Source organism: Haliotis rubra, unplaced genomic scaffold (assembly GCF_003918875.1).
Source record: "Haliotis rubra isolate DU_JTF1 unplaced genomic scaffold, ASM391887v1 Scf1350, whole genome shotgun sequence".
NCBI classification, from domain to species: Eukaryota; Metazoa; Mollusca; class Gastropoda; order Lepetellida; family Haliotidae; genus Haliotis; species Haliotis rubra.
The window spans coordinates 144,468-209,948 of record NW_025765282.1 but is presented as its reverse complement, the minus strand read 5'-3'; the positions used below and the strand labels follow the sequence as shown (position 1 = coordinate 209,948).

General features: G+C 42.7%; 1 protein-coding gene and 1 long non-coding RNA gene across 2 annotated transcripts; one reads left to right on the top strand and one right to left on the bottom strand.

The window, feature by feature from the left end:
• Nucleotides 1-52,540: 52,540 nt before the first annotated feature.
• LOC124267975 lies at nucleotides 52,541-65,248 on the bottom strand. The gene is made up of 3 exons (XR_006896167.1): nucleotides 65,077-65,248; nucleotides 58,098-58,192; nucleotides 52,541-52,600 (listed from the first exon to the last, which is right to left on the bottom strand). It is a non-coding gene; the product is annotated as an uncharacterized LOC124267975 (long non-coding RNA).
• Nucleotides 53,968-56,990, top strand: LOC124267974 (G-protein coupled receptor moody-like). The gene is given in 4 exon segments (XM_046702975.1): nucleotides 53,968-54,407; nucleotides 55,376-55,579; nucleotides 55,825-56,003; nucleotides 56,005-56,990. Coding segments are annotated over 4 exon segments (1,161 nt in total). The 5' UTR covers nucleotides 53,968-54,250; the 3' UTR covers nucleotides 56,626-56,990.
• Nucleotides 65,249-65,481: the final 233 nt, after the last annotated feature.

Sequence of the window (65,481 nt, the reverse complement as noted above, 5' to 3'; positions counted from 1 at the left end):
TGCCGCGGCAGCCACGGCTCGGCCAACAAAATCACCTGCGTGGTGCACAGCCGTTGGTTTTATTACCAATGTGGTACAGTTGTTGTTTTGAGCACCAACGTGCGCCAAAGCCGTTGATCTACACACCGCTGCCAACTTTAAGGCACAGTTGGCCCCTAATAACAACCACCGTGGGCAACAGTTGCTGGTTTTATTACCACTGCAAAATATCGGTTATCTTCACACCACCGTGGTGTACACAGTTGTTGGCCTCACACCACCGTAAGTGAAACCCACGTTGGCTCTTAATACCTAACGGGTGCACAGTTGTTGGCCTTAATACCACCGTGGCTTACAGCTATCTTTACATACACAGTGCGCGTAGATTTGACGGCCTTTATTAATAACCACTGTGGCAGGGTACAGTTGTTTGGCCCGCAACCCACCGTAGCGTACAGCGTTGATTTTACACCCCTGTGGGTACAGTTGTTATTTCCACATTGTTGACCACACCGGCATTATGGTTGGTTCACGACACAACAGTGGTGTACAGCTATTAGTTTCACCAATGTAACTAATCGCGGCGTACAGCTGTTGGCTCCAACACCACACCGCGGGGCACAGTTGCTGGGCCGTACCACACCACTTTGCGTGCAGTTGTTTGTCGCATACCACTGGGTACTATTGCTGGTTTTACACACCACTACACCACTGTAGTGCGTACAGTTGTTATTTTACTAATAACTAATTGCAAGCAAGTACAGTTGTTGGTTTTACATATCACTGTGGCGTACATTCGTTAAGCCTTAATAACCACCGTGGCGTACAGCTGCTGGCTCACATACCCCGTGGCATACATCACGGGCTCTTTACATACCACTGTGGTGTACAGTTATTGAAGGTTTTACATAAATTAATTCCAAAGTACAGTTGTTATTTTACATAAACATTGTGGGGCATACACGGTTAGTTTTATACCAGCGCAGTTGTTGATATCAATCCACTGTGGCGTAAAGTTGCTGGCTTCCATTATCACCGTCGGCTCACTCACCGCTGTGTATACAGTTGTTGGTTTCATTATTACCAACCGGTGATGCACAGCCGTTGCCACACCGCACCGTATCGCGACGTACAGTTGCCGGTTTTATTAATAATTCACTGTGGTGTACAGTTGTTGCCACCCACCGGTGGCACAGCCGTTGATCACCGTGGCGTACAGTTGTTGGTCGACATACATCTCTGATGTACAGTTGTTGGTTTTTACACAATCACTCACCCCACTGTGGCGCGGTAGCTTGCTTGGCCTTTACACCCCAAAAGTACAGCCGGTTGGCCTTACAGGAACTGCATCGTACGGCCGTTAACAAACCGCCACCGTGGCGTACAGTTGTTATTTTACACACCAATGTGGTGTACAGTTGTTGGTTTTATTACACCACTGCGGGTAAGTACAGCCGCTGGTTTTACACACCACTGCGGCGCACAGCCGGTTGTTGGTTTTATACACCACCGTGGGTAAGGTTCATGGTTGGTTTTACACAGCACTACACCATTGTTGCATACAGCCGCCGCTTCTACATACAACAGTGTAGTACAAATGCGTTACTTTTACATACCATCAGCCGTGTACAGTTGTTGGTCTTTACATACCACAGTCGGGCAAAGGCGTTGGTTTTACAATACCACCACTTTGGTGTGCGTGCCGTTTCACTTACATACCACTGTGGGTACAGTTGTTGGTTTTAGCCACCAACCACTAACCACCGGTAGTGTACAGTTGTTGGCCTATCGGCTACACCACCGTAAAGTACAGCCGGTTGGTTTTACATATCACCGTGGTGTACAGTTGTTAGTTTTACACACCACCGTGGCGTACGTACAGTTGTTGGTTTACATACCGCCGTGGTGTACATTTGTTGGTTTCACATACCACCGTGGTGCGTACAGTTATTGGTTTTACATACCACTCTGGGGTACAGTTGTTGGTTTTACATACCATTGTGGGGTACATTTGTTGGTTTTACATACCACCGTAGCGTACAGTTGTTGGTTTTACAATAACCACCGTGGCGTAAAGTTGTTGGTATTTTATACACCACCGTGTGGGGTACAGTTGTTGGTTTTAATTCACCGCCGTGGCGTACAGTTGTTGATCTTATTACATACAACCGTGATGTACAGCTGTTGGTTTTATTACACCACTACACCACCGTGACGTACAGTTGTATGGTCTTTACACACACCACGTGGTGTACAGTTGTTGGTTTTACACACCACCGTGGCGTACAGTTGTTGGATTTACACACCACCCCGTGGCGTACAGTTGTTGGTTTTACACACCACCGTGGTGTACAGTTGTTGGTTTGACATACATCCTGATGTACAGTTGTTGGTTTTATTACACCACTACCCCACCGTGGCGTACAGTTGTTATTTTACACACCCCTGTGGCGTACAGTTGTTGGTTTTTACATAGAATTGTGATGTACAGTTGTTGGTTTCATTACAACCACACCACTGTGGCGTACAGTTGTTATTTTACACACCACCGTGGGTACAGTTGTTGGTTTTACTTCCCACAGTGGCGTAGAGTTGATGGATTTACACACCACCATGTGGTGTACAGTTGTTGGTTTAATACACCACCGTGGCGTACAGTTGTTGGTTTTATACACCACACCGTGGCGTACAGTTGTTTATCTTACACAGCACCGCCACCGTATTGGTGTTTTACAGCACGTTGGTTCGCATATTGTTATCTTACAGTAAAAATGGTGTACAGTTGTTGTTTCTTTACATACCACTGTGTTGTACAGTTGTTGGTTTTACATACACACAGTCGGCAGTTGTTATCTTTTACATACCACCGTGGTGCGCAGTTGTTGGTTTTACATACCACCGTGGGTACAGTTGTTGGTTTTACATACAACCGTGATGTTGTTGGTCTTTACACACCACCGTGGGGTACAGTTGTTGGTCTTTTACCTTCACCACTGTGGCGTACAGTTGTTGGTTTTACATACAACTGTGATGTACAGTTGTTGGTTTTACACACCACCACACCACCGTGACGTACAGTTGTTGGTTTATTACCACCACCGTTACAGTTGTTGGTTTTATTACACACCACCGTGGCGTACAGTTGTTGGATTTACATACACCACCGTGGCGTACAGTTGTTGGTACTTTACTCACCACCGTGGTGTACAGTTGTTGGTCTTGACATACATCCTTGATGTACAGTTGTTGGTTTTACACACCACTACCCCACTGTGGCGTACAGTTGTTGTTGCCATTTCATGACCACCGTGTGCGTACAGTTGTTGGTTTTTACATAGAATTGTGGATGTACAGTTGTTGGTTTTTACACACCACTACACCTCTGTGGCCTACAGTTGCTGGTTTTACATACCACCGTGGGGTACAGTTGTTGGCATACCTTTATTCATCACAGCGTACAGTTGATGGTTTTACACACCACTGTGGTGTACAGTTGTTGGTTTTACATACCACTGTGGTGTACAGTTGTTGGTTTTACACACCACTGTGGCGTACGGTTGTTGGTTTTACACACCACCGTGGGGTACAGTTGTTGGTTTTACACAGCACTACACTACTGTGGCATACAGTTGTTGGTTTTACATACAACAGTGGTGTGGCTACAGTTGTTGTTTTTACACACCACTGTGTTGTACAGTTGTTATTTTACATACCACAGTTGGGTAAAGTTGTTGGTTTTACATACCACTGTGCCGTTCAGTTGTTGGTTTTACATACCACTGTGGTGTACAGTTTTTGGTTTTACATACCACTGTGGTGTTCGTAGTTGTTGGTTTTACATACTACTGTGGTGTACAATTGTTGGTTTTACATACCACCGTTGTATTCAGTTGTTGGTTTTACATACCACCGTGGTGGTCAGTTGTTGGGTTTACATAACACTGTGGTGTACAGTTGTTGGTTGTACATTCCACTGTGGTGTACAGTTGTTGGTTTTACATACAACTGTGATGTACAGTTGTTGGTTTTACACTCCACTACACCACTGTGGCGTACAGTTGTTGGCTTTATTACACACCACTGTGCTGTACAGTTTTGGTTTTACACACCACTGTTGGGTACACAGTTGTTGGTTTTACACACCACTGTGCTGTACAGTTTTTGTTTTACACACCACTGTGGGGTACAGTTGTTGGTTTTATTACACCACTGTGGTGTACAGTTGTTGGTTTTATTACACCAATGTGGTGTACAGTTGTTGTTTTTATATACCACTGTGGTGTACAGTTGTTGATTTTACACACTACACCACTTTGGCGCGTACAGTTGTTGGTTTTACACACCACTGTGGGGTACAGTTGCTGGTTTTACATACCACTGTGGTGTACAGTTGTTGGTTTTACACCACTGTGGTGTACAGTTGTTGGTTTTACACACCACTGTGGTGTACTGTTGTTGGTTTTACATACCACTGTGGTGTACAGTTGTTGGTTTTACATACCACTGTGGCTTACAGTTGTTGGTTTTACATACCACAGTGGCGTAGATTTGATGGTTTTACACACCACTGTGGTGTACAGTTGTTGGTTTTACACACCACTTTGGCGTACAGTTGTTGCGTAGAGGTTTTATTACACACCACTGTGGTGTACAGTTGTTGGTTTTACATTGGTGTACAGCGCTACACTTACTGTGGTGTACATTTGTTGGTTTTATATACCACAGTGGTGTACAGTTGTTGGTTTTACACACCACTGTGGTGTACAGTTGTTGGTTTTACATACCATTGTGGGGTACATTTGTTGGTTTTACATACCACTGTAGCGTACAGTTGTTGGTTTTACACACCACTGTGGCGTAAAGTTGTTGGTTTTATACACACCACTGTGGGGTACAGTTATTGGTTTTACTCACCGCTGTGGCGTACAGTTGTTAAAGATGCTCTTTACATACAACTGTGATGTACAGTTGTTGGTTCCATTACTGACCACTACACCACCGTGACGTACAGTTGCTGGTTTTACACACCACCGTGGTGTACAGTTGTTGGTTTTACACACCACCGTGGCGTACAGTTGTTGATTTTACACACCACTGTGGCGTACAGTTGTTGGTTTTACACACCACTGTGGTGTACAGTTGTTGGTTTTACATACATCTCTGATGTACAGTTGTTGGTTTTACACACCACCACCCCACTGTGGCGTACAGTTGTTGGTCCTTTACACCCCCTGTGGCGTACAGTTGTTGGTTTTACATACCACGTGTGATGTACAGTTGTTGGTTTCACACAACTACACCACTGTGGCGCACAGTTGTTGGTTTTACACACCACTGTGGGTACAGTTGTTGGTTTTACTCCCCACAGTGGCGTAGAGTTGATGGATTTACACACACCAATGTGGTGTACAGTTGTTGGTTTTAATACACCACTGTGGCGTACAGTTGTTGGTTTTACACACCACTGTGGTGTTCAGTGGTTGGTTTTACACAGCACTACACTACTGTTGCATACAGTTGTTGGTTTTACATACAACAGTGGTGTACAGTTGTTGTTTTTACATACCACTGTGGTGTACAGTTGTTGGTTTTACATACCACAGTCGGGTACAGTTGTTGGTTTTACATACCACTGTGGTGTGCAGTTGTTGGTTTTACATACCACTGTGGGGTACAGTTGTTGGTTTTACATACAACTGTGATGTACAGTTGTTGGTTTTACACACCACTGTGGGGTACAGTTGTTGGTTTTACTCACCACTGTGGCGTACAGTTGTTGGTTTTACATACAACTGTGATGTACAGTTGTTGGTTTTACACTACACCACTGTGACGTACAGTTGCTGGTTTTACACACCACTGTGGCGTACAGTTGTTGGTTTTACACACCACTGTGGCGTACAGTTGTTGGATTTACACACCACTGTGGCGTACAGTTGTTGGTTTTACTCACCACTGTGGTGTACAGTTGTTGGTTTGACATACATCTCTGATGTACAGTTGTTGGTTTTACACACCACTACCCCACTGTGGCGTACAGTTGTTGGTTTTACACACCACTGTGGCGTACAGTTGTTGGTTTTACATAGAATTGTGATGTACAGTTGTTGGTTTTACACACCACTACACCTACTGTGGCCTACAGTTGCTGGTTTACACTACATACCACCGTGGGGTACAGTTGTTGGTTTTACTCATCACAGTGGCGTACAGTTGATGGTTTTACACACCACTGTGGTGTACAGTTGTTGGTTTTACACACCACTGTGGTGTACAGTTGTTGGTTTTACACACCACTGTGGCGTACAGTTGTTGGTTTTACACACCACTGTGGGGTACAGTTGTTGGTTTTACACAGCACTACACTACTGTGGCATACAGTTGTTGGTTTTACATACAACAGTGGTGTACAGTTGTTGTTTTTACACACCACTGTGTTGTACAGTTGTTGGTTTTACATACCACAGTTGGGTAAAGTTGTTGGTTTTACATACTACTGTGCCGTTCAGTTGTTGGTTTTACATACCACTGTGGTGTACAGTTTTTGGTTTTACATACCACTGTGGTGTTCAGTTGTTGGTTTTACATACTACTGTGGGGTACAATTGTTGGTTTTACATACCACTGTTGTATTCAGTTGTTGGTTTTACATACCACTGTGGTGGTCAGTTGTTGGGTTTACATAACACTGTGGTGTACAGTTGTTGGTTGTACATTCCACTGTGGTGTACAGTTGTTGGTTTTACATACAACTGTGATGTACAGTTGTTGGTTTTACACTCCACTACACCACTGTGGCGTACAGTTGTTGGCTTTTCACACCACTGTGCTGTACAGTTTTTGGTTTTACACACCACTGTTGGGTACAGTTGTTGGTTTTACACACCACTGTGCTGTACAGTTTTTGGTTTTACACACCACTGTGGGTACAGTTGTTGGTTTTACACACCACTGTGGTGTACAGTTGTTGGTTTTACACACCAATGTGGTGTACAGTTGTTGTTTTTATATACCACTGTGGTGTACAGTTGTTGATTTTACACACTACACCACTTTGGCGTACAGTTGTTGGTTTTACACACCACTGTGGGGTACAGTTGCTGGTTTTACATACCACTGTGGTGTACAGTTGTTGGTTTTACACCACTGTGGTGTACAGTTGTTGGTTTTACACACCACTGTGGTGTACTGTTGTTGGTTTTACATACCACTGTGGTGTACAGTTGTTGGTTTTACATACCACTGTGGCTTACAGTTGTTGGTTTTACATACCACAGTGGCGTAGATTTGATGGTTTTACACACCACTGTGGTGTACAGTTGTTGGTTTTACACACCACTGTGGCGTACAGTTGTTAGTTTTACACACCACTGTGGTGTACAGTTGTTGGTTTTACATACCGCTGTGGTGTACATTTGTTGGTTTTACATACCACTGTGGTGTACAGTTATTGGTTTTACATACCACTGTGGGGTACAGTTGTTGGTTTTACATACCATTGTGGGGTACATTTGTTGGTTTTACATACCACTGTAGCGTACAGTTGTTGGTTTTACACACCACTGTGGCGTAAAGTTGTTGGTTTTACACACCACTGTGGGGGTACAGTTGTTGGTTTTACCTTTACACACCGCTGTGGCGTACAGTTGTTGGTTTTACATACAACTGTGATGTACAGTTGTTGGTTTTACACACCACTACACCACTGTGACGTACAGTTGTTGGTTTTACACACCACTGTGGTGTACAGTTGTTGGTTTTACACACCACTGTGGCGTACAGTTGTTGGATTTACACACCACTGTGGCGTACAGTTGTTGGTTTTACACACCACCGTGGTGTACAGTTGTTGGTTTGACATACATCTCTGATGTACAGTTGTTGGTTTTACACACCACTACCCCACTGTGGCGTACAGTTGTTGGTTTTACACCCCTGTGGCGTACAGTTGTTGGTTTTACATAGAATTGTGATGTACAGTTGTTGGTTTCACACACAACTTACACCACTGTGGCGTACAGTTGTTGGTTTTACACACCACTGTGGGGTACAGTTGTTGGTTTTACTCACCACAGTGGCGTACAGTTGATGGTTTTACACACCAATGTGGTGTACAGTTGTTGGTTTTACAATACACCACTGTGGTGTACAGTTGCTGGTTTTACACACACCACTGTGGCGTACAGTTGTTGGTTTTTTTACACACCACTGTGGTGTTCAGTGGTTGGTTTTACACAGCACTACACTACTGTTGCATACAGTTGTTGGTTTTACATACAACAGTGGTGTACAGTTGTTGTTTTGCACATACCACTGTGTTGTACAGTTGTTGGTTTTACATACCACAGTCGGGTAAAGTTGTTGGTTTTACATACCACTTTGGTGTGCAGTTGTTTGTTTTACATACCACTGTGGGTACAGTTGTTGGTTTTACACCCACTACACCACTGTAGTGTACAGTTGTTGGTTTTACACACCACTGTGGGGTACAGTTGTTGGTTTTACATATCACTGTGGTGTACAGTTGTTAGTTTTACACACCACTGTGGTGTACAGTTGTTGGTTTTACATACCGCTGTGGTGTACATTTGTTGGTTTTACATACCACTGTGGTGTACAGTTATTGGTTTTACATACCACTCTGGGGTACAGTTGTTGGTTTTACATACCACCGTGTGGGTACATTTGTTGGTTTTACATACCACTGTAGCGTACAGTTGTTGGTTTTACACACCACTGTGGCGTAAAGTTGTTGGTTTTACACACCACTGTGGGGTACAGTTGTTGGTTTTACTCACCGCTGTGGCGTACAGTTGTTGGTTTTACATACAACTGTGATGTACAGTTGTTGGTTTTACACACCACTACACCACTGTGACGTACAGTTGCTGGTTTTACACACCACCGTGGTGTACAGTTGTTGGTTTTTAATACACACCACTGTGGCGTACAGTTGTTGGATTTACACACCACTGTGGCGTACAGTTGTTGGTTTTACACCACTGTGGTGTACAGTTGTTGGTTTGACATACATCTCTGATGTACAGTTGTTGGTTTTACACACCACTACCCCACTGTGGCGTACAGTTGTTGGTTTTTACACCCCTGTGGCGTACAGTTGTTGGTTTTACATAGAATTGTGATGTACAGTTGTTGGTTTCACACAACTACACCACTGTGGCGTACAGTTGCTGGTTTTTACACACCACTGTGGGGTACAGTTGTTGGTTTTACTCCCCACAGTGGCGTAGAGTTGATGGATTTACACACCAATGTGGTGTACAGTTGTTGGTTTTACACACCACTGTGGTGTACAGTTGCTGGTTTTACACACCACTGTGGCGTACAGTTGTTGGTTTTACACACCACTGTGGTGTTCAGTGGTTGGTTTTACACAGCACTACACTACTGTTGCATACAGTTGTTGGTTTTACATACAACAGTGGTGTACAGTTGTTGTTTTTACATACCACTGTGTTGTACAGTTGTTGGTTTTACATACCACAGTCGGGTAAAGTTGTTGGTTTTACATACCACTGTGGTGTGCAGTTGTTGGTTTTACATACCACTGTGGGGTACAGTTGTTGGTTTTACATACAACTGTGATGTACAGTTGTTGGTTTTACACACCACTGTGGGGTACAGTTGTTGGTTTTACTCACCACTGTGGCGTACAGTTGTTGGTTTTACATACAACTGTGATGTACAGTTGTTGGTTTTACACACCACTACACCACTGTGACGTACAGTTGCTGGTTTTACACACCACTGTGGCGTACAGTTGTTGGTTTTACACACCACTGTGGCGTACAGTTGTTGGATTTACACACCACTGTGGCGTACAGTTGTTGGTTTTACTCACCACTGTGGTGTACAGTTGTTAGTTTGACATACATCTCTGATGTACAGTTGTTGGTTTTACACACCACTACCCCACTGTGGCGTACAGTTGTTGGTTTTACATACCACTGTGGCGTACAGTTGTTGGTTTTACATAGAATTGTGATGTACAGTTGTTGGTTTTACACACCACTACACCTCTGTGGCCTACAGTTGCTGGTTTTACATACCACTGTGGGGTACAGTTGTTGGTTTTACTCATCACAGTGGCGTACAGTTGATGGTTTTACACACCACTGTGGTGTACAGTTGTTGGTTTTACACACCACTGTGGTGTACAGTTGTTGGTTTTACACACCACTGTGGCGTACAGTTGTTGGTTTTACACACCACTGTGGGGTACAGTTGTTGGTTTTACACAGCACTACACTACTGTGGCATACAGTTGTTGGTTTTACATACAACAGTGGTGTACAGTTGTTGTTTTTACACACCACTGTGTTGTACAGTTGTTGGTTTTACATACCACAGTTGGGTAAAGTTGTTGGTTTTACATACCACTGTGGCGTTCAGTTGTTGGTTTTACATACCACTGTGGTGTACAGTTTTTGGTTTTACATACCACTGTGGTGTTCAGTTGTTGGTTTTACATACTACTGTGGGGTACAATTGTTGGTTTTACATACCACTGTTGTATTCAGTTGTTGGTTTTACATACCACTGTGGTGGTCAGTTGTTGGGTTTACATAACACTGTGGTGTACAGTTGTTGGTTGTACATTCCACTGTGGTGTACAGTTGTTGGTTTTACATACAACTGTGATGTACAGTTGTTGGTTTTACACTCCACTACACCACTGTGGCGTACAGTTGTTGGCTTTACACACCACTGTGCTGTACAGTTTTTGGTTTTACACACCACTGTTGGGTACAGTTGTTGGTTTTACACACCACTGTGCTGTACAGTTTTTGTTTTTACACACCACTGTGGGGTACAGTTGTTGGTTTTACACACCACTGTGGTGTACAGTTGTTGGTTTTACACACCAATGTGGTGTACAGTTGTTGTTTTTATATACCACTGTGGTGTACAGTTGTTGATTTTACACACTACACCACTTTGGCGTACAGTTGTTGGTTTTACACACCACTGTGGGGTACAGTTGCTGGTTTTACATACCACTGTGGTGTACAGTTGTTGGTTTTACACCACTGTGGTGTACAGTTGTTGGTTTTACACACCACTGTGGTGTACTGTTGTTGGTTTTACATACCACTGTGGTGTACAGTTGTTGGTTTTACATACCACAGTGGCGTACAGTTGTTGGTTTTACACACCACTGTGGTGTACAGTTGTTGGTTTTACACACCACTGTGGTGTACAGTTGTTGGTTTTACACACCACTGTGGGGTACAGTTGTTGGTTTTACACACCACTGTGGTGTGGCATACAGTTGTTGGTTTTACATACCACTGTGGTGTACAGTTGTTGTTTTTAGCACACCACCGTGTGGTTGGTTGTACAGTTGTTGGTTTTACATACCACTGTGGCGTACAGTTGTTGGTTTTACACACCACTTTGGTAGTACAGTTGTTGGTTTTACACACCACTGTGGTGTACAGTTGTTGGTTTTACATACCGCTGTGGTGTACAGTTGTTGGTTTTACATACCACTGTGGTGTACAGTTATTGGTTTTACATACCACTCTGGGTGTACAGTTGTTGGTTTTACATACCACCTTGTGGGGTACAGTTGTTGGTTTTATATACCACCGTAGCGTACAGTTGTTGGTTTTACACACCACTGTGGCGTAAAGTTGTTGGTTTTACACACCACTGTGGGTACAGTTGTTGGTTTTACTCACCACTGTGGCGTACAGTTGTTGGTTTTACACATACAACTTTGATGTACAGTTGTTGGTTTTACACACCACTACACCACTGTGACGTACAGTTGTTGGTTTTACACACACCACTGTGGTGTACAGTTGTTGGTTTTTACACACCACCGTGTTAAGTACGTACAGTTGTTGGTTTTTATATACCACAGTTGGGTAAAGTTGTTGGTTTTACACACCACTGTGGTGTTCAGTTGTTGGTTTTACATACCACTGTGGTGTACAGTTTTTGGTTTTACATACCACTGTGGTGTTCAGTTGTTGGTTTTACATACTACTGTGGGGTACAATTGTTGGTTTTACATACCACTGTTGTATTCAGTTGTTGGTTTTACATACCACTGTGGTGGTCAGTTGTTGGGTTTACATAACACTGTGGTGTACAGTTGTTGGTTGTACATTCCACTGTGGTGTACAGTTGTTGGTTTTACATACAACTGTGATGTACAGTTGTTGGTTTTACACTCCACTACACCACTGTGGCGTACAGTTGTTGGCTTTACACACCACTGTGCTGTACAGTTTTTGGTTTTACACACCACTGTTGGGTACAGTTGTTGGTTTTACACACCACTGTGGTGTACAGTTGTTGGTTTTACACACCACTGTGTGGGTACAGTTGTTGGTTTTACACACCACTGTGGTGTGTTACAGTTGTTGGTTTTACACACCACTACACCACCGTGGTGTACAGTTGTTGGTTTTACATACCACTGTGGTGTACAGTTGTTGGTTTTTACACCACTACACCACTTTGGTGTACAGTTGTTGGTTTACACACACCACTGTGGTGTACAGTTGTTGGTTTTACATACCACTGTGGTGTACAGTTGTTGGTTTTACACCACTGTGGTGTACAGTTGTTGGTTTTACACACCACTGTGGTGTACTGTTGTTGGTTTTACATACCACTGTGGTGTACAGTTGTTGGTTTTACATACCACTGTGGCTTACAGTTGTTGGTTTTACATACCACAGTGGCGTAGATTTGATGGTTTTACACACCACTGTGGTGTACAGTTGTTGGTTTTACACACCACTGTGGCGTACAGTTGTTGATTTTACACACCACTGTGGGGTACAGTTGTTGGTTTTACACAGCACTACACTACTGTGGCATACAGTTGTTGGTTTTACATACAACAGTGGTGTACAGTTGTTGGTTTTACACACCACTGTGGTGTACAGTTGTTGGTTTTACATACCACTGTGGGGTACAGTTGTTGGTTTTACACACCACTGTGGTGTACAGTTGTTGGTTTTACACACCACTGTGGTGTACAGTTGTTGGTTTTACATACCGCTGTGGTGTACAGTTGTTGGTTTTACATACCACTGTGGTGTACAGTTATTGGTTTTACATACCACTCCGGGGTACAGTTGTTGGTTTTACATACCATTGTGGGTACATTTGTTGGTTTTACATACCACTGTAGCGTACAGTTGTTGGTTTTACACACCACTGTGGCGTAAAGTTGTTGGTTTTACACACCACTGTGGGGGTACAGTTGTTGGTTTTACTCACCGCTGTGGCGTACAGTTGTTGGTTTTACATACAACTGTGATGTACAGTTGTTGGTTTTACACACCACTACACCACTGTGACGTACAGTTGTTGGTTTTACACACCACTGTGGTGTACAGTTGTTGGTTTTACACACCACTGTGGCGTACAGTTGTTGGATTTACACACCACTGTGGCGTACAGTTGTTGGTTTTACACACCACTGTGGTGTACAGTTGTTGGTTTGACATACATCTCTGATGTACAGTTGTTGGTTTTACACACCACTACCCCACTGTGGCGTACAGTTGTTGGTTTTACACCCCCTGTGGCGTACAGTTGTTGGTTTTACATAGAATTGTGATGTACAGTTGTTGGTTTCACACAACTACACCACTGTGGCGTACAGTTGCTGGTTTTACACACCACTGTGGGGTACAGTTGTTGGTTTTACTCCCCACAGTGGCGTAGAGTTGATGGATTTACACACCAATGTGGTGTACAGTTGTTGGTTTTACACACCACTGTGGTGTACAGTTGCTGGTTTTACACACCACTGTGGCGTACAGTTGTTGGTTTTACACACCACTGTGGTGTTCAGTGGTTGGTTTTACACAGCACTACACTACTGTGGCATACAGTTGTTGGTTTTACATACAACAGTGGTGTACAGTTGTTGTTTTTACATACCACTGTGTTGTACAGTTGTTGGTTTTACATACCACAGTCGGGTAAAGTTGTTGGTTTTACATACCACTTTGGTGTGCAGTTGTTTGTTTTACATACCACTGTGGGGTACAGTTGTTGGTTTTACACACCACTACACCACTGTAGTGTACAGTTGTTGGTTTTACACACCACTGTGGGGTACAGTTGTTGGTTTTACATATCACTGTGGTGTACAGTTGTTAGTTTTACACACCACTGTGGTGTACAGTTGTTGGTTTTACATACCGCTGTGGTGTACATTTGTTGGTTTTACATACCACTGTGGTGTACAGTTATTGGTTTTACATACCACTCTGGGGTACAGTTGTTGGTTTTACATACCACTCTGGGGTACATTTGTTGGTTTTACATACCACTGTAGCGTACAGTTGTTGGTTTTACACACCACTGTGGCGTAAAGTTGTTGGTTTTACACACCACTGTGGGGTACAGTTGTTGGTTTTACTCACCGCTGTGGCGTACAGTTGTTGGTTTTACATACAACTGTGATGTACAGTTGTTGGTTTTACACACCACTACACCACTGTGACGTACAGTTGCTGGTTTTACACACCACTGTGGTGTACAGTTGTTGGTTTTACACACCACTGTGGCGTACAGTTGTTGGATTTACACACCACTGTGGCGTACAGTTGTTGGTTTTACACACCACTGTGGTGTACAGTTGTTGGTTTGACATACATCTCTGATGTACAGTTGTTGGTTTTACACACCACTACCCCACTGTGGCGTACAGTTGTTGGTTTTACACCCCCTGTGGCGTACAGTTGTTGGTTTTACATAGAATTGTGATGTACAGTTGTTGGTTTCACATACCTTCACACCACTGTGGCGTACAGTTGCTGGTTTTACACACCACTGTGGGGTACAGTTGTTGGTTTTACTCCCCACAGTGGCGTAGAGTTGATGGATTTACACACCAATGTGGTGTACAGTTGTTGGTTTTACACACCACTGTGGTGTACAGTTGCTGGTTTTACACACCACTGTGGCGTACAGTTGTTGGTTTTACACACCACTGTGGTGTTCAGTGGTTGGTTTTACACAGCACTACACTACTGTTGCATACAGTTGTTGCTTTTACATACAACAGTGGTGTACAGTTGTTGTTTTTACATACCACTGTGTTGTACAGTTGTTGGTTTTACATACCACAGTCGGGTAAAGTTGTTGGTTTTACATACCACTGTGGTGTTCAGTTGTTGGTTTTACATACCACTGTGGTGTACAGTTGTTGGTTTTACACACCACTACACCACTGGTGTTCAGTTGTTGGTTTTACACACCACTGTAGGGGTACAGTTGTTGGTTTTACATACCACTGTGGTGTTCAGTTGTTGGTTTTACACACCACTGTGGTGTACAGTTGTTGGTTTTACATACCACTGTGGTGTACAGTTGTTGGTTTTACATACCACTGTGGTGTACAGTTGTTGGTTTTACATACCACTGTGATGTACAGTTGTTGGTTTTACATACCACTGTGGCGTACAGTTGTTGGTTTTACACACCACTGTGCTGTACAGTTGTTGGTTTTACTCACACTGTGGCACAGTTGTTGGTTTTACATACACTGTGGGTACAGTTGTTGGTTTTACACACCACTGTGGTGTACAGTTGTTGGTTTTACACACCACTACACTGGCTTACAGTTGTTGGTTTTACATACAACAGTGGCGTAGAGTTGTTGGTTTTACACACCACTGTGTTGTACAGTTGTTGGTTTTACATACCACAGTGGGTAAAGTTGTTGGTTTTACAGTTGGTTGAGTTTTTACATACCACTGTGGGGTACAGTTGTTGGTTTTACACACCACTACACCACTGTAGTGTACAGTTGTTGGTTTTACACACCACTGTGGGGTACAGTTGTTGGTTTTACATATCACTGTGGTGTGTACAGTTGTTAGTTTTACACACCACTGTGGTGTACAGTTGTTGGTTTTACATACCGCTGTGGTGTACAGTTGTTGGTTTTACATACCACTGTGGTGTACAGTTATTGGTTTTACATACCACTCTGGGGTACAGTTGTTGGTTTTACATACCACTGTGGGGTACATTTGTTGGTTTTACATACCACTGTAGCGTACAGTTGTTGGTTTTACACACCACTGTGGCGTAAAGTTGTTGGTTTTACACCACTGTGGGGGTACAGTTGTTGGTTTTACTCACCGCTGTGGCGTACAGTTGTTGGTTTTACATACAACTGTGATGTACAGTTGTTGGTTTTACACACCACTACACCACTGTGACGTACAGTTGTTGGTTTTACACACCACTGTGGTGTACAGTTGTTGGTTTTACACACCACTGTGGCGTACAGTTGTTGGATTTACACACCACTGTGGCGTACAGTTGTTGGTTTTACACACCACTGTGGTGTACAGTTGTTGGTTTGACATACATCTCTGATGTACAGTTGTTGGTTTTACACACCACTACCCCCACTGTGGCGTACAGTTGTTGGTTTTACACCCCTGTGGCGTACAGTTGTTGGTTTTACATAGAATTGTGATGTACAGTTGTTGGTTTCACACAACTACACCACTGTGGCGTACAGTTGCTGGTTTTACACACACCACTGTGGGGTACAGTTGTTGGTTTTACTCCCCACAGTGGCGTAGAGTTGATGGATTTACACACCAATGTGGTGTACAGTTGTTGGTTTTACACACCACTGTGGTGTACAGTTGCTGGTTTTACACACCACTGTGGCGTACAGTTGTTGGTTTTACACACCACTGTGGTGTTCAGTGGTTGGTTTTACACAGCACTACACTACTGTTGCATACAGTTGTTGCTTTTACATACAACAGTGGTGTACAGTTGTTGTTTTTACATACCACTGTGTTGTACAGTTGTTGGTTTTACATACCACAGTCGGGTAAAGTTGTTGGTTTTACATACCACTGTGGTGTGCAGTTGTTGGTTTTACATACCACTGTGGGGTACAGTTGTTGGTTTTACACACCACTACACCACTGTAGCGTTCAGTTGTTGGTTTTACACACCACTGTGGGGTACAGTTGTTGGTTTTACATACCACTGTTGTGTACAGTTGTTAGTTTTACACACCACTCTGGTGTACAGTTGTTGGTTTTACATACCGCTGTGGTGTACAGTTGTTGGTTTTACATACCACTGTGGTGTACAGTTATTGGTTTTACATACCACTCTGGGGTACAGTTGTTGGTTTTACATACCACTGTGGCGTAAAGTTGTTGGTTTTACACACCACTGTGGGGTACAGTTGTTGGTTTTACTCACCACTGTGGCGTACAGTTGTTGGTTTTACATACAACTGTGATGTACAGTTGTTGATTTTACACACCTCTGTGGGGTACAGTTGTTGGTTTTACACAGCACTACACTACTGTGGCATACAGTTGTTGGTTTTACATACAACAGTGGTGTACAGTTGTTGTTTTTACACACCACTGTGTTGTACAGTTGTTGGTTTTACATACCACAGTGGGGTAATGTTGTTGGTTTTACATACCACTGTGGTGTGCAGTTGTTGGTTTTACATACCACTGTGGTGTACAGTTTTTGGTTTTACATACCACTGTGGTGTTCAGTTGTTGGTTTTACATACTACTGTGGGGTACAGTTGTTGGTTTTACATACCACTGTTGTATTCAGTTCTTGGTTTTACATACCACTGTGGTGGTCAGTGGTTGGGTTTACATAACACTGTGGTGTACAGTTGTTGGTTGTACATTCCACTGTGGTGTACAGTTGTTGGTTTTACATACAACTGTGATGTACAGTTGTTGGTTTTACACTCCACTACATCACTGTGGCTTACAGTTGTTGGTTTTACACACCACTGTGCTGTACAGTTTTTGGTTTTACACACCACTGTGGGGTACAGTTGTTGGTTTTACACACCACTGTGGTGTACAGTTGTTGGTTTTACACACCAATGTGGTGTACAGTTGTTGTTTTTATATACCACTGTGGTGTACAGTTGTTGGTTTTACACACCACTACACCACTGTGGCGTACAGTTGTTTGTTTTACACACCACTGTGCTGTACAGTTTTTGGTTTTACACACCACTGTGGGGTACAGTTGTTGGTTTTACACACCACTGTGGTGTACAGTTGTTGGTTTTACACACCAATGTGGTGTACAGTTGTTGTTTTTATATACCACTGTGGTGTACAGTTGTTGATTTTACACACGACACCACTTTGGCGTACAGTTGTTGGTTTTACACACCACTGTGGGGTACAGTTGCTGGTTTTACATACCACTGTGGTGTACAGTTGTTGGTGTTATTGAAGGTGTACGAAGACTTATTTTATGGACTTGATCTGTCTGCTTGAGTAGCTTTCTAAGTATATGCAGACAGAAGCTGAAAAATACTTAATCGACAGTCCCTTCCCGTCAGTTCAGAATTGTGGTTTTATTTGTAGTTTGAGTAAGCGCGATGCCATACCCTTCTCAACACCCAGCTGACAACCTCATTCTGCAGGGTTGCAACCAAGCGATTAACCCAGGGGCACGTACAGTATTTTTGCGTTTTAACGAATTTATTACCGCACTTCTTCTTCTTTCTATTCTAAATAGTCGGGTACAGCCCTGTCACGTACGCCAGTGACTGTTTGCCGAGTACAGCCCTGTCGCGTATGCCAGTGACTGTTTGCCGAGTACAGGCCTGTCGCGTATGCCAGTGACTGTCCGCCGAGTACAGGCTGCTCTGAGAAGAAACATTTGTAACTCCGGCACACATCTGGGTTAGTCTCAATCGAATTCATGATGCATGGATACCACTTCACCAATAAAGTGGATGAATTTGGTACGTTCGTAAATGAGGATCTGCATCGATAGCCGGACGTACACATCATGAAATGATAGTTAGATGGAACTAAACTCTTTCATGGCTTTCTAATGTATACAGATTCAGTTAGCATATCGCAACGTTTGGGACCATGGACCCTGGCAGCTAGCACACACAGACTGTTTGTGTGGAAAGCCAAACAAATGAGAAAGATAGAAGCAAATTGAATTAAGATGCAATCAATCCGAGACTATTACCGTATTACTTGGCCCATCTGATTCCAGACAAGATCAACCAGTCCCTGACAGACCTCCTGACCACGCACCTTACAAGGAACATAGCTTTTGGAGAAATGGCTGGATAAATCGTTGATCAATCTCAAGAGTCCTGGTGTACGTCGGACATAAAGGAGACTCAATTGACCGATATTTGGGGGACAAAGTCAGAGATATGCCAAGTCAGCCAAAATCAATAACTGTACCCTTGGCCCATGACCTTGAGAGTCAGCTGATGAGTTTCCACTGTTGTGACGGCTTGTCGATTCCCCCTCTTGAAGAGGACTCAGACGGTCCGACATTTGATTACATTAACCGTTGTGGAGATACAGGAGGCAGTAGGATGAGGACGGACGGTTTGGCGATGTGCCAGAGAACGTCGATTCCGTACAGCGCTGGCTCCAATGTTTCTGTGGATGTGTGCTACACTCGGGCACTAGATGCAGCTTATATAATGACTGATATCACCGAGTTATATAATGACTGATATCACCGAGTTATATAATGACTGATATCACCGAGTTATATAATGACTGATATCTCCGAGCTTGCCGAAGGTGATATGAGGGACATATTGCTTCTACAGTGTGCCGGAAGTAAAACTGCCTTTCAGGTTTCTTCTTTGGCTCAAGAACGACGTGATAATTAAAAGAAAGACATACTTAGGGCGGTGCTACGTTCCCGGGCAAGATGGTAGATACTCAGGGCAATCCCGTTGTTTCGTGAAAAGATGGTAGATACTCAGGGCAATGCCATTGTCTCTGGACAAGATGGTAGATACTCAGGGCAATTCCATTGTCTCTGGACAAGATGGTAGATACTCAGGGCAATGCCATTGTCTCTGGACAAGATGGTAGATGCAAAGGGCAATTCCATTGTCTCTGGACAAGATGGTAGATACTCAGGGCAATCCCGTTGTTTCGTGAAAAGATGGTAGATACTCAGGGCAATTCCATTGTCTCTGGACAAGATGGTAGATACTCAGGGCAATTCCATTGTCTCTGGACAAGATGGTAGATACTCAGGGCAATGCCATTGTCTCTGGACAAGATGGTAGATACTCAGGGCAATTCCATTGTTTCGTGACAAGATGGTAGATACTCAGGGCAATTCCATTGTCTCTGGACAAGATGGTAGATGCAAAGGGCAATTCCATTGTCTCTGGACAAGATGGTAGATACTCAGGGCAATCCCGTTGTTTCGTGACAAGATGGTAGATACTCAGGGCAAAGCCATTGTCTCTGGACAATATGATAGATACTCAGGGCAATTCCATTGTTTCGTGACAAGATGGTAGATACTCAGGGCAATTCCATTGTCTCTGGACAAGATGGTAGATACTCAGGGCAATTCCATTGTCTCTGGACAAGATGGTAGATACTCAAGGCAATTCCATTGTCTCTGGACAAGATGGTAGATACTCAGGGCAAAGCCATTGTCTGTGGACAATGTGATAGATACTCAGGGCAATGCCATTGTTTCGTGAAAAGATGGTAGATACTCAGGGCAATCCCGTTGTTTCGTGACAAGATGGTAGATACTCAGGGCAGTGCCATTGTCTCTGGACAATATGGTAGATACTCAGGGCAATCCCGTTGTTTCGTGACAAGATGGTAGATACTCAGGGCAATTCCATTGTCTCTGGACAAGATGGTAGATACTCAGGGCAATGCCGTTGTTTCGTGACAAGATGGTAGATACTCAGGGCAATTCCATTGTCTCTGGACAAGATGGTAGATGCAAAGGGCAATTCCATTGTCTCTGGACAAGATGGTAGATACTCAGGGCAATCCCGTTGTTTCGTGAAAAGATGGTAGATACTCAGGGCAATCCCGTTGTTTCGTGAAAAGATGGTAGATACTCAGGGCAATTCCATTGTCTCTGGACAAGATGGTAGATACTCAGGGCAATTCCATTGTCTCTGGACAAGATGGTAGATACTCAGGGCAAAGCCATTGTCTCTGGACAAGATGGTAGATACTCAGGGCAAAGCCATTGTCTCTGGACAAGATGGTAGATACTCAGGGCAATTCCATTGCCTCTGGACAAGATGGTAGATACTCAGGGCAATTCCATTGCCTCTGGACAAGATGGTAGATACTCAGGGCAATTCCATTGCCTCTGGACAAGATGGTCTATAGAGCAATCACTCCGGATAAGAGGATAACTGGCACAGCTGCAATGTACATGGGACAAGTTGTAGAATGATAGTATTGGACGCGTGCAATGTGCTTTTACCCACGCTCTTGTACATGCTTGAATTGTTTTTGTTTGACTGTGTGTATATCATTTGTTTGTGCCGTACCCTTTGTACACTAAAATTGGTTTTGGTTAGATTTGTGCATAACATTTGTGGAGGCCGTACACATTTTGGGTGTCCGTTAGACTGTTCTGCGAAATGTGTTGAGATTTTAGGTTTGGATGTTGACAACACATTTCCAGTATTTACCCGTAAATAATATTATTGTTGAACAACAAAATGAATCTACTATTCAAATATAGACAAACAACCTCAATGCCACAAACAAGCTCTTTATCCTTTTCATGACTAAGATAGCAACGGTAAGACTGAGACGGCAACGGTTAGACTAGCGTCAACAAGTAGTTTACGTTTCAGCTCTAATCCAGTTCGACTGTCACATGTCTAAAAACGGCAGTACGCAACTCGGGCGATCAATACTGAGGCTCATAGAAGGCTTGCGTAATGACACCTGGGAATATCTGGCAGAGACAGCCGGCCCCACACATCTCGATATGGATAAACAAACATCACGTGACATGACAATGTGACACACATTGCAAGGAAGGGAGCCATGTGGTGTTGTGACATTGGGATGTTGTCAAGGGTGCACCAGTTGTTCCCGTTAGTCGGGAACATCAGGCAGTGCGTGAAAACATCAGTTCAGGCTGATGTATGAATTGTACAACGTTATCCTGTTTGCACGTTAATGTATGAGTGAGTGAGGTGGAATTGATGTAACAGTAGGGCAGTTGGCATCCAAATGACAGTGTGACTATTTACATTCATATTGGGCTGGCCCCTTCCCGATCAAGATATTTATTGTAATGAAATCTGCCTTACCCTGCAAAGTGTACAAAACCACCTGAGAACCATTTCTACAAAGATTGGGAACGTTTCACATGCAATTGTCGAAATCTGCACGACAATCACCATTCGCAATTTTGATTGAACTATACACAGACCCCTTCATCCAAAGTAGAACCGAGAAATTCAAGCTTAGTTCGAGTTAGGTCGATGATGTTGATGGTGTTGGTGGTGTTGATGGTGTTGGTGGTGTTGGTGGTGATGGTGTTGGTGGTGGTGATGGTGTTGGTGGTGGTGATGGTATAGTTCTAGGGTGACTTGGACCAGAAACAGGGTCTATTTGCGCCCAACACATTAATTACAGTTGAACAATCACAAATATAAGTAAGAATACTGCAAATGTTTATGGTAACCATTGCAAAAAAAGGACAGGATCTTCTGCTTAGTGGCTTGTATTAAAACATCAAGCAACCAATTTTTATTTTGGGGTGTAAAACAACAACAACAACAACAGCACAACAATATTATTCTTGTTCAATAAAAGCCGAAAATCAATTAGAAAAAGAAATGTCAAAACGATTTAAAAGCAATACATATATTTTGTTTAACGTTTCTACTGGACGACATATGCTGAGATTGTTTCATGTTTGCCTGATTTAGGTTGAAACTGGACTTTTAGTTACCCCCATTGAATATAGAGAAACTTCTGTGGTTTTTGCCGCATTGTGCACTTGCACGTGTGTGTGCAATAACACAATCAGAAATATGATCTGATCAGAAAACAGAAATCTACATTTACTCTTGATTTCCCAACAGTGCAGCAATATCTGACGGAACTGAACGTATGTCAGAGTCTTAAGTCCAGAAGACACTAGATGTAACGTTCCAGTTGTGGACGCCGTCCTGTGTACCCTGGCCACAAATCAGGGCTAATTACAGGAGATATATGGAGTATCAACTTCTTAACATAATTATGTTAAATGGACAAACAGAGTGTAAAACAACATACAGCTGCTCAAATCCCTGCTCATATGCATAAGCAATCCCAGTGTCGGCTGCATTGTGATGTTATTGTGGTCTAAGCTGCATTGTGATGTTATTGTGGTCTAAGCTGCATTGTGATGTTATTGTGGTCTAAGCTGCATTGTGATGTTATTGTGGTCTAACATATACGAATATGCTCACTCACTGGGTCAATAATGCGGGGTTGTTGGAATTAAGACTTAGCTTCTGATTCGTGTGGTATTTGGAACGGAAAATGATATGATGATATCTGCTGGCGATCAGATCTAACTGGAAATTTATATTATGCAGCCAACGTCACAGGGCAAACAACGGGAAATCGAATCTTGTCCCACTCGCCGAATTTTGACCCTGCCAATGACGTCCATGAGGTTTTGTTGTGGAGGAATTGAGCCACACCTCTGGCACACGCAGAACTCGTGTATGTTTATCGATATCTTGAATGAATGGCCAACAGGTTGTACTGATGGCATCATGGTACATGCCATGGTCAATGAGGAGCGCAGCCATGGATATACACACACACACACACACACACACCCCCCACACACACACAGAGTACACCGGGCATATGCTAATTACACGGAACCACTATACGGGCAGGAAAAACCACCACGCCCCAACGAGACAGCGCCTAGTTCAACATTGGGTGTTATGTTTGTATCTGAATATATTGCCACACAAATCTCAATCGCCATACCATATATGTACTCTTCCAAATCGATATTCTTCATTCGCCTTTCATGGTTGCCGTATCTGGAAGCGTAGAACCGTACTCACTTTAGCTGGAGACAGTATGATTCACAAATATAGCCCTAATTCCTGTTCATTCGATAAAATATTCCCAAATCAAAGAACGCAATGTTTACATCTGGATCCCCGTCCACACGGGGATTACAGAGGTGGAAGGAGTGGTCTGTGTAAAACTGATGCCGGATTTGGTTGAGCATGTTCGTTCCCACCCCATCCTTGATCTGACAGAACGTCCCCCCTCGGGATTCCCCAGAGCGCTAATGTCTTCAGTGTGTCTCCTAGCTAGTTCACATACTGTAATGTAACCGTCATTATTGTCGAGCCCCATGTACTATACAATCCAGTCATAAAGTACGGGTCTGCCTTGCTGACCGAAATCCATTGCATGAACTGTAACTTCAGTTACATATTTGTTAAGTATTATTTCATGCTATAAAGAAGTCGGTCAGAGTTTGCAAACCTTCATTGAGGCGTCCAGATCCCGCTATGGCTGGTACCGGGGACGTGTGGTAGTGGTGGAGGTCTTGTACAGACATCTATAGAAGTGCAGGGCCTTTCACGTGTTACACTCCTGTGGCATCAATGAGAAGTTCCTAATATGTTGTCGACATGTAGAAGAGATTGTTGCAATTATGACTGAAATTTATAAATTAATCATACCGTCATCGCTATACCATTTGGAATTATTTTGTTTATGCGTTTGTTGTTTAACGCCACTGTCAACAATATTCCATGGGCTGCTGGTGACCAGGACCCGGTTGTATCAAACTTTAATGAAGCATTAACTTGCCATTAAACGTTCATTAAGTAATGTATCATTAGGGTTTAATGTTGACATTAGTTAATGAAGCAATGATACAACCGGATCCAGGTCTAACACGGATCTTCATGGGGAACGTTCAGATTAACATGATATATCATAGATTCACTGTAAGCCACACTGATCTCTATGTAACGACCCCATCGTGCCTAGCTTCATATTCGAGCTCCGTCAATCAAACATACATTGTACTACTTATAACCGAGTCCTTCCAAATTGACACTGTTCTGCATGTGACCGAGTCCCATCCAACAAGCATTGATCCCCGTGTAATCAGTGATACCAGGTATTGATCCCCGTGTAATCAGTGATACCAGGTATTGATCCCCGTGTAATCAGTGATACCAGGTATTGATCCCCGTGTAATCAGTGATACCAGGTATTGATCCCCGTGTAATCAGTGATACCAGGTATTGATCCCCGTGTAATCAGTGATACCAGGTATTGATCCCCGTGTAATCAGTGATACCAGGTATTGATCCCCGGTATTATTGATCCCCGTGTAATCAGTGATACCAGGTATTGATCCCCGTGTAATCAGTGATACCAGGTATTGATCCCCGTGTAATCAGTGATACCAGGTATTGATCCCCGTGTAATCAGTGATACCAGGTATTGATCCCCGTGTAATCAGTGATACCAGGTATTGATACCCATGTAATCAGTGATACCAGGTTCCCTCAACAACCAGGATGCTTCCACAGGACAGCCAACTGTTATTGAGATGACACCTGAACGAAGATTGATAATGCTTTGTTATTCGACACAATGCTTGAAACACTGATCGTACGTATAATGGGGAGCTTCACTACAAGTCATTACCTACACACGCCTATATCTATTGTAACGTTAGCTGTGCAACGTACATTCATACACACCAGGGAATACGTCCTTATGCGACACCAGCTTTATTATCTGGGCGCTTAATGAATGATTCTACTTTCAGCAAAATAGGTCGATGGCCTGAAATATATGGCTTGCACACGTTACGTCCTCCCAGGCCTTCTCAGAGTACAAACCGGTTCCATGTCCACCGAGTGTATGGCTTCGTGAATGTCTTCGTTTACACCGATGGGGCAACACATGGTGTGGACGTCTCGTTTGGGGCCCGACAGTGTGGCAGGCTTTGTAAATGTCTTCGTGTACACCGATGGGGCAACAAATGGTGTGGACGTCTCGGTTGGGGCCTGACAGTTCTACAAATTTCAAGTTTGCTTTTTTTGGGTTTTAAAGAAACTTTAAGTTACAAGAAAATACCCGAAGTAATGGGAAAATACACTCTTAAAAAAAAGAAAGAAAAAAGAAACGCAAAAGCATAATATCATTGAAACATTTGGTTTTATTCAGTTACATGTAACTCAACGAAAATCAACGGTACAGCACTGAAATTTTGTAGAACATGCATTAGAACTGCACGACACATGTGGACAGATCGAATCAGTTGTTGGATGTTTCGTTGTGGAATCCTTCTCCATTCCTCCTGCAGCATGTTGAACAACTGTCAACAACTGTTGAAGGGTCAATGGCGAATTACGACGTCGACGTACACGTTTATCAAGCCGATCCCACAGATGTTCAATTGTGTTCAGATCCGGGGATGTGGAGGGCCAGGGGACGACATTGATGTTGTTATTGTCCAGGTAGACCACTGTAGCACGTGTTGTATGAGGTCTGACGTTTTCCTGTTGGAACAGCTCCCTGTGACGGTCGATACACGTGAGAACATAATCTGGTCGATATATCGGGCGGCGGTCAGATTGCTTTGGGTGAGCACCAGTTCCGATCTGCGAGTGCATGAGATGCCTCCCCATTCCATGACACCATCTCCACCAAATCTGTCCATTTGCCTGATGCAGTTAGGTGCAAAACGTACATTGCGTCGTCTGTAGACACGTTGTCCTCCGTCACGATGCTTTAGGAGATAACGCGATTCATCATTGAACCATATGCGCCTCCAGTTTTCAAGGTTCCAAGGCTGCACCGTGTTACACCATCTGACTTGCCGACGTCGATGTAGTCGTGTCAGAGAGGGGCAACTTTTGGACGTCTGGCACGCATACCTGCCTCTCGGAGACGGTTCCTGAATGTCTGGTCGGACATTCTCCGGGCTCCAAATCGTTCTTGTGCTGTGTCCCGGGTGGAATGGTGGCGGTCACGTAGGTGGGTTACCCGGATGTAGTGATCTTGGGCTGGTCTGGTGACACTCTTAAAAAAACCAAAAACCGCAAAAGCAAATATCATTGAACATTTGGTTTTATTCAATTACATGTAAATCAACGAAAATCAACGGTACAACACTGAAATTTTGTAGAGCAATACATTGGTATCCCGCTAAAATACTTTATTACAAAGGTGGAAGCAGTAGGCTTTCGTAGGATATCGGTGTCAGTGAGGATATAATGGTGTATAAAATTGGTGTCGGCTCCACATTACAGGACCAGTTGTACAACGGTGACGCATGTCTGTTATAAAGGTAGCAAAGATAACCCGTGACGTGGTGCATGCAAGTAAGGCAGCTACCCTTCCTCTGAGGCTACCAGTAAGAAGGTATCTATACAGGTTGAGGCTGCCTGTGATGAGAAGGTTGTCAAGACATTGCCAACGCATGTGCATGGACACTGTGACTTTTGCAAGACTTGCAATCAGTTCTGAATGTATTTCGGTTTGTTCAAGACTGGGACTAATTAGTGAATTCATTTAAAACTTCTGAATGACAAGCTTGCTATCACAGTTCTTGTCGATGGAACCTGTTGAGAATACAGACAGTCCGAGTTGTGCTATCAAGGAAACGAAAACCACGTGATGTTTCATTGTCCAGTGAAAGTTAACTTGCTCAATAAATAAGGATGCATCAGATTCCTTAAACTCCTAGACACACAAGGAAGTAATGTTTACCAGAAGGAGACGTGGAACGTTATTCTGAGTGTCTGCTCCCTGTGTACGTCTCACCTTTAGTATAAACACGATCTCTCGCCAGCGTGAAACATACATAGACTGTGTGGGGGACACAGAGCAGGGACAGCGACTACTCCGTATGGTGTAAGGGACACTACTCTGTATCGCTGCAACAGTTAAGCACTCTGGAGTTATGTCCCATTTGCTAAAATATACTAACGATTTTACAGACGCTTCTGTATGCTTCCTGGCAACAGTACGTGTCGACGATGTCCATTGGGAACAAATAGTGCCAGTGTCATAACGGGCAAATGTAGAGCGGACAAATGCTATGGTGAAATCTAGAGAAATATAATATATAGGAACACGTTCCCCACAGAAGCAGATGGCGTGTTACACAAGCTTTGACGATGTTGTTCCCATTATGGAATGTGTATGGAATCGGTGTGTGTGTGTGTGCGTGTGCGTGCGAGGCAGTAGCTAGAGACTCCGTGCAAGAGTAACAACAGAGTTGTTGTCAAGGCAACCACATTCTCCGTGGGTTTTGTGTTCCTTCAGCCAAACCCTGGTCTATCGGCTAATGACTGGTCGATGTTTTCGAGCAATATGTATACAAGGGAATGTACTTTTCGACTACAAAGACAAGGAACATTTCCGCTGCATAGTCGTTCGATGTTGTTTCAGAATAATAGTCAAACACGTTACTATGATGCTTCAAGAATAACGGTCACCTACGTTCATGCAGATGTTGTTCCTGAATGATGTGAAACTGTTTACAAGATGATGTTCTGGAATAACGGTCAAACACGATGATGAGACTTAGCTCCAGAAAAAACCGGCTGACGACAATAAAGATGAAAGGGTTGTTGTCGGCACAGGTACTACAGATGTGTACCCCAGGTACATTTCTGTATACAGATATGTACCCTAAACAAAGTGAAAATACAGAAAGGTACCCGGTACCCTTAACGACGGACGACTCCATATACAGTACAACAAGAAATTATTGAGAATTCAAAGATTGTACTTTTTTCTTTTTTCACTCATTACTCACGTATTAAATGTGAATATTAGCAGAACATAACTCCAGATTCAAAGACAGATGAACAGTTACTATTTTGTCAAGTCACCATGGGCAGCAATGCAGGCTTCAATGCGGCGGGGCATACTACTGATCAAAGAAGTTAGAAAGTCGTGGTCCATGCTGTCCCAATATCGGCCCACCTCATCTGTCATTTCAGCAATATTTGTCAGATTTGTCTTATTGACACTTTCCTTCATAAGTCCCCAAACATTTTCTATTGGATTTAGGTCAGGGCTATAGCTAGGACAATCTAATAATGTCATATTTTGGGTCCGAAACCAGGCCTGTGAATGCTTTGAACGACGTTTTGGGTCGTTGTCCTGCTGGAAAATCCAAACATTTCCATAGAACACGTGAGCAGATGGAAGTAAATGTCCCTCGAGAATATCTGTGTACCGCTCACTGTTCATATTCCCTTCAAATAATACACAGAGGGGCGTTGCCCTTAACACAGATATGCCACCGCACCTGTTAAATTTCGGACTTTACTTTGGGCGCTGATATAAAGGATTTTCAGTTTGTTTGGTCCAGAATTTCAGTGTATTAGGAAACAGCCACACAGAACTTTCATCTGAGAAAGTCACATTGTCCCAGTTAAAATTTCTATGCTGTAAGCACCAGTTCAACCTTCGCTCCCTTTGTTCAGGTTTCATGATTAGTGATGGAAATTTTCTGGGCCTACCTGCGCCTCCCTGGTGCTCAATGCCATATCCATTTGCAATATTTTTCAAACCACGATAAACAGTGGACAAAGGGATGCCTGTTCTACTTGAAATCACTTTAGCTGATCTGATGTCCTTGTTATAATACTCTAAAATCAACTTCCTCTTCTCTAAATCATCCATACTGAGGATCACTGAAAATGTCGTCTGCTAGCAAGTAAACAAAGGGGGAAAACTCTTCACAAACTAATGAAAAAGGATTAACGGAGTTGTCTCTCTTGAATGAAACCAAGCACTTGATACCGACTGACTGACTGAGTTTGGTTTTACGCCGCTTTTAGCAATATTCCAGCAACATCACGGCGGGGGACACCAGAAATGGGCTTAACACATTGTGCCCATGTGGGGAATCGAACCCGGGTCGAACGCTTTAACCACTAGGCTACCCCACCGCCCCTCCAAGCACTTGATAGCTGGTCAAGGTTGTTTATATTGGAAATCCAATTAAACATATTCCTAAAATTCTCAATAATTTCTGCTCATACTTTACTCATCAATCTAAACTCGAAACCGTATGTAGTTGTTCCCGTTCGCCTGATCGCAAGTGGTGTTCTTAGAGATATATTCCTTACTGTGTATGCCCGTTTCTTATATAACACAATCAAATACATCTCATGTAACAGTATGACAGTTCCGATCAAGAAAACGGCACAATGCAGAATGGACTCGTCCTAGGGGACGTTTCTGTAATTTGATTTTGGCCAGGGTACGTTTCTGTATACAGCGACAGTAAGTTGAAAATATGCTGCTCCATAGGTCAAATATGATTATGACACGTTGCTTACGAATGAGGTTGAAAACGGGTTGCAGGCCATAAACGCGGGGCATTATTCGATCAAAATGTTTTGAACTGCATTTGTAAAATTCTACGCCTGTAGTAGGGTAGGTTGATATTCCTTGTTTTCAGTTACAGGGGATTTTGAGCGACAGTCTGCCTCATTACCTTCAGTTCTGATGAAGGTCTATCTCGTGAAGGTCTATCTCGTGAAAGTCTATCTCGTGAAGGTCTATCTCGGACTTGATTTATAAAAAAAATGAAATATGAATATTAATTTGTTCTGAATAACTTACAAGATACATGGTATGATTACATAAACACACAATTTACTAAGTCTTCAACCTGTGGTGTACCATGTCACGACATTGACATTAATCCTTTTTCTACAATGCCATCTAGGATCTGTAATGTGTGATGTTTGTTCATGCTTTTAAATTGTCGAGCCCTTCACACCTTACACACATGAAATAGAACCCCACTTGACTCAATGGCATTGGTTTCACACAAACATCTTCAGATGATAAACCATGAAAAACCTAAAGTAATTAGTCAACCTAAAAACTTGAAGCACCCATACAAACACCATGGTCGACCTCATCAAATATCTTCACTGTTGATAGGATGCTGTTCTGGAAAAACGATCAATTACGTTGCTTTCAATGACGTCATGAAGGCGCCATATTGACAGGCGTTGTTGTGGGGTTTAAAGTGACTGACAAAGACGGACATTGTGAAGTATCCGCCTGGATCCCTTGGTTAATGATCTGCCGGCTACAGATATGGGTTGGCTGGTCGTGACCGGTGTACAAGAACACTTGATGGGAATGGCATTCCCCCAGCCAAATGTCGATGGCACTAATGATTGGTTTAGCACGTTCTTTCTCAGATGAAGAACCGTTCCAATTTGACATGTCACTTTTATCAAGTGTTTTCGAAATTCAGCAACGTGCGGTCTTTACCGGTGTTAGGGGAGTTTAAAAAATTGTTTCTCCTTTTGCTAAAGTTTCAAGGCAATATCAAGAACTTTACTCTCTGGATTTGCGTCCCCTTGTTGTGGCTGGCTCTGATCCCAGATTTGAGCACTACGTGTTTCCCAGCACCACACTGTATCTAGCTACCTACACTCCGACATTCCCTGGGGTAGCTAGTACACTAGTAAACACACCCAACAGGTGACACACTGACAACAGTTAATGATCCGGTCAAAAGCAAACAAGATCAGTCCTGCTTGCTGTGCTCAGATTACTTGTCTTGGCACAGTTGGCCAAGTCGTCTAAGGCAACGATCTTCGTTGTGCAGAGTTGCGTCCCTTTGACCATATCGTGGGTTTGAATCCCTGCTCGTCTTATCATGATTCTGGGTTTGCCAGCACCACATCTGTGCTCACTAAGGTGACAAACGTCGGACACCAGCGTATCACTCCGTTCTTCGTCCGCCATGTTCCTCGTTCACCGTTGAACTGTAATGTATACATCGGACATATCGATAAATGTAATTTACCAGACAACGTGTAACAGTGCTTACAATTGTTCCAGTTAAAGCCCAAAGAAAAAAAAGGCTTTTATCACCAACCATCAGCAACGATATCTTTTCAATAATGTTGGCACACTAATTGACAGTCTCATGTACACTCTAACGCACACCAGTAACACAGCGAGTGTAGAAGGTTTGAAGGGTGTTGAGGTTGATATGGTAGATACAATCTAAACAAGAGGTTGATATGGTAGATACAATCTAAACAAGAGGTTGATATGGTAGATACAATCTAAACAAGAGGTTGATATGGTAGATACAATCTAAACAAGAGGTTGATGTGGTAGATACAATCTAAACAAGAGGTTGATATGGTAGATACAATCTAAACAAGAGGTTGATATGGTAGATACAATCTAAACAAGAGGTTGATATGGTAGATACAATCTAAACAAGAGGTTGATATGGTAGATACAATCTAAACAAGAGGTTGATATGGTAGATACAATCCAAACAAGAGGTCACTAAACATTCTACCTGGCTGATCCTGCAGCTGTGGACGGCGGCTACTGTACACGGTTGTCACTCCATTACACCCTGCATCAACTTGTCCCGTGTTACCACCGTCAACCCAGTATCCGTGATGGGCCGTATGGATAAACGGGTTGCTGAGTCCCAGAAGCTCAAAGGCCCACTACGGCTCGGCCCGCAGTCCACTATGGATGCCATTACGTTTCCTCCCGGCCTGCCGCGTTCTGATGGATTCCATCACATTTCTCACGTTTTGATCAAGGTTTTGACACGTTTTGCGCGTTCTGTCAAGACATTCTACGGATGAAACGTGGACGCCGGCCAGCTTTGGACTACGTTTGTGCCCACGGTATAGAAATATGGCCTCCAAAGCAATAGGAGCCATTGTATCCTGAGACACAAGAGCAGCATGAACCCTAAAGATGAAGAAGATTGTGTGTTTGTGTGTTTACTGGGGGCATACATCGTCTCCTTGCGTCAGCAAGAAGGCCAGCATCAGCTGTAGAGAGGGAATGCCAGAGAACGCAACCTGCCGTATCTCGCCTGCACTGTAAACCGTCACACGCCTGGATGCGTCGTGATAGAACGGGACGACTCGGCTACCATTCAACCTAGCTGGCCGTGAGACCCGGGACAAAACGGACAGCCAGGTGAAACAACTGTGACAAAACGCCAAACAAACGTGGCCGGACGTTACGAAACTTGAAAGGACCGTGAGAGGCCTCCCGTCCCACAACGGACCCACTACGGACCGTCTACAAGTTTTGTTACGGCCTATTACGTACTATTACGTTTTGTTGCGTTTCCCCCGTTTTACTACGACCTACGTTTTACTACGGCAAATTTTTTAACAGTTTATAAATGTGGCACTGCATCCACGGCAATCACGGCCTGTCACGTTTCCTCATTCGGCAGCCCCACGTTGTCTCACGTCCATCCCGTTTTGTCCCCGTTTCACAACGTTTCGGCGAAACGGGGCTGCCGTGGCTTTCGGGAACTAAGTGTAACCCTAGCATTACTTCCGCCGTCAACAATTGTCCAACACGAACTCACACCACTGAGAACGATGGTACACAGAGAGAGTTACGCCTTCTAGACTACCATTTAGTCTCTGAAAATATCCTATTTAGATATAAATAAATGAAACCAATGTAAATTAGAAAGCCCTCCCAGTGAGAAGTTCAGTTTCAACCCTAGGAAAATCCCGACTTGCTTCATTTAGGGCCCTGGAAACAGCTGGGCGGAAGGGGACCAAAGATGGGTTAGTGACTACGAGCCTGGCTGTTGGCGCTCACCCCACGTGTTAACCAGGAATGACGTTAAATACTACAGCAGCTCTATGGCTGCAGTGACACAATATACATTAAGTGTGACATATTCATGTGTGTAAGTACTGTGGAGAGCTGTTGGTCTACAGACAATCTATTAAGCGGTCATCAACCGAAGTGTTCGAGGAATGCTGCCTGAATGTTCACAGGTCTACCACTCTTCACTGGTACTTCCACAACACAACAAAAATGGGTTGTGTTTTCATGCTGGTGAAAATTTGATAAAACCATCAAGATGCTTAAATGGCTCAGAGAGTAGAACAGTGATCAAGATGAAGAGGTGACAGTCGGCTATCGATTTCTTAAAGAAACATCGCTTCAGCGTCAACAAGCCGAGATCTCGAGGTGGTTGGGACGACACTGCTTCGACGTCTGTTGGTATTTTCCCTCCGTGATGGACCTGTTCGCGGACATTCAGTCATAACATTATAAATAGTGCATGTTGTTCGGTGACCACAGTCTCGACCACATATCCCAGTGATCGTCAAGAAACGATGGCCGTCGTCGGGGTAGAATGACAGAAACGAAATCTGAGAGCCTGGTCATCTGGCCCAGTTTGTCGCCAGTTACGACCGGTCAATGTACCTAGTCATCCGAGCCAAACAATAAGAAGAACACACACATGTCAGTATCAACAACACACACATGTCAGTATCAACAACACACACGTGTCATTTACAACACACACGTCAGTTTAAACAACACACACATGTCAGTATCAACAACACACGTGTCATTTACAACAAACACATGTCAGTATCAACAACACACACGTGTCATGAACAACACACACGTCAGTTTAAACAACACACACATGTCAGTATCAACAACACACACGTGTCATTTACAAAAAACACATGTCATGAACAACACACACATGTCATGAACAACACACACATGTCATGAACAACACATAATGTCATGAACAACATACACATGTCATGAACAACACACACATGTCATTATAAACAAGACACCTGTGTCATTCTAAACAACACACACATTTCATTATGAATAACACACACATGTCAGTATCAACAACACACACGTCATTATGAACAGCACACAGATGTCAGTATCAACAACACACACGTGTCATGAACAACACACACATGTCATGAACAACACACATATGTCAGTATCAACAACACACACGTGTCATGAACAACACACATGTCAGTCATCAACAACACACACATGTCATGAACAACACATAAATGTCATGAACAACATACACATGTCATGAACAACACACACATGTCATGTATCAACAACACACACGTGTCATTTACAACAAACACATGTCATGAACAACACACACATGTCATGAACAACACACACATGTCATGAACAACACACACATGTCATGAACAACACACATATGTCAGTATCAACAACACACACGTGTCATGAACAACACACACACGTGTCATGAACAACACACACATGTCATGAACAACACACACATGTCATGAACAACACACACGTGTCGTGAACAACACACACATGTCCGTATCAACAACACATGTCATGAACAACACACACATGTCAGTATCAACAACACACACGTGTCATGAACAGCACACAGATGTCAGTATCAACAACACACACATGTCATGAACCACACACACGTCAGTATCAAAAACACACATGTCATGAACAACACACATGTAATGAACAACACACACATGTCAGTATCAACAACACACACGGTTCATGAACAACACAAACATGTCAGTATCAACAACACACACGTGTCATGAAAAAAACACACGTGTCATGAACAACACACACATGTCATGAACAACACACACATGTCATGAACAACATACACATGTCATGAACAACACACACATGTCATTATAAACAAGACACTTGTGTCATTCTAAACAACACACACATGTCATTCTAAACAACACACACGTCATTATGAACAGCACACACATGTCATTATGAACAGCACATACGTGACAATATAAACAGCACACACGTGTCATTATCAACACACACGTGACAATATAAATAGAACAGAACAGGATTTATTCAATATTAGGGCCTCATTGACGAGATTCACTGTTTCCTCATATTGATAACTTTGGCATAGGTACGCATGACTTATCTTGCCATTTCCCATTATATTGCTCTATTGCCATTTCTGCTGACACTGACACTGACAGCTGGGCTAATGACACTGTGTCTGATGAAGTAAATGAAACATGGGTCAAATATGTATGGTCACAGGAAACAGAAAATAAGTGTATCACACACTTTGAGTACTTATTTGCAGAATCTCTTGGTTATTTGTTACACCTGTTGAATACATGTGTTGATGACTCTGTATCTATGTTTGTAAAGTTACTTCACCATGCTGCAGCCCCCACTAAAGTGTGTACCCTCCTGTGTGTAAAGGTGATAGTGACAGGGAGCAGCCCACACTAAAGTGTGTACCATCCTGTGTGTAAAGGTGATAGTGACAGGGAGCAGCCTACACTAAAGTGTGTACCCTCCTGTGTGTGAAGGTGATAGTGACAGGGAGCAGCCCACACTAAAGTGTGTGTACCCTCCTGTGTGTAAAGTTGATAGTGACAGGGAGCAGCCCACACTAAAGTGTGTACCCTCCTGTGTGTAAAGTTGATAGTGGCAGGGAGCAGCCCACACTAAAAGTGTGTGTACCCTCCTGTGTGTAAAGTTGATAGTGACAGGGGAGCAGCCCACACTAAAAGTGTGTACCCTCCTGTGTGTAAAAGTTGATAGTGACAGGGAGCAGCCCACACTAAAGTGTGTACCCTCCTGTGTGTAAAGTTGATAGTGACAGGGAGCAGCCCACACTAAAGTGTGTACCCTCCTGTGTGTAAAGTTGATAGTGACAGGGAGCAGCCCACACTAAAGTGTGTACCCTCCTGTGTGTAAAGTTGATAGTGACAGGGAGCAGCCCACACTAAAAGTGTGTGTACCCTCCTGTGTGTAAAGTTGATAGTGACAGGGAGCAGCCCACACTAAAGTGTGTGTACCCTCCTGTGTGTAAAGTTGATAGTGACAGGGAGCAGCCCACACTAAAGTGTGTACCCTCCTGTGTGTAAAGTTGATAGTGACAGGGAGCAGCCCACACTAAAAGTGTGTGTACCCTCCTGTGTGTAAAGTTGATAGTGACAGGGAGCAGCCCACACTAAAGTGTGTGTACTCCTCCTGTGTGTAAAGTTGATAGTGACAGGGGAGCAGTCCACACTAAAAGTGTGTACCCTCCTGTGTGTAAAGTTGATAGTGACAGGGAGCAGCCCACACTAAAAGTGTGTGTACCCTCCTGTGTGTAAAGTTGATAGTGACAGGGAGCAGCCCACACTAAAGTGTGTACCCTCCTGTGTGTAAAGTTGATAGTGACAGGGAGCAGCCCACACTAAAAGTGTGTGTACCCTCCTGTGTGTAAAGTTGATAGTGACAGGGAGCAGCCCACACTAAAGTGTGTACCCTCCTGTGTGTAAAGTTGATAGTGACAAGGAGCAGCTCACACTAAAGTGTGTACCCTCCTGTGTGTAAAGTTGATAGTGACAGGGAGCAGCCCACACTAAAGTGTGTACCCTCCTGTGTGTAAAGTTGATAGTGACAGGGAGCAGCCCACACTAAAAGTGTGTACCCTCCTGTGTGTAAAGTTGATAGTGACAGGGAGCAGCCCACACTAAAGTGTGTACCCTCCTGTGTGTAAAGTTGATAGTGACAGGGAGCAACCCACACTAAAGTGTGTACCCTCCTGTGTGTAAAGTTGATAGTGACAGGGAGCAGCCCACACTAAAGTGTGTACCCTCCTGTGTGTAAAGTTGATAGTGACAGGGAGCAGCCCACACTAAAGTGTGTACCCTCCTGTGTGTAAAGTTGATAGTGACAGGGAGCAGCCCACACTAAAGTGTGTACCCTCCTGTGTGTAAAGTTGATAGTGACAGGGAGCAGCCCACACTAAAGTGTGTACCCTCCTGTGTGTAAAGTTGATAGTGACAGGGAGCAGCCCACACTAAAAGTGTGTACCCTCCTGTGTGTAAAGTTGATAGTGACAGGGAGCAACCCACACTAAAGTGTGTACCCTCCTGTGTGTAAAGTTGATAGTGACAGGGAGCAGCCCACACTAAAGTGTGTACCCTCCTGTGTGGAAAGTTGATAATGACAGGGAGGAGCCTCCATGGTGGGATCAAGAATTAGAGGAGTTAAAGCATGATAAGTACAAGGCTCTTAGAGCTCATAGAGATTTTAATCAAAGTCTGGATATTTTCAGGTGTTTTAGAAATCGTTTTAAACATGTTTTCAGAGTTAAGAAGGAAGCCTATTTCTGTAAACAAAAGGACAAGTTGGTAGCTGCTAGCAAGGATTCTAAGTTATTTTGGAGGATTTTGAAAAAGTTTAATTCTTCCAGTGGTATTTCTCAGTCTATAACTAATCTGCAGTGGGTCAGTCACTTTATGTCTTTACTTGGTGCAGATCAAGATGGTTCTTGTCTTTCAGATGAGGATAGTGATGCTTATTTGTCAACTCAGTGATCAGAGGGGCTCGATGATCCTATTACTTAACAGGAAGTTTCACGTCAGATAATTAATTCTGCTAATAATACATCTCCAGGGCCAGATGGTGTTGCTGCTGAATTCTTAAAGGCTTCTAGTCATCTCATTGTACCATATCTTACTCAGCTTTTTAATCATATTCTTGATAGCGGTAAATTTCCATCTTGTTGGGTAAAAGCATTATTTGTCTTGTTCATAAGTCTGGTTGTAGAGATGATACTAATAATTACAGAGGAATTTCTCTCATAGATTCTACTTGTAAAGTGTTTATGTCTATTCTTAATCGTCGCCTTCAACGATGGTGTGAGGTTCATGATATTATCAGTGAATCACAGGCTGGTTTCAGGGGTGATTATTCAACAATTGACCACATTTTTTCATTGCAGTCCTAAATATTCAAATATATATAGCAAAAAAAGGGGTAGATGTTATTGTCTCTTTGTAGACTTTGTGAAGGCTTTTGATACTCTAAGGCATGATGTTCTTCTAAAGTCACTCTACGAAGCTGGTATACGAGGTAAATTTCTTATGCTGTTAACTTCTATGTATAGTTCTTTATCAGCTTCAGTCAGGACATCTAAGGGTGTATCAAATAGTTTTACCTGTAAAGTCGGTACTCGTCAAGGCTGTGTTTTGAGCCCTCAGATTTGTATTATCTTCATAAATAAGTTATGCAGTCTTATGGAGTTAGAAGGAGGTCAAGGTGTTACAGTTTCTTCTTCTATTAGCAATCTCTGCTCTCTTATGTTTGCTGATGATGTGTCAGCAATAGCTGACACCTGTGCACAGCTGCAAAAAAAGATTAATGTACTTGGTAAAGTTTGTGAGCAAACTGGTATGAGCGTGAATTTAAAGAAAACCAAGATTATTGTGTTTAGAAATGGTGGTCCCTTGCGCTCATATGAAAATTGGTTTTATAATGGTAATGTCATTGACACTATATCATTTTACAAGTACCTTGGAACTATGTTCACTCCTAAATTATCCTGGAGTTAAGCTACATCTTGTCTTGCATCACAAGCTAATACGGCAATATTCTCTGTTAAAAATTTCCAAAGGAAACTTGGCAGCATTAATTGTACAGATTTATTTAAAATCTTTGATTGTATGATATCACCCATTCTATGATATGGGTCTGAATTCTGGGGCACATCCTACTGTAATACTATTGAATCTGTCCATATTAAATTTTGTAAATATGTTTTGAAACTTGGAAAATCCACCTGTAGCAATATGGCCTTGGGTGAATGTGGAAGGGTGCCTTTACAGTTTACTTATACAACCAATGCAGTAAAATACTGGTGCAGACTTCTAAACATGCCTGACTATAGATTTCCAAAACAATGTTATTTTATGCTATTATCTCTAGACAGGGTAGGACGAAATTCATGGGCAACTAGAATTAAAAATATTCTTTTCAATTTGGTTTTGGATTTGTTTGGATAAGCCAGGAAATTGGTGATCAAAAATATTTATTGAATCATTTAAACAGAGACTACATGATAATTTATTCAAATCTTGGCAGTCATCTTTGGACAGTAACTGTAAATGTCTTTACTATAAGCAATTCAAATCTGTGTTAAATGTAGAGAGCTACTTGATAAATAATGATATCCCTCAATAATTTAAAAATTATATATGCCCGATTTCGGTGTTGTAATTTTTAACTAGCAGTTGAAACTGGTAGATACATTAATGTTGTACATAATGAAAGGCATTGCCTGTTTTGTAAATTAAATTGTATCTTCGTTGTTGAACATGAATGGCATGTGTTTTATATCTGTGATGCATATTCTCATATCAGAAATAAGTACATATCAATATATTTTAGTAGATGTCCATCAATTATTAATTTTATATCTATATTACAGAGTAAAAATGTTAATATCATCCAGGTTGTATGTCTATTTTTATACTTTGTTGACAAGAAACACAAATCTACAGGAAATACATATGTGCTCTAATTATCCATCAACTTATGTATATGTATTTTGGACCGGAGACCTGTTACTAATATAAACTTCTGTTCTGTTCATCGACGAGAGTGCAATAAAGCTACATCTTTCAGAATTTTGACATTTTTTGTACTCAGAAGAATATATATATTTAGATGAGATGGAATATATTGTTTACGAATAGCTGATTTCTCATAGACAAACAAAACATGAAATTAGTCTTCTAATGTCCCGATATTACATAATTTACAAAATGAATTACTCAAATCATTAACATTAGATTTACGATAATTGTGAACTGTAAGGTTGTGTAATGAAATTCTAAAACTGTTCTGATTAAAGATATGACATTCAAATACAAATGTACGTTTCAGGCTCTAAAAGTGAATTAAGATTACTATAATAGCTTAAAAACTATTAATACTTGCGTGCCAATTTTGAAAAGATATATATGTTTTTCAGACGTTCAGAGAAAATATTTAAGAATAACGAATCATTGCCAACATCTTGTCTTATCCACACATAAGAAAAAACACATGTAAATAATAACATTCCTAAATCAGACACCCAACTACATTTGCCACTTTCATCCATTACTTTTAGCATTCTATAACATTGGTTAGGGTAGCGATAATTTCTCATTCTAATTAACTTAATCCAATATTGAGCAACATGCAACAGTTAAACAATAAACATATTATGCCGCCCAACTTCGCCCAAAATACCTTTATGAGATGCAAATTTCCCAACCCCCAAAACCGTTCAAAGAAACACACATTACAGAATATACAACAATAAAATACAATTTAAACTACACCCATATGTCAAAATAAACAAAACACACGCATGGCATTGTAACACACACACGCACACACACACACACGCACACGCACGCACGCACGCACGCATGCACGCGCGCGCAGAGAGAGAGACACACACACAGAGAGACACACACACACAAGGAGACACACACACACACACGTGATCAATACACATCATTTCTGTAGGGACAACACACTTCTGTCTGTGAATACAACGCTGAGATACGTTGTGTGACGTCACTAACAACACACTTCTGTCTGTAAATACAACGCTGAGATACGTTGTGTTACGTCACTAACAACACACTTCTGTCTGTGAATACAACGCTGAGTTACGTCGTGTGACGTCACTTACAACACACTTCTGTCTGTGAATACAACGCTGCACACATACGCATGTAAGTTGAGTAGTGTTGAATGCCATTTGAAACCCCTATTTACTTCATCTCACTCCCCTCAGTTACTGTCGGGCGGTGGGATAGCCAAGACCTAGTGGTAAAAGCGCTCGCTCGTCGCGCCCAGTTTCCTTGCCCCACATGGGTACAATGTTTGAAGCCAATTCCTGCTGTCCCCGGCTGGAGCATTGCTTTCTCAGTTACCGCATGCCATTTAATGGACATTTGTGAAGGAATCAGAATCTCAAATCTCAGATTACAAGCACGAGTATGGTAAATTAGACAGTAGATCTGATTAGGTTTCCCAAACGTCCCCTTGCACCAGAAGTATATTACTTCAATATAATATTAGGGGGGAATCGATATTACATTGGAAATGGTTTTCACCGCCTACTCGCAAGTAGTTGGATACGCAAATAACGAGAGGCCATCTAGTCTCAATGGGAACATCGCTCGATGCAGAGCAGGATTACCTAAAGAATAGAGTGTGATAGTCCTCAGATGCGCTCAGAGATTGCGTCTGTAGCAGCCACAAGAGTATCTTGTTAAAAGTTTGCTCAGTTAAGTGCACATGCCCTGAAGTTAACTCCTAAAGGACACAGTGGCAAAGAGTTGAGCATCGTCCTGTACACTTGACACCGTGCCCTTCGGGGTGGCTGTCAGAGGTGGCTTTAAACCATGTTCATGGACGATATGTGAACTAGGCCATACTTGCACTACTGTAGCCTAGAGTCACTTGTCACGCCGAAGACCTGGGTTCGACTCCCCACATGGGTACAATGTGTGAAGCCCATTTCTGGCGTCCCCCGCCGTGATGTTGCTGAAATATTGCTAAAAGCGGCGTATTACTTAACTAAGTGTTAGTGGAGAGTCAGTGTGCAGCCCTTATGTCATGATGACCTGGTATACCCGGTCAGCGTGACCCAGTCTGAGGTAGTTGTGTCAAGTGGGGTGTAAAGTCGTGTTCGTAAGAGATCCAAGCTTGTTAAGCAAGACCATGTATACAAGTGTATGATTTGTGTTGTTTCTTGTAGACTTTCAGTTCAATTGGTAGGGTTTCCTGCCGTGAGTGTGTCTGTCTACTTTCCCCCGTGCAGTCACCTCCAGGCGCCGCTGGTTCCAAGCCTCGCAGCATGTTTACATTTAACTGATGCCACTTTGTTTCAGAGTACCATGCCTGGAGTAAGATTAACACAGGAACGATTATCACAGGGACTTCAGCTGTTAAGGAGGAACTTGTCTCTCCAACAAGTTCCCATTGAGACACTGTGACTGCTGGAGCTTGTAGAAGCGTGATTGATGTACGCCGTACACCGCCAGCCAACATGAACTGCTTCTGTCCAGAGTCCCGTGTCCCCATTAACACACAGCGCCACGGTGAAACCATCTAAACAAGGAACTGTTTCCCACACAATGTAAACCCACTCTACTGCCATGCTAAAGACACATGTGCAGTTGGAAATGTTTTAATTCACTAAATTCCCTGACTCCACACGCTAAGATTAATATGATCTAAGGCTACACAGATCACTCTCAGTGCAAGCAGAGATATCAACACGCAACATTTATCTGCAGAACAGAGAAAAATGTGACCCATGGGAATTCAGAGTTTCGCAGCCAGACAGGATAGAGTCCTTAAACATGAAATAGTCAATTGTATGACACAGTCGTTAGATATGAAATGGTCACTAGGTATGACAAGGGCGGTGGGGTAGCCTAGTGGTTAAAGCGTTGGCTCGTCACGCCGAAGACCCGGGTTCGATTCCCCACATGGGCACAATGTGTTAAGCCCATTTCTGGTGTCCCCCGCCGTGATATTGCTGGAATATTGCTAAAAGCGGCGTAAAACTAAACTCAGTCAGTCAGTCAGTATGACAAAGTCGTTAGATATGACATAGTCACTAGGTATGACACAGTCGTTATAGATATGACGTAGTCACTAGGTATGACACAGTCGTTAGATATGACATAGTCACTAGGTATGACACAACCGTTAGATATGACATAGTCACTAGGTATTACAAAGTCGTTAGCTATGACATAGTCACTAGGTATGACACAGTCGTTAGATATGACGTAGTCACTAGGTATGACACAGTCGTTAGCTATGACATAGTCACTAAGTATGACACAATCGTTAGATATGACATAGTCACTAGGTATGACACAGTCGTTAGATATGACGTAGTCACTAGGTATGACACAGTCGTTAGATATGACATAGTCACTAGGTATGACACAGTCGTTAGCTATGACATAGTCACTAAGTATGACACAATCGTTAGATATGACATAGTCACTATGTATGACACAGTCGTTAGATATGACGTAGTCACTAGGTATGACACAGTCGTTAGACATGACGTAGTCACTAGGTATGACACAGTCGTTAGATATGACATAGTCACTAGGTATGACAGTCGTTAGATATGACGTAGTCACTAGGTATGACACAGTCGTTAGATATGACATAGTCACTAGGTATGACACAGTCGTTAGACATGACGTAGTCACTAGGTATGACACAGTCGTTAGACATGACGTAGTCACTAGGTATGACACAGTCGTTAGATAAGACATAGTCACAAGGTATGAAAGAGTCGTTAGATATGACATAGTCAGTAGGTATGACACAGTCGTTAGACATCACGTAGTCACTAGGTATGACACAGTATGACAACCCAAACATATTTCGATTCCAAGTACACACCACAGTCTCATATGAGGTCACACCTGCAGCGTGAAGTAGTGTGGTGCTACCTGAAAACACATGGTAATGAATGTCTGTACAGGACTGGCAAGGAGTTATTGCATGACATCCTCGACCATATGTCTGACACCCCCAGCCAGAGAAATGTTCACATATACTTTTAGTTAGATGTTCTGATACACGACATACGACATAATGGATACAAACTCATGGATGAAAGTTCCAATGTACATTCTTTCCGCGTTTTGAAGCTGTAGTGACTACAAATGTACACACCGACCAGACCAGAATCCCCATTAAAATCGCCCCTCCCTACTTCCCATCATCTCAGCACCGACTAGACCAGAATCAGCCACCATTAGAATCTCCACACCCTTCTTCCCATCAATTCAGCACCGACTAGACCAGAATCAGCCACCATTAGAATCTCCACACCCTTCTTCCCATCAATTCAGCGCAGACCAGACCAGAATCAGCCACCATTAGAATCTCCGCACCCTACTTCCCATCAATTCAGCACCAACCTGACCAGAATCAGCCATCATTAGAATCACCCCTCCCTACTTCCCATCAATTCAGCACCAACCTGACCAGAATCAGCCACCATTAGAATCACCCCTCCCCTACTTCCCATCAATTCAGCACCAACCTGACCAGAATCAGCCACCATTAGAATCACCCCCACCCTACTTCCCATCAATTCAGCACCAACCAGACCAGAATCAGCCACCATTAGAATCACCCCACCCTACTTCCCATCAATTCAGCACCAACCAGACCAGAATCAGCCACCATTAGAATCACCCCACCCTACTTCCCATCAATTCAGCACCAACCAGACCAGAATCAGCCACCATTAGAATCACCCCACCCTACTTCCCATCAATTCAGCACCAACCAGACCAGAATCAGCCACCATTAGAATCACCCCACCCTACTTCCCATCAATTCAGCACCAACCAGACCAGAATCAGCCACCATTAGAATCACCCCACCCTACTTCCCATCAATTCAGCGCCAACCAGACCACATCAGCCACCATTAGAATCACCCCTCCCTACTTCCCATCAATTCAGCGCCAACCAGACCACATCAGCCACCATTAGAATCACCCTCAACTTCCCATCAATTCAGCGCATTACTTGGCTATGATGCAGTCATCAATACAAAAGCTACTGGTTCCCCGTCCCAGCAACTGGCAGCCTCCCCTTGTCCCACAGGAATGAACCGCTTCCGTGGTGTAGTGGTTAGAGCGTCCGCCTGGAGAGCGGAAGGTCGCGGGTTCGATCCCCGACCGCGTCATACCAAAAGACGTTAAAATATGGTATTTTTGGTCCCGGCCTGGCGCTCGGCATTAATGGGTACAGCAAGGACTGGTCGGCTCGGAGTCAGTGTGTCTGAGTGGGGTATTCATGCTTCACTGCGGCATGGTATCTCAGTGGGCTAGCACTATAAAACCAGCTTAAGTCTGGGCTGGTACAAGCAGCCGCATATACACGTACACACGCATGCACGTCGTCATATGAGCGAAATTTTCTCAAGCACGTCGTAAAACCCAATTTCATCTTACCTCACCCACAGGAATGATCAGGGAGACGTTAGACCTGGCTGTTACGGTGTTCGCCGTTATTTACTACCTTGTACTACCCAGTTTCTTTTTCTTGTTCACTATACTCCTCACTACATGGTCATTCGTGATTTGTAACGATGTACTTAAGTCTTGAATCGTCACTGAAATACACCATTAAGTTGTGTGTTTTCGTATTGACTCGGCAGACCCGTGGAGATCTGGGTTAGAGTTGATCTTCAGCCACCCGTGCTTCTCGTAAATGGCGACTAACGGGATCGGGTGGTCAGACTCGCTGACTTGGTTGACACGTGTCATCGTAATCGTAAACTTGTGTGTAGATCTATGCTCATGTCTGATCCTGACTCGATTATTTCCAGACTACCCCCACACGGAATATTGCCTTGTGCAGCGTTAAACACAGGAACAAACCCACAGACAAATCGACTCGCTAACTTCTGGAATACCAACTTCAAGCAGCCAACTGATCTAATCATACCTTATGAACTTATATTGCCTTCTAATATCAAGTAGAACATTACGCTTTCTACATAGTTCGACCATTAACGTTCTCTGAACAATCATTAACAGAACAGCATCTCACATCGAGGACATAACGCAATAAAGCCCGCAATTTGGGAGCGTTGCATCTGCTTGGTCCAACTTTAACAAGGTAATGTACAACAGATAATGTGCGCCAGTAATCTCATTAAGATTAAGATGGAGGTTATTGATTCGGAATGATAACTGGTCGCTAGTTCCTCATCACGGCGATCTGTTTGTCAGGTTCTATAACTCACTGGACTGCTCGTCTTCATGAACAACATCCACATCGCCACATCTTCCACATTCAACCGGGAAATAGGCTTATCGATCAAACCGACAACAGTTTGAAAGGCGCCCTGTTTTGGAGGCTTGGTGCGGACGGATGAAGCAAGCAATTTTCTGAAGTGGTTCAGTATTTGATGTAAAGCTCGGACAGACAAATTGCCTGCCAGCTGAACCCTACTTGTACTGGCGGAAAGAGACACAAAGGAAGCCTCTGCACCAAAACCATTACTACATGAAATAGTGTGGCATTTACTGAATTACGACTTTATAAACAAGTTCTAGGAGAAATATAGTCTTGTGGTTTCACATCTCTTGCGGTACGTCAGTTCCTAATCAACAGGTCAAAATTTTTGTAGTGCGGCATCTAAGGTGGTGCGATTGTTGTACGGACTACTGCTGTTTGTACAATCCATGCTGCAGTAAAACGTAACTACTGCATGCAGGTACAATAAACTAACTCCTCTTCTCAGCGCCAGCTGGGGGAGAAGCAGCTTCTTTTGACACGAAGCTTCACAAGGTGCCGTAATTGAGAAGGGGATGGTGGTTTGTGTCTTTCTGACAAGTGAGTTTAGTTTCACGCCACTTTCAGCAATATCTCCAGAAATGGACTTCACACACTACCCATGTGGGGAATTAAACCCTGCTCTTCTATGTGACGAGCGAACGCTTTGACCACTAGGCTACAGGACCGCCCTTCTTTCTGAAGAGACATGGTGGCAGAGTAGTAACGTTTGAATGTGAAGAAGCCTGATGCTGAAAACCCACACCAGCCTACTCTCCACCACCACCAAGCAGCCCCACCACCTTGTCGTTAAAGGCGACAAACGGGAGGGCCAGGCTCGCTGACTTGGTTGACACATGTCATCCTATTCCAATTGCGAAGAATGATGCTCATGCAGTTGATCACTGGATTGTCTGGTCCAGACTCGATTATCTACAGACCGCCGCCATGTAGCTGGAATATTGCTGAGTGCCGCGTAAAACAACAAACCAACCCCTCCATTCTGCAGCCCCTCCATCCAGAAGGAACCCAAGCCCCACCATTCCACACCGGCTCCAGCCCCTACCCCCAGCAGCAACTCCAGCCCCATCATTCTACAGCCACTCCAGCACCACCGACCCCCACCACCCCGTGCAACGCCAGCCCCACCATTCTACAGCCACTCCAGCTCCACCACCCCAACAACAACAACTCCAGCCCCACCATTCAGCAGCCGCTCCAGCCCCACCACCCAGCAGCAACTCAAGCCCCACCATTCTGCAGCGGCTCCAGCTCCACCAGCCGCCTGTACATCCCCACCACTCTGCAGCCCCTTCACCATCCACCCAGCCAGCAGCCCAGCTACCCTCCACCCCGCCACCCTACAGCCCCATCAGTCTCCAAACCAAACACCTTGCAGACACATGGAAAAGAAAGACTGTTCACTGTGAAGATGTTTTATTGAACTTGCAGTCAATAGTCACAATGTTAACCACACAAGACATACACAGAAGATATTTCGGCAGCTGTGTCTATTTGACAGACTTCTTGTTGTGTTTCCTTGCAAACTTGAGGTTCTTCAAGAACTTGGGATCAACCTGCAAGGAGACATAGTTGGTTATTAAAATAGTGAAAAAGTTGTCTGAAAGCAACTGGTCTGAAAGCTGCTGCGCATGGCCATTTACAGAGCAAAGTCTAACACTGCTGCATTTAACACTTTGGTGAAACCAACAACTCATGACAAGACCCCAATAACAGATCCTGACAGACAAAAGGGAAGTAACTCATTATAAAAACAACATGGCCTGAATCATGTAAACTGAATTCCACCAATTCCTCTACCTCATATTTATCAACTGCTGTGGAGAAGCATGGTTAGCATCTATCTCTCCACCTCACCTCTCTCTCCATCTCTCGCTCTCTCCACCTCACCTCTCTCTCTCCATTTCAAGGCTCTCTCCATCCGTCAGCTCTCTCTTCACCTCACCTCTCTCTCTCTCCCCCTCTCTCTCTCCATTTCAAGGCTCTCTCCACCTCCACCTCTCTCCATCTCGGCTCTCTCCACCTCACCTCTCTCTCATCTCTCCTCTCTCCACCTCACCTCTCTCCATCTCGCTCTCTCTCCACCTCACCTCTCTCTCCCCATCTCTCTCCATTTCTCCTCTCTCTCTCCCACCTCACCTCTCTCTCCCCCCCATCTCGCCTCTCTCCACCTCACCTCTCTCTCCACCTAACCTCTCTCTCTCTCTCTCCCCTCACCTCCACCTCTCCCCACCTCACCTCTCTCCACCTCACCTCTCTCCCCATCTCTCCTCTCTCCACCTCACCCTCCACCTCACCTCTCTCTCTCTCCATTTCGTGCTCCCTCCATCTCGCTCTCTCCACCTCACCTCTCTCTCCACCTCACCTCTCTCTCTCCCCATCTCTCTCCATTTCGTGCTCTCTCCACCTCACCTCTCTCTCCACCACACCTCTCTCTCTCCCCATCTCACTCTCTCATATTTATCAACTAGCCCTGTATGCAAAAAAACTCCAACAAAAAACACCATAAATCGCTAACAATTCCTGGATCTTGCACAGTCTCATTTACCGCAAGAAGCTGTATAAGTTTTGTTTTCACCCTCATTATGTCTGATACAAATTTTATCATCTCATAAAACTGTTTGTATGTCTTCAATAAGTGATTGACCAAATCTTACAAAAGATGTCAGCAAATCCCTTCCCCCAGTAACAAGACCATCAACCAAAGGTCAATCAGGTCAGACACAACATGTCAGGGAAGCTAAGTAAACAGCTTCACCGCCATCTTGGCTGAGCTGAAGGCATTGCTGTCTCTATACCTACACACACATGCCCGTCAAACAGACACACACACGCCCGTCACACAGACACACACGCCCGTCTCACAGGCACAAACACGCCCGTCACACAGACACACACGCGCCTGTCTCACAGGCACAAACACGCCCGTCACACAGACACACACACGCCCGTCTCACAGGCACACACATGTCGTCACAGACACACATGCCCGTCACAGACACACACACGCCGGTCACACAGACACACACACGCCCGTCACACAGACACACACACGCCCGTCACACAGACACACACACGCCCGTCTCACAGGCACAAACACGCCCGTCACAACAGACACACACACCCGTCACACAGACACACACATGCCCGTCACACAGACACACACATGCCCGTCACACAGTCACACACACACTGCCGCCCGTCACACAGACACATACCTGTCAGACAGAAGCATCCTTGTTTCACACAAGGAGCGTGTCAGTGAGTTTTACGCCGCTTTTAGCATTATTACAGCAATATCACGAAGGGGAACACCAGAAAAGGACTTCACACATTGTATCCATGTGGGGAATTGAACCCGGGCCATTGGCGTGATGAGCAAACACTTTAACCACTAGGCTACCCCACTGCCCCAGGAGTGGTTGAGAGAGTTGGATGGAGGAAAGAATGTATAGGGAGACAGTGAGCCACAGACACGTCACACTGGGACTACCTGTGCCCCGTTTCACAAACCTGCAGCCCTACAACTGTCGTACCTCCTATACTGTAACATAGACTTACGACAGTGGTAGCCCTACAACTGTCGTACCTCCTATACTGTAACATAGGACTGTAACATGACAGTTGTAGCACTACAACTGTTGTACCTCCTAACTGTAACATAGGACTGTAACATGACAGTGGTAGCCCTACAACTGTTGTACCTCCTATGCTGTAACATAGACTTACGACAGTGGTAGCCCTACAACTGGCGTACCTCTCAAACTGTAACACAGACTTACGACAGTGGTAGCCCTACAACTGGCGTACCTCCCATACTGTAACATAGACTTACGACAGTGGTAGCCCTACAACTAGCGTACCTCCCATACTGTAACATAGACTTACGACAGTGGTAGCCCTACAACTGTTGTACCTCCTATACTGTAACATAGGACTGTAACATGACAGTTGTAGCACTACAACTGTTGTACCTCCTATACTGTAACATAGGACTGTAACATGACAGTTGTAGCACTACAACTGTTGTACCTCCTAACTGTAACATAGGACTGTAACATGACAGTGGTAGCCCTACAACTGTCGTACCTCCTATGCTGTAACAGACTTACGACAGTGGTAGCCCTACAACTGGCGTACCTCCCAAACTGTAACAGACTTACGACAGTGGTAGCCCTACAACTGGCGTACCTCCCATACTGTAACATAGACTTATGACAGTGGTAGCCCTACAACTGGCGTACCTCCCAAACTGTAACACAGACTTACGACAGTGGTAGCCCTACAACTGGCGTACCTCCTATGCTGTAACATAGACTTACGACAGTGGCAGCCCTACAACTGGCGTACCTCCCATACTGTAACATAGGACTGTAACATGACAGTGGTAGCCCTACTATAGCTTTGTGAAACAAAGGTTCTCATTTGACAGCTGGTATGACAAGATTTGGAAAGATGTGCCCTGTTTGAATGACGCACTGAGACCAGGAAGCTGTGAGCAGCTGATGCAGGGGAAGACAACCTACCCCCTTCATGGATGGGTATCTGTAGGACTTGGGCCGGTGGATACCATTCCGGTGATGCTTTCTGTCTGTAAAACACAAAACACTGAAGTATAGACTGATGTGAATACCTGGGAGCTCCCATACCTATAATGAGTGGGAAGATCTAACACCAACTGGATCTGCGACACAACCAACTATAAAACCGGGGGTTATTTTGGGGGGCAATGAATGCCTGACCATTAAAGTAACATTGTTCTCTAAAGTGGCCATTCAGCAGATCTGTACATCACATTGCCATCCATCTTCTAAAGCTATGTCTGCACAACGACTGTCACAAATGTCTGATGTAAAAATGTTTCTCAAAGCTATAAAAAGTTTATTTATCTTAAACCACACATAAATGTCGTTGTTTGATTGGCTAAGTTCTCTTCTATTATTGGCAATATACTCCACTTACAAGCGAGTAACATTTTCTATGTTACCCACTGGGAATGCCGAACTGTGGGACTTCATTTGCAGGGGTGGAAATAACCCATTGCCCGACGTCCGAGTCCAGTGTTTTTTTTCTGTTGGGCAAGCAAATTTGTATATCACACTGTACCGGTATCCAGTTGACTTTCCAATGTTAATTATGTTGTTTATTTTTTAAAAATCAGCAAGAAAACAGTAATTCTATATCTTAATAATTGAGTCACGTCTGATGTACGGAAATTAGATATTTTGCTAATGAGAATCGATGGAAGGGAGCTAGCCCAGGGAGACGACTCTCAAGGGGCCTTCGGGTTGATGTACCCTCCATCAGTGCTCCAGGTAACGGCTGTATCGGCGTGTGTACAGACAAAAAATATGCACAATAGAGGAAGAAATAATGTTGAAAATGTAGCAGATTCGCACCACAGCACTGGTGTACAGTCTTAGAATCATTTACAGGTGTATTTATCTTGTTTTATTGACCTGTTTACACAAGTGTAGATATTCCATTAGATTCCATTCAGTGCTCTAAATGTCTTCTTAAGTTTTACCAGTACTCCTATATTGAAAAAATAAGCCGTACGTATTCCTGATGTTGAAAAATTATCTGGAGCCCTGCTCCATGTTTACGTTCCCATCACCGTTCTGGCTGAGGAACAGAAACAAACAGAGGGTACATCAACCCACCATCACCGTTCTGGCTCAGGAACAGAAACAAACAGAGGGTACATCAACCCATGTCCCCCTCACAACCATTGAACAACTTACAATGTAGGAAGCGATTTATCACTTATGTATTCCTTCATAACTAAATACAAAAGGACCAGTGCTTCAGTTTTGCCTGGATAAAAACCAAGCTAGAAAGGCTGTGTATTTCAACTGGATCACAAGAGGCTCTGATGTCATTATTCAATCTGTTAGCTCAATACCTAACTGGATGGAAGGGTGTGGTTCATCTTCAAACAATCTGTCTTCACTCCTATCAGTGAAGTTCCCGATCAGTGTCGGTCACACCAATAAGAAAAACTTAAAATAAAGTCATAAGGTCAAACTTCTAAAATATCCTTAAATACTGAATACAGATGAAAAGGCTATGGTTTTCCTTATCGCAAATTTACATGAGAAATAAACATTTTGTGATACATCAAAATGTAAACAAGTTCAAATCATTTATCTTGTACAAGACCCTGAGATAAAAAAAATTAGCAGTTACAGCCATCTGCTGACCGTATACTGCCCATTGGACTTACTCTGGTTGTGATTGGTGTGGTTCTTGGACTTTGCCATCTCTGTGTGCTGACTGGTTCGTTACCTGCAACACAAACAACAACGGGTGAGCTCACTGACGCACGTAAACCAAAACCTGTGGGAAAATACCACATCAACACTTAGTGTTACCCCTGGTGCAATATGGTTGTCTCCTCATCTCCTCACAACATTGAGTCATGATTTTACAAAGCTACATGGGTTGACTATCAATATAGATCATACCAAACTATAGCATAATTGTTAACTAAATATCGACTGTTGACAAATAATGGTGGGGGAACTTTAAACACACACGTAAAAATCACCAATGGAAAACAACATACTTCAAATCATCGGTGAACGGCGACATTTATGGAAGGTTTACTTTGTAGACATTTAATAAAAATTAAAAACCAAACAGTGCTCGCTATAAGTTTCCTCCACTGAAGAGGCAAGATGAAGTCTCAGTACAGACATGGTAACTGAAACTTACTGCTGAAGTCAGTGTTCCTAAATCAGTACATCAGTAAGACTGACTGACTGACTGACTGAGTGACTGACTGACTGACTGACTGACTGAGTATGGCTACCCCACCGCCCCACATCAGTCAGACCTGTGATGTGATGACTAACTAGGTTCTATGCTATCTGGGGACATGGGGCACATGTCTGGACACTGCTCACATTGATAACAACAAATTCATATGCAGTTGTTAAACTGCTGTTGTAGACACCAGAGAAAACAATCAACATATCTATCAGAGAAAACAATCAATATATCTATCAGAGAAAACAATCAATATATCTATCAGAGAAAACAATCAATATATCAATCAGAGAAAACCATCAATATATCTATCAGAGAAAACAATCAATATATCTATCAGAGAAAACAATCAATATATCTATCAGAGAAAACTATCAGAGAAAACAATCAATATATCTATCAGAAAACTATCAGAGAAAACAATCAATATATCTATCAGAGAAAACAATCAATATATCTATCAGAGAAAACAATCAATATATCTATCAGACAAAACAACAAATATATCTATCAGAGAAAACAATCAATATATCTATCAGAGAAAACAATCAATATATCTATCAGAGAAATCTTGGCAAACGTCCAGCCCCCAATAAAGATACCCAATCAGGAGCCACGTTCAGACGTACAGAAGGCCAATCAAAAGACAGCTCCCATGTACTAATGGCAAATTCCCAGACTTAGCAGGAGTCTGATGTCATGGTGCTGCCAGCCACCCACATCAGGTTGGGGGGCGGGGATCAGACACACCACAATGACGACATAGTTTACCAATGTCGGTCCACTACACATGATACAGTACAGGATTTGATTAAAGTCCTGAATGCAAAGTTTTCTTTGACAGAAAAGTAGAAAGTTTTCTTGAAAGGTTACTTATTAATGAGCTGTGCTACTGAGGTTGAATCCTTGTCATCACGTATATGCACAAACTTCTGAAAGGAACTACATCTGTGAGCCTTCCACCAACTTGGTGATGAAGTGTTGTTGTAATGCTACAAGCGTGGCCAGTGGATCAATGAAGAGCTGATAGGTCTGTGAGACAAGGAGTCCCGGCCAGGGTAATACACTTCACAAGGAAGACTGGGTCGGGAAGACAGCCACGGCTTACAGATTTGTGTTCCTTTAATTACCTTAGCTGAAAGGTTTTTGTTAACACAACAGACAAACATGGTGCACACAAATGGAAGCTCAAGTCGTGTCAAGTTTCCACTAGCAACCCGCGAGGAACTGGTATGGATGTACTCTGTGGACAAGGACGACTCCGGTGTGTCAATGTACATTGCTGTCATTGTAATGGCCATCATCATCATTACTGGCTGTGCTGGTAAGTTCAGCAATTGTCACTCAATCAAGTGCAGGTGGGGAAATGGAGTTGCAAGGTTACTGCACATCTGTGTGACCTTGTGTCTTGTGTGTGTGTGTGTGTGTGTGTTGTGTGTGTGTGTTGTGTGTGTGTGTGTGTGTGTGTGTCGTGTGTGTGTGTGTGTGTGTGTGTGTGTGTGTGTGTGTGTGTGTGTGTGTGTGTGTGTGTGTGTGTGAAAGCTTGCTCTTTCGGTATTATAGCACTTGGCCACTGAGATACCAGGGCGAATTAAACACGATTACCCTACTTGGACAAAGTAGACTGTCTCGTTTATTATATAAATGCAGAGCTAGGCAGAGGAAACAATTAACACCACCTTTTGACTTAGTTTGATTTATCGTGGTTGGGATCTTTCCACTTATATTCCTTCTCTACTCGATGCGCTCGACCACAGAGGTAGTCATTGTTGGATAGACATGATTGGAGAGTCGCTAGAGTCACACACTGGTCCAGCTGTTTAACCCTGTATTTTGTAGGATAAACAGTTTAATTACACGATCATGTTCAGTTCCAAATTCAAACCAGCTTATATAAATCTACAGGTAACCTAGCCCTACACTGAAAACATGGTATGTTTATTTCAGTGGGTAGTCTATTTCTATTGTCATCAAAACATACTGCCAAACATTCTTTGAATACTGTGTTAATGTCATCTCTGCATTATGTAGCCCATATTTGTATGTATAAATATATAAAATACTGACATGAGAACTATGAGTAGGACAAGTACTTTACACAGATTAACATCAACTGTGATACAGCTGCCCAACCATCTGTTCCATTCAGAGGTGCGGAGTATGATTGGATAGTAATGGACACATCTCAAACTTCCCACTGTTTCCAACACAACAGTATGTGTCAAGTCTGGAATAAATAGGTATACACAAGGCAGGCACCTTTCCATCTGTTGCTTCCATCATCTGTTGCAGGCAACATAATGGCCATCCTAGCTGTGAAGACCACGAGGAAACTGCAGACAGTGTCTAACATGTTTGTGGTGAACCTGAGCGTGTGCGACCTAATGTTTCTACTCTTCGTCCTGCCGTTCAACATCTACACCTACATAGCTGACGGCTGGTACATTGACACCAACCTCTGCAAGTTTGTGGGCATCCTGGGATACACTCTCACAGGTAGAAACCACCCCAGTTCAGGACCCACTTCAAAGTAACTATCAGGGATGCTTCCAATTCAGATGAAGGATTGTGAAAAGACCTAAGCTACTTTTGCAAAGAAAATGTTTCTCTTCACATTAAGATGTTTCATCATCCGTTTCTTTTAACACCTATCTAAATGAGATTTTCCATACTATCAACCAGTGGTTACACAGATTATCAAAGTGATTTACTGGTTTTAATATTTCACCATTTGTCCACAGGTACAACTATCATCACCATCACTCTGATAGCATGGAACCGCTACAAGATGGTCACCGACCTGGCTGCCTACAAGACAATATTTGTTCCCTCCAACATCAGCGCGATGCTGATGGTGGCCTGGATTCTCCCTCTGCTGGGACTGACACCAGCCATCGTGGGAGCATGGGGCCAGTTTGGCTAACGTCCCAATGCTGGTCACATGCAACTTGATACTTGACCATGACAGCCAGGCCTTCAAGCTCTTCCTCCTCCTCATCAGAGCAGTCATTCCCAGCGTGCTCATCACATTCTTCTACGCCCGGATCTACAGTACAACTAGAGCCAGTCATCGTCGTATGGTGCGACCATCCATCCTGAACTCTATCCTTGACCTTCACAATCAACGTAAGGAGATGCATCTGACTCGCATGATGATCGCGATATTCATCGTGTTTGCCATGTCCTATTTCCCCTGTACCGTGTCCAGCATCATCGACTGGAACACTGTTCTGTCCAAGCAGTTCCACATGTTTTGCTCCATCACGGTGTATGTGGGCAGTGCCATCAACCCACTCATCTACGGACTGATGAACTCACAGTTCAGACGAGCCTACTTCAGCATTGTGTCCTGCAAGAAAATAGGAGCCAAGAAGGACGTAACAGTGAAGATGTCAAGCCGTGCCCCTGGCCTCAAGCAGCACTTGGGTGAGTTGAACCAGTTGTTACCTGGGCAACAGGCTACATCATTGTTGCTTGGTCCAGGCTTGAACTCGGACCCTTCACACTGTGGGACAGGAACAGACCATGGTCCTGCATCCTGACATTATCAACTTATATTACAGTAGAGGAAACAGACCAATGGTGTGAATGGAATACTGGGAGGCCGCACAAATGACTGTGAAACTGCACAAACGACTGTGAAGCTTGCTATAGACAGTGAAGTCAGCTGAAACATGACGAGTAATTCTAGTGGCTTAACTCGATGTACACAGAGGACTATATTGAGAGATTTTACTCCACTTCACATTCAGCTACAGTAAGCAAACAGGAAGGAGCAATACGCTACTATCTCAGTCCACCTTGGTTCTCCCAATCTCTTGTCACGCATCATCAAGTATCTGTGTTTATTTCATGCATCATACAAGCTACTTGTCGATGAAAATCACTGTCACACAAGCTACTTGTCGATGAGAATCATGGTATCATACAAGCTACTTGTCAATGAGAATCATGGTATCATACAAGCTACTTGTCAATGAGGTGAGGTGAGGTGAGCTGAAGTGAAATTGGGTTTAACTATTTTATATAATCTAAATATTTTAGATATTATAATACTTACCTTACCTCATGGTAATGTGCATACTACCATGACTGAGGTAAGGTAACTTCACAGTATCATACAAGCTACATGTAAATGACTCCATATATTCCTAGTAGATAAATTTGTATCATCAAATTGTGCAACAATGTCATCTGTGATATGGAGTGTTGTGTTGTTTTGTGACAGCGAGTGATGTATAGAAATGGCATTGCCCACCGTGGTATGTACTGCACGGTCACGGATCAGGATGCAGATATATTGTCTTACAAGTATAAAACCACCAGTTTGTAAACTGCTTCCAACTTGGAGCGATCATGTTTGGTTGTCACACCCAGAAATAGTCCACTAATCAAGATATTCAACCTACTGATCAATATCGTGTAAAATAAAGCCACAATGTCAGCTGGTAAGGTGGCTACTGATCAATATTGTGTAAAATAAAGCCACAATGTCAGCTGGTAAGGTGGCCACATCAACCAAAGCCCAAGTCTCAACGATTTGGTAGCATCTTATGACCAGTAAGGGTGTGTCAAGTAACAAAGGGTTTTGCAAAACCACAAAATTCGATGTGTACACTGACTAGTACAGGCCAGGGTGTCACTCTTGCATGGACAGGGAAACTGGGAGTGGTGAAGGTTGGGGTGACAATGTACATACAAGCAGCAACTCTACATGTAATAAATTTGACAGAGAGAATGGAGTGGTTGACATAAGGTGCATGCATTGTATAGCAATTCAACCAGATTTTACAGAGATAGGGTAGCAAGCAACATCACCATAGCTCCCACAAAGAGAGTGATGAAAGCTGTATTGCTGTGTACAAGACTATGCAGAGTCCCTGTCCTTCAGCACCCTCATTCCCTGTCAGTTGCGACTCGCTTCATGCAACTTAAAAGTTAAATTTAAAGTTAACTCCAGAATTCTATCCCAAAACATTAAAATGTGTTTTTGATAAAATCAGCCATTATTTACCCAGCAGTGGGAATTATCGATCATGTGTGACAAAGCAAGATCACATCTCATAGAGCAACACTCACCTAATCAGGAGCGGGGTGACTGTCAGAAGTCTGGAAGGAGAAATGCACCATCAGTTGTTGTTGAGATGCAATTGAAATTATGCGGCATAACACCACTGGGAACACATTTATAAAGTGAAAGGGTTGATTCCTGACATGGTATGAAAGGGTTGATTCCTGACATGGTATGAAAGGGTTGATTCCTGACATGGTACAAAAGGTTTGATTCCTGACATGGTACAAAAGGTTTGATTCCTGACATGGTATGAAAGGGTTGATACCTGACATGGTATGGAAGGTTTAATACCTGACATTTTACGAAACGTGCAAATGTGCTTCCAATACGCACCAAAATTTAGAGAATGGACACAGATTAAAAAATACCCCCTTTCCTGAGGGGCGCAGAATATCATAAGTTGTTCACTGGTCTCAAGGGGGACATGGGCTGATGTACCCTCGATGTTTATGTTCCCTGAGCCTAAAGGGCGAGGGGAACACAAAGAAACATCAATGGTAATTTTGAACTGTTTGAAGCACGGGTATCGAATCATAGTATGGAGTACCAGACGACAAGATAAGAAAAACAAATTCAGAGTTATCTCCAATCGATTTGCATTCATAAAACATCGGTAATTTCCGTACATCATACATGATTCAATGTTATTGGAGATAAAGAATTACTACTACGAAGTACCAAATGAGTTCAGCATTCCCAGCAGGGTACATTGAAAATGTTACTTGCTTGTAAGCGGGGTACATTGAAAACAATAGAAGAGTGCTCAGCCAATCAGAAAATGACATTTAAGTGTGAGGCAAGATAATATTCATTGTACCGACAACACATCTAGGATTTTGTGAAGTGTTTGGCTGTTTGTGGATCATTTCATACACCAGTCCTTGTGATCAACAATTCAATCCAGGTTTAAAAGAAATGATCAGAATGCACAGTTCTCTACACCGTTACTTCACAGGACACTCATATTGCCTGCAAGGATCCCTAACACTAATGATATTATGATTAATATATTTGTGAGTCGAGGTAAAACAATGATATGACCTAGATTGTATTCTACTAATGGTTATTTAGCTGCGATATCACTTTGATGCAGTTAAACTTTTCTAATTTTATTTGAATTAAAAGGTATGTCTAGGCACATTCTACTGTTAGCATTGTCTTTTACTATAAATGACCTATAATATTACGACTAATTAAACAGTACTGTTTGCTGACTTCATCAAACCAGTGGATCTTTCTTATTTACAGTCAGTATCAAATACAACAAAAGTCAACACAATACAGGATGAGTGAGTATAGTTTTACTCCGCACTCAGCAATATTCCATCTACTAGTATATGGCGGCGGTCTGTAAATAATCGAGTCTGGACCAGACAATCCAGTAATCAACAGCATAAGCATCGATCTACACAATGGGGAACATTCCTCAGTTATCTCCCTTTACTGCTTAGCCAATAGATGAAGCCAATCACTACAGTCCTAAGTGTACTTCCGGCATAATGATGGCGTTCAAAGTTTGTTGCCGCGGTCGATTTCAAATGCGCAGCTTAATATAACGATGCCTGACCGCGTGCTGCGTGCCTCGAGATGCTGCAATAGAGGTTCGGCGACGTGTCGAGAGGTCAAAACTTGCTGAAATGGTGGTTGACTATCATACGAAGTAGCGGCCAGATGAAACAAAAGCATGGCGAGGTAGCCGTCAGCTCGCTGGTCTCACTCTCAGTGTTGTGTGCCAGTTCCACTTCTGACAGAGCCGATTTCGTTACTGTATCTAATTATGGTAAGTACCACGTATTTTGTATCTTTTACAGTTTGAAGAAAACGTTGTTATTGTTATTCCCCATGCCAAATTTAGTTAGCGTGCATGCCAACGAAATTACGAGGCAGGGGATTTGAATCGATTCAGGGAAAAAGAATGTGTTGCTTCAAGAGGGACACATGCTGTACAAAACTTTTCACGCTGTGAAACATTAGGGGCCTCTCACTGTAGTAATCATCAAAACTTACAGTACACAATCTTTCCGCTTTACAAGGGTGGGTAAGAGTTCCTTCATTACCCCCACCTAATCTTTATCTATAAATTATACGGCTAAACTATAGTGTTTGCTCATCACAAAAATGGTAGGCGGGGTACTAAGGAACTCTTTCCAATTATATCTTAGCAAAGCATTCATCACATGATATGGCCTGTTGATTTTACCTGCTTGTCTTCTCTCATACAACACCTTGCCATGCATCTTAAATACAGTTGTCAGTTTGACACTTGAGTTACATTGTGTAATCTACTAAAATTCTACTGTATGTGATATTTTCACATATGCTTATATCTCCTGATGACAGGTAGGTTGAGTAGGCAAGTAAATTGGAACAGACCCCAATTTATTATTTTCAATGTTTTAAGGTAATTGGCATTTCACAAGTAATTTTCATGTGAACCTGTTGGTTAACTTTCATTTGCTTCTTGCTTTTAAAAGCAAGTAAGCATCATTATATCCATGTTTGCAAAGTTGTTTATGTTTGACAATAACAACTTTGCTCCCTTCATCATGTTCATTGTGGATTTAAAGTTTACCAAGAATGCTAATACACAATTGACTTTTCCCTTTTATGCATGATATTACATCTCCCTACAGGTGCCTGTTGTCCACAAAGATGAGGCCCAGGTGATTCCAGAATACACATGATACAGGTTAATGTTTGTTTACTTTTGGTATGAATTTGTCTGAATAATGTCTGGTGTACTTGTTGAACACACTTCTTTGTATCAGACATATCTCCTATAGAAAAAAAAGAAAAAAAAGGGAGAGTTACTTGCTTGATAACTGTGTTAGTAGCTACACCACAATGTAAGCTCATATTATATTAAAAGAAGTTGTATATCCATAGAACTCTCCTTGTTGTTCATCACACCAACTTTTAAATGCCACTCAGAGAAGGAAAAAATGTCAGCATATTTAAATTATGCTTCTCCATAGTTGAAACATTTGTTTAAGAAGAATGTTTTCCACCTTTGACCTATCCAAATGAATATGTTAATTATGTGACATGTCTTTCTCCACAATAGTAACTTAAATCTGATACATTTTCTCATAACTGGCAGTCATGAGATAATATTACCCTGTATCAGTTTGGATAGTAATACTCCACTAATGTTTTTCAGGATGAACACCTCTGAGACACAGAGAAAAACAGATGTTTTCCCTGGACTGTATCAGCTAATCCACTTAATGCTGGTGGATACTTGTGATGTTAAATGTAACATCAGTGAGGTCGCTGGGGAGGAAACAATCACCCATAAAAAGAATTTGATGGCAAGAATATTGAGCCAAACATTTTCTCTTCAGACTGGGCACAGGCCAATATGAAAGTAACTGTATATCAACACAGAGACAAACATGTCAGTGCTTCCAGTACTAACTACTATGCTTAGTGCTGCAGCAATTTTCATTTACATAGGACTGTCAAAGTATTCAGACTTAACTGTTGTACTTCCATTTTTGGTGCATATGCATGTTACCTAAATTATCTGTACAGTAGTATTGACAGTATGATTGTCAGTGTGGAAAACATCAACATGCATCTGATATAAGTGTTAATCAAAGGTTCTTCAAAGGAGATCATCATTTTTACTGTATGTATGTCTATATTTATGAATGTCCATACATGCAGAATATAATATGTTGAACAATAAAAACTGAAATGACAACCCAGACTTTGATGATTTTTGTCTGATGATAATTGACAAAAGCCTTGATGTAATTTGCAAACCCTTCATGTAATTTGCAAACCCTTCACACATGCTGGAATAACAAATGTGAAATATTTGTATTCAAATTTAAAAGGCTCCCACCTTTAAAGAAAATGATCCGATACCCCTTGCTTCTGGCATCAGATAGTTCAGACCTCCAGTAAAAGGTTCAATGTGTTTATAATATTTCAGTATTTAACCCATGCTTAGTTACATTATTTGACAACACCTGAAACACAATTCTTGTTGTGTTTTCAAAATGTGATCTGTCATTTAGATACTGGTTATTTGTGTTGAGAAGAGACAGCCTTTAAAATGGGTACAGATTGCGGTGGGGTCATTATGCCAATTACTGTACATTTTGGGAATTGAATAATGGCCTAAGGGACCGTTCATAATATATTTGGGGGATTTAGGGTGTGAGGTGATGATGGATTTGAGGGGATCACCTATGGGTTTAATTAAGAATTGAATGTCAGTTTGTGTGTTTGCACTGAAAAATGAGCGATGTCAAAGCGGTGTTCAAACTTCGTGTGAGCGGCGAGTTCTGGCGAGTTCACGCGAGAGTTTGAACAGCAGCTGACACGACTCGTTCATCGTTCAGTGCAAAAACTAAAACTGACATTCAATTCTTATAATTCGCACTTTGAAGTTTACACATCGTTTTCCACCCACTTGTAGATGATCATTGTTTAGTGTGTTTTAATACCTGTAAAATGTTGTAATGCCATTCGGTTCAAGAGCGTCGTATTTGCAGCGATGTTTGTATACACAGCGATTTCTTTATACACATGTATCCCAACCCTTGAAGAAATAGTTCTCAAAGTATTGATCTTTAAAATATAACAACAAATTAGTTATGAGGTTTGAAACTGCTTCAATAAGTATAATCAATAACAGTATCAAACAGAAACAAATATCAGAAGCAATAACAATACCATTTTAACAAACTGGCATTGTACCTTTTCACTTGTAAATACCTTGTTTGACGGCGTAATAATACACTGACCGACTTGAAGTTGTGCGCGTGGCGAATAGGAAACAGATCTTGTTGTATTCTATTTATTTGTGATTGTTTATTGTGAAATTTATTGAGCAGTTGTTAAACAGACCTCGGGGCAGAAAACCGCCCGGATGAACCCGCAAACTGCGAGACATTAAACTCCTGTGAAAAGGAACAATGTTCAGCAATCCGTTTGGTAGTGACATTGCCAAACTTGGGGTGACTTGAAACAGGTTAAGATTCGCGAAATTGGTATCACCAATTATTGGGGTCCTTGAAACCGAAGCGAAAAAAGCGTTCACACTGCGTATGAGCGGTGTTTACACAAGTATGAGCGATTAGAGGGTTCAAGAGTAATGAACCTTGAAATTTAGATCACATGACCGCTCTCTCAACCAACCAGCGTTCGGGAATCTGTGTAAACTTGAAAGCACGAAATTATTTGATAGTAATCAGGTCAGTGCTAACGTTATTTGTCTAACAGCTAATTTCAGTGTACACTAATCCTATGTTCTAACAACTATTACGCCGCTAATGCTCTGTGTAATGTGACATAGTGGGGAATAAATGGTTTGACGAATTTACAAAGCAACTACTCAATAAGAAATTCGAGAAACAGCAGTATTACAATAACTGCAGTACCGTTCTATTAGCATTATTTTTCGTCCTGACACGCTAGTTCTTAGTGCTTTGACAACAGTCTTCAGTCGGGGCAACTTCCAGCTTCTGTAATTAGTAATATAAGAACCACAGAGTAAATAGGAGGTTTAATGTCGATTTAAGTTTAGGCTTGGCCGATAGGCAGGCCTATATGCCAGTATCAGAGTGACAGGTACTGTTGGACCCAGTAACTACATGGCGCTCTCAAAGCGGGCAAGGGGCGTAACTCCAGGAATGTTCCCCATTGGGATACGATTACATGTGTCTCAACCAAGTCGGCGAGTCGTACACCCGATCCCGTAAGTCGCCTCTTACGACAAGCATGGGTTACCGAAGATCAATTCATTTGATGAATTTACGAAAATGTGGTTCACCTGCACCATTTCGCAGTGATATTGAAAAATGAAGCTTAAGCACAAATAGGTCTCGTATTGAACCAGCCAATTAAAGTGTGCTACATTGCAGTAGTCAGATCCATTGGAATGTATGGTTGAACCTGATGTTTCTGAAAGCTAAATGAAGACTGCTATGCTATGCTAAATAATTCATGTACTAGTCACTAAGATGAGTGTACTTGAAGGGGAAACTTATGAAGGTCTGATAAAAATTATAGTTTAGTTTGTTGCACTCTTTGGGCACTGCATATTTTGTACCATTCACACGACTAGAGAAAGTTTCCAAGCCTGCATGCTGAACTAAACACTGAAATATATTCATTAATTTGTGACAAGCAGATCAGTACTAGAGGTAATATTGTAGCACAATCTATTCAGTAGCACTTTGTCACTTTCCAAAACCCGACAACATGAGCTTGAATTTGTCAGATAAAATTAGAAGATCTGATGGAACATTTCCAACACTCTACTCTTGATTATCACGCATCTGCTGAAGTTTTCCAAGCAATAATAATTCACACATCCAGTGAACCTCCCTCACATAATACTGACCACGATGGGGGTGAAACATTCAGGCCCCATCTTAATTAAAACATATTTTGAAAATCCTAAAAATAACTGAGTATGATACAATGGCTTACATAATTGTACTGGAACCAGACAGTTTCTGTTTTGAGTAAATATTCCTACTTCTTTACACCGTCATAAACGTAACTGATAAATATCTTGAGCTAGCACACACCATCGCATTCATTGTGAACACTGTTCATTCAACGTAAATATATCCATCAGCAACATCTGTATCACAGTGAATGCGTTAGATGATCATACAAAAGACTTCACAACGGCATATTTGTTAAACTGAGTCGAAAATCTCAACACTAACAAACGTAAACATAACGAGACATGTTTCCATGTACTAAAACGAGAATGGTGACCTGATTCGACGTGTCATATTTAGTTTAAAAGGACATTTATCCATAAAATATGTCTACAGTTATAAAGCTGTATTGGCCTGGCTTTAAAATAATGCACAAATAACTGGGAAAAACAGCTAACTTGTTGGATGTTTGGGGATATTAACACGTGAAATCATTAACCATCTTTACGCACCTGAATATGGCAGAAGAGACCGGAAGAAGGGAAATCCCACCAGGCGGCGCTGAAGAGGGATACCCCAGCGATGATGACTTGGATATTTTACGTGCGCTTCCCGACATGATGCGCACACTTTAATATTGCAGATTACATGGTGTGTATATTGTGGACATATGCAAAATATGAATCGTCACCTTCTTAGTTTATGTGGCATATTTAGAAGTTGGAGAGTCAGATAAGGACATAATTTACGGATGAAAAACGTCTTTATTCAGGTGATGCTACGTTTCGATACAGATTCTTGTATCGTTGTCGTTGTATTCATTCATTCTGGTTGACAACGATAAAATAATCTATATCGAAACGAACGTCGAATCACCTGAATAAAGGAGCTGTTCATCCATAAAGTTTGTCCTTATT